A 64,460-nucleotide genomic window follows, 5' to 3' on the forward strand; every position below is an offset into this window, starting at 1 on the left:
TATGAATCCCCATTCTGTTTCCGCCAGAACCACAAAGAAAGCAATTACAACCGCGTAACATCGGAAAATCCCATCAAAAACCTAATATTAGGGATAGAGAAGGGTCAAATTTTATTAAATAGAAAAAGGAAAAAAAACAGATAAATTATTCATGCATCGGATCCATTCTTGAAAGATCGAACAGCAGAGAGAATATTGACGGCAATGCAGAGAGTCGAAGATAGAGAGGTTATAACGCTAAAGCATCGGCACACCACCAGTAACGGGTCGGGTCCCGGCCTTACCCTGGCGCTCGAAGACGGTCCCGGCGGCTGTGGCTCCCCGCCCTCTGGATCTCCATTTCTGGACATTTTGGGTTAAACTTTTTTCCCTTTTCATCTGAGAAAACCCCTAAGAAATTAAATTAGTGAAGCAATCTTCGAATCTCTCAACTGACACGCAATTCCTTGTTATCTCAGTGATTGAGTTGTTCATTGGTGAAAGTAGGATACTTTCACCTGCCATTCAAACCAAGTGAAGTACTGAACCTTTCCATTGCCACGTGCCGGTGGAGTCATTTAGATATTTTTTTTTTCTTCTTCTAGAGTCTCTTATATGGATAAATTTCTTAGTTGATATTTTTTATATACATAAAAATTTAAATTTATGATATTATTGAAGTGATATTAAATTATTTATCACTTAAATCGATTTATATTGATCTTTAAATTTTCTTTGTTGTGGGGTTTGCGGAATATAACACGATGGCTCTCGGATTTCATAATTATCTAAATTAATATTATAATTTGATTATTTAAATTTATCTATAAATTAATTATTCAAACAAATTAAGGTAAAATACATAAATGGTAATTTGATTATAATATCTTACTTTGTTAAGTCATTAACTATTAAAATTTTTAAAATAATCCTCTTATTATAAGGTGATGCTTTGATTAGTTCATCGACTATTAAAAGTTACAAAATAGTCATCCTACTATTTATATATTTTAAACTCGTAATTTTTTTTTAAATTTAATGATCGTCCAAGCTGAACGTTAACCTGTTAATTGGGATATGATGAAATTCGATCCCAGAACCGTTTGAACTACATAATCGTTAGAGATTTTGAGCTCATCTTTTATCATATCTTAGTTAAAAGGTTAAAGTCAAGCACAAAGGAACGTCAAGCACAAAGGAACGTCAATCTTTTAATGAAAAATAATGAGTTTGGAATATATGAATAGTCAGGTGATCATTTTGTAAATTTTAATAGTTGAGGGACTCAATAAAGTAGTGACTTGTAGTCGAGGATCATTTTGTAGCTTTTAATGATCGAGAGATTCAAAAAAATAATATCCTATTATCAGGGACCATTTATGCACTTTACCTAATAATTTATGATAATTATATGGTAATATTTATTTAAAATATTTCTTAATAATTAATAATGTGTATACACTTCACATACGCAACTATTTAAATGTGAATTCTTTAAAAAAAATAACACTGATTTTTATCACTAAAATAACTCAATAAATTTTTTATCAATTTAAAATTTAATTGCTCTTCAATTAAAAGAATCACAGTGGAAAGGTTTTGAAAAATATATATTATACTATTAAATATAAACATAAATGATTTGACAAATAACATTTAATATTAACTATAAAATAAAATGTTTAATTTCATTAACTTGTAGCGATTTTAATATAAGCTATTCATAATTATCGGTCCCTATGATTACAATTGTATCCTTTTTTTACCCCTAAAATTTATCAGTTAAAAAGAAGAACTAGAATTTTAAAACAAGTAGATTACAAGGACCAAACTATAATTTGACAAAAAAGTAAAATTTTTACAAGCCAAAGATATTAGACAAAGGTTGCTTTGAGATTACCGGAAATGCTCACATGCGACAGATTTAATATATTGTTAAAAAAATGCGCTATCAATTTTATTATTATTTAAATAATAAAATCGGTAAAAAATACTAGAAATATTAATATTTCTACCGATTTTGTTATTTTTTGTCATTTTATCAGATTTGAAAAAGCGTTACTGATTTTGTTATTTTTTCTATCGATTTTGTTATTGTTGGACACTTTTATCGAAAATATTAAAAAAAATATTTTATATAAAAATAATAATTTTTTAAATAATTTTTTACCAATTTATTATTTAAATAATAACAAAATCAATAACATTTTATTTTAATTTTATATTAAAATGTCGCACAGTAAAACTAACTTATATTACCCTCAACATGTCTCCTTCCCTCTTTTCCGATATAAAAAAAATCCTATGCCATAAAATATAATATAATTAAAAAGCAGGACTGGAATAGTTGAAGTAATATTCTTATCGAAAAGGATGGGGTTGAGATGTCAAGTGTCGAACTCTGTAACGCAACCGACACCTGAATGCTAAAAAAAATCACATAACTTTACTGTGTCATCGCTCACAAATCAATTCCTCTAAACCCAGTTTTCTCCTTTTTTGAGGAAAATTTACTGAATTTCTCTCCTGAAAGAAACAAAGGGAAAAGGAAGGATTTTGACTAGTAATAAACGGAGGGGGACCTTGGTTTTCTTCCAGATTTTGTGATGGCTTCTATACCGGCTTCTTCGTCTCGTAATCTTACTTTCCCGGGCAATCAATTTCCTTCCTTTAAAAGATCGTTTTACCCTCCGTCGAGGCTTCCCCACTCCACTCTCTGTCGCTGCTCCAATAATAATTCCTTTAGCTGGCGTTGGGACTCCGCCGTTCAAGACGTTATCAGAAAAGTCATCAAGCGATTTGATTCCTACATGAATCCTTTCCGTAAGGACCTCAGAAGCGCCGGCGAGACCGGGAACGGATGGCGTCGGGGAGACAAAGAGGACGATTGGGATTGGGGTCGATGGAAAAAGCATTTCGAACAAGTCGATGAACAAGAACGCCTTATTTCCCTTTTGAAGGTCAAAACGAGTCTATGCTTCTTTGTTGTCCTTATTTTTTTGTTGAATTAAAAAGCGTGAAAGTTAAATGGAATGCCTTTGATTACAAATTATAAGCTTTACTATTTCTTGTTGTTATTGTTGTGCATTTAAACAGTCACAGTTACATGAAGCTGTGCATAGAGAAAATTATGAGGATGCTGCTAGGTTAAAGGTCGCAATTGCGGCTGCTGCTGCAAATGACACCGTTGGCAGAGTCATATCCAATTTAAATGTACGAATTTGATATCGTTTTATTAACATTTTAAGGAAAAAGAGGAAGAGAAATTTCCATTGTTCTTACTGGCCTGTTTTGTTATCACTTCAGAGAGCAGTAATGGAAGAACATTTTGAAGATGCCGCCTTTTTCCGAGATAATGCTGGTGCTGGATTGGTAATTGAACTTTTTTTTTTAATTTAAAAAAGGAAACATATTATTTTATACTGGATGGTAAGGTAAATATGGTTTGGTTTTATGGTTTTGGTTTCAGGTTGGATGGTGGGCTGGTCTTTCAGATGATACCAAAGATCCTTATGGTCTGATTATACGAATAACAGCTGAACATGGCAGATATGTCGCTAGGAGTTTTAGTCCTAGGTAATTACTCTCATGTTCCACTATATGATAGATAATTTGTATGTTCTGTTCACATGTATATTCTCTAATAATAGTAAGCATGCGATTAACAATTAACATGGGGAGCATTTCTTTTCCTGTGCGGAAATTTTGTATTGGCTTCCGTTTTCTTCTGCATCTTTCTTGGACTTAGATTTCTAATTTCAATGGATGTTTCTGAGTTCATGTTAGACTGATACCTTCCTTTCAGGCAACTCTCCACTGCACCAGTTGGTGTACCCTTATTTGAGATCTTTCTTACTGTAAATGAGAAAGGTGAATACAAACAGCAGGTATCTTTTGTTTATGTTCTTTTCCAATTGCTGCATAATTTTCTGATGTTTGTAGTCACCCAGGTGTTCTATATTTGTGTTCAAGGTTCTAATAATGATAATTCTTATGCTGACAATTCTTTTTTCGTTTTGGCTTGATGGTCCTTTGTTAGAATAATGTTAGAATAATGATAGTAAATCAATTCTCTAATAATGATTGTCCTATAATTTTTGTGTATGCTTATTGTATGTTTTTGATGTGATACAATAAACCATAGGTGCGCACACACGTCTGTGTGTTTTTCAGGAATCCTGCTTAGCACTCCTAGTATTCAATTTTTAGTTGCATTTAATTTTTTTTCGAACGCTACCTTATTTGGTGTTTTTCAGGCTGTGTACTTGAAAAGAAGTAGTGTGTTCGAAGATACTTCAATGGTGTCTTCTAAAACATCAGAAGCCACTGGCTGCTCGAGTCCATCAGGATCCCTTGAAGAAAGTGATCTTTTTGTTGTGAGTACCGAAGATAATGAAGATGGTGATTTTGAAGAAGAGGAAGAAGAAGAGGAAGAAGAAGACGATGATGATGCAGATGATGATGCAGATGATGGATCTGATGTGGGTGAGGGACTAACTAGTTTTCAAAATATATTGCATGACATGGTTCCTGGTGTAAAGGTCAAGGTCTTGAAAGTCAGTGCACCTGGGAAAGTAGACCAAAATTTTATATCTAAGGTGATTGAACAGATAATAGATGAAGATGATGAAGAAAAAGATGCTGAGGTGGAAAGTATAGAATTGGATGATGAAATTAAGGGTGAAAATGACAAAGAGAGAGATTGGTTTGAGATGGATGCTGATGATGGAGTTATTGATAGTGACAGGCGAGGCGAAATTGCAGTTAAAGTTGTTGTTGGTGGTCTTGTAGAAAAACTTTCCAGTAGTGTGCCAGCGGTAGAATCAGTTAGAGTTCCAGCTAAGCTAGTGAAAAAGGGGCGCCTATCATTTTCCTTTTCTACAGAAAAAGGCGTAAACCGGCTAGATTCTAGTCTCAAGACAAAGGGTTCAATGGATAGAAAATCAAATGCTCACAATCAACATAGCATGGATAACATAATGCTTGATCTTGCTGAATTTGTTGGCAGTGGTAAAGAGAAGATACCTTTAAAGGTAGGTTCAATATATTAAAACGCAATGAATAAGTTTTGTAGAATGAGCTATATAGGTCATTTCTCATTTAAGTTTTTACTCTATGATGCTTGTTTTGCTAACTAGTTTCCACCACGCAGCTTCTGAAAGATGTTGGCAAATTAATAAATCTCACTCTCAATCAAGCTCAAATCAATCACTATCTGGATCAACTACGTTCCATCGCATTGAAACTGCACTGTCATCAGATCCTCTAAATGGTGATTTCTAACATCATCTATTTTGTTTACTCTATTTTCTGTTGCCCTCTGCTCTGATGTTTTATCACTATGGTTATTCATGTCTGTCGCAAAATATTGTATTTACAATATGTTTGTTTGGTCAGGACTGTATATTGGTGCACATGGGCTTCACACTTCCGAAGTCATTCAATTTAGACGTAAATTTGGCCAGTGGCAAGTGGATGATGGGAGTAATGAGCCTTCAGATCTTGAATTTTATGAATATGTGGAAGCTGTAAAATTAACTGGGGATCCTTATGTACCAGCAGGCCAGGTGATTTCATTGTTTAATTTAACCCTTTAACTCTGTTATGAATGGTGGTAGCTTTTATGGAGCTTGAACGGGGGATCATTTAATTTTGAACTGCTGAATGATTTATGCATGTTCAATGCTGCTGAATGTCCATTTGTGTTTTCCTGTTTGTTTGCTGATGTTTATCCTTGGAATGATTATCTACTTTATTTAGTTTGTCTCCTTGTACCATGAAATATCTACAGGTTGCATTTCGAGCCAGAGTTGGTAAAAGATATCAGCTGCCACATAAAGGAATAATTCCTGAAGAATTTGGAGTGGTATGTTTAAGCTTGCATTGGTAGTTTGAGTTTTCTTTGAGATTTTCTTTATACCCTTTTATTAAGGAGCTTTTGTGGTCTTATATTCAATTCAGGTTGCTCGATATAAAGGGCAAGGGAGACTTGCTGACCCGGGATTTCAAAACCCTCGATGGGCTGATGGCGAGCTTGTTATTCTTGATGGAAAGGTTTCTCTCTCTGGTCTGATGATTCATTTGATTCAATGTCTTTACTTCTCAAATAGATGCTAATTATTTGATGTTCTAAATTGCTAATTCAAACAGTACATCAAAGGAGGACCTGTTGTTGGATTTGTATACTGGGCTCCTGAATATCACTTCTTGGTGTTCTTCAATCGACTAAGACTTCAACCATAGTCCGTTTTACATAGTTATTGAGCATGTTTGTTATTTTGTTCAGACGGCGTATGGGGTAAGTACGATGTTATCAAGAACTAGAGGCAAGAAACAGATCCAAATTCATTTACTGCCTCGTGAATCTTGTTGTTAAACAAGTAAGCCTATTATGCATTCGTCTGGATAATTTTTCTAAATGCTCCACTACCTTTGTTTGCCACATACCATCAATTATAGTAGGCAAAAAGTAATCAGGTGGCATAGTTTTGTGATTGAGTAAACACCTCCCTTTCCAACCCTTATATGAGTATGACTACATAAATGATATTTTTCAAAGTAATTGTTATTCATAAGGTTGGTATAACTAAGAGTAATCAACATGGGATCTTTTCTCTCTCAAAAATTTATTGCTGAAACATAACACGTATCTGTAGCATAAGAGTAATCGACATGGGATCTTTCTCTCTAAAATTTATTGCAGAAGCATAACATGTATCTGTAGCATCTGTTAAATATCGTTGCTATTTTGAGTAAATATTCAATGTTGAAAACTTGCTTCTTTATGTGCATGTTTTGCAGTTCCTACATGATATTTGTCGGTCTATTGGGTAGAGATTTGGGCATGCATATTTGACCTGTGGAGCTGAAATGCATAAAGGCTTATGGTTGGCCTTATTTTGTGATGCAATGCAGCTACCAGATAAGCTTCAAAGCTGGAATCTAAGCTTTTTTTTTTTTTTTTGCTTAACATTTTGTGTGTGTGTGTGTGTGTATATATATATATAGTGTAGGCAGAGATTTCAGAGGCATATATTTTGAGCAGTGTTATTGAGCTTTCTGTTTCAACCCATTGTTAAAAACATATTGCTTTATTGTTTGCTGCTGTTAGATCTTTGAAAGACTTGTCTTAAAGAGCTCAGTTATTAGGATTTGATCATTACATTAATTTTTAATTAGATATAATATATAAATAAAAATTAAAGACACGCTTAAAATATTTCAATTTCTTCTATCAAACAAAAATATTCCAAGTTCTTCATTGCTTCTTTTTCTTCTTCAATCAGTTCTAAAGTTTACAGTGAAATTAATAATAAATGAATCAAATTATGTGTGCGCGTCATGTTTATTATGTATAGGTGAAAGAGTATATGACGCTCTCGTACTTTAAAAAAAATTAAATGTGACCTTTTAATTAACGGTTTTTGTCGTTGACTGTCTTCAAGGTGCTGACGTGGCAATCTATGATGGTTGATAATGCGATAGATGGACTAAATTAAAACTTTTAGTTGAGTACAAGGGTCAAACTGGTTTTCTTTTTTAAAAGTTTATGGACTTATTTGATTTTTAGAAAAATAAAAATAATTTTTTTCTAATTTAAAATAAAAAATTATTCAACAAATTAAATATCAAAATATCAAAAATAAAAATTAAATTATTAAAAGTTAAAAATATATTATGATATTTTATCTTGAATTTAACATGATTTTTATTTATGTAAACATGAATTTCCATTCTATACAAATTTTTATTTTATACATTTACTTCTAATTATCTTAAACTTTATATGTCTTTCTAATTTGATTTCACTAATGTTTTTTTATAGAATTGAACTAAATAAATATTATAAAATATTATAAAAAATTTAAAAGTTATAAAATTAAAATTTATGTATAACAATAACATGATAGAGGAAACTAAAAGAGTATTTTAATGAATATAACAATAACATGATAGAGGAAACTAAAATTCATTAAATATGAAATCCACGTGTTTGAGGTTTGTTTTATTCTCTTTAATATATTTTTTTAATTTTTCAAGGAATAGTTTCATCTCCATAAAATAAAAATAAAATAAAAGTCACATTAAAATGTACATAACAATATAATTGTACTTCTAAATAAAATAAAATTCACATTAGAATTTATCTCTAAATTGAATTAATCATTTAACAATAATATTTTCAATCATTCTAGTTAATATATATTTAATTTTTTTAATATTTTATATTTTTTTCTCAATTTGTATAGTTTAAATTAAAAATTAAAAATATTTTTCTAAAAAATCAAATAAGCCTTTGAATTTTTAAAAAAACCCCAATTTAACCTCGAACTCGATGAAAAAATCAATTTAGCTTATTTGTCATATTATCAACTACGTCACTGGTCACCTTAGTTGTCACGTCAGTACTGTGAAGTGTTATGTATGCATCGGGTTGTGGCTGGCTCGGCGGGGCCCCAAAAAAATAGGGTCCAAAAAAGTATATCTATAGTGGCATTTTTCTCATAAACGCCACTATAGATGGACTTATTGCGGCGTTTTTAAAAAAACACCACTATTGTTGCGACTTTATTGAAAAAATGCCATTATAGATGGACCTATTGCAGCGTTTGTCAAAAAACCGCCACTATTGTTGCCCTGAAATCGAATATATCTAGAAAATAAGGGCTCCTTTATAAGAATTTGTACAGGGCCCCCGAAAACCTAGCCACGACCCTGATCGTAACGATCAACAACGAAAATTATTGATCAAATAATCACATTAAGTCTGTTTTTTAAGTTTGAGGTAGGGATTCAAATAGCGGACCGCAAACGCTATAGCAGTCGCTATTGCGGTAGCGCCGTCGTCCGAAAACGATATTAACGATTTTCACGGTGGGTATCGGATTCACGTCGACAGCGGTCCATCGCGTCCGCAATCTAACGGGTAACGGTAGATAGCGTCGATAACGGGACACTATTAATACTATTCTACCGTTACTGCCAAAATAATAAGAAAGCCTAAATTTACACCCAAAAAATCAAGAGAGAGAACATATCGATTATCAATAGTTCAAAATCAAAACTCACCAAAAAGGCAAAGATTAAAACAGAAAGAGAACAAACCGACAAGACAAAGTTATTTTGAAGAAAAATCTTGCATCTGTTATGTTTTGCCGCCGATGAAGAAGATGATTAACAGAACGAGCTTCCGTAAAAATTAAAAGTTTAATATTTAAAATATATATTATTTTATAATCAATTTTAACCTAATAAAAAAATTAAAAGTCTAAGTTCAGTGCTCTGGCGAGATTAACCCATACATAAAACGCGTCATACGTACCGTTGGATCCAATGGCTCTTAAAACAATCCACCCGTCAACAATTCCGCTTGAAAACGACGGCGTATCATCTGCAGCAGTAGCCGTAGACCCCTTCGCTTTAACCTCGAATTCCGGAGAAAACTCCAAAACCCCTCTCTGTGTCTCTCTGTGCCTTCGTTTTCTGAATTTTCTATCTTCTTTCCAGGCAGACTAAAACAACAAGAGAAAAATGTCAATTTTAATTAATTAATTGGTTAATTAACCAATCAATTGATTAATTAATTAACCCACAAAGCTTTCTGGACCTTTTCTTCTTTGGTTTTTGTTTCAATCTACCCCGGTTAGGTTTGCTATGGGCAGTACCTTCTTCTCTATACCAATAAAGCGAGCCATGCCCGACCCACCCAATTCTTCTAACGGAACTTCCAAGCGTTCCAAACCTCCGTCTACCACTCTCCATACTCCTCCCGGCCACGTTGCCTTTCGTCTCCTTTGCCACGTGTCCCGTGTCGGAGGCATCATTGGCAAGTCAGGTAGCGTCATCAAGCAGCTGCAACAGTCTACCGGTACTAAGATCCGGATTGAAGATGCCCCGGCCGAAAGCCCGGACCGAGTTATTACCATCATAGGGCCCGATTCTATTGATACCAGGACCAAGCTAAATCTTGGAGGCGACGACGACAGCGACAGTGGTAGAGTTGAGGAAATTGAAGTGTCCAAGGCGCAGGAAGCTCTGTTGAAGGTGTTCGAGAGGATCTTGGAGGTGGCCGTCGAGAGCAATGGAGGGGCCTTGGGGATGGTTTCTTGTCGATTGTTGGTGGAGGTTAAGCAAGCTGGGGGCGTGATAGGAAAAGGAGGCAAAGTAGTGGAGAAGATAAGAGAGGATACTGGGACCAAAATTAGGATTTTGACAGATAAACTACCGGCTTGTGCCAGGCCTACGGAGGAGATTGTGGAGGTAAGTGTTTTATACCAGGGTACTTCAATTAGGGTTTCTATTTCTTGGTCTTGGGGTTTGTTGACTTCATAAGTACTTCTAAAAATGTTGATTTTCTTTCACACTATCTGTTATATTTTAAATTTTATTAGTTAGTCGAGTATTCAAGCAACTCACGAAAATTTCTATATTTGAAAACCTAGGATACATTAGTTTGTTAGTGGTTTTAGGCAGATTTGGTTTATTAGGTTGTTGATAACGAGTAATATGTGCAGCCTTATCATGGTAATTACTTAAGGATTTTTATTCTGTCAATCATTGCATTAAACATGTAGCACTGAATCACTGTACTTAATATGAAAATATTCTGAAAGTGGGAATCTGTTGAATTTAAGATGCAGTCTAACTAACATTGTCCAACTATCTTCTAAAGCGATTGCTCATTATTGTTACTATTTTCTTTTTGTTATACATTAAAAGAAATATTCATTGTTGCTCCTCTGTATATTTTGTAGATTGAAGGGTCTGTTTTAGCTGTAAAGAAAGCACTTGTTGCTGTCTCGTACCGCCTCCAAGATTGTCCTTCTGAAAATAAAACAACGGTAAGTGAAACCAGAAGCACTGGACCAGTTCAACCAGAGACTTTATGCAGACCTATTGAGGTACTTCCTCAGAAGACTTTGCGCAGACCTATTGACTTACATCCTGAGGATCATTTCCTCAGAGCTATGGAGGCACTTCCTCGAGAGACTTTTCGTGGACCTATGGAGGTCGTCACCCAGGACCCATTGCACAGATTGATTGATGTTCTTCCTCAAGAATCAATTCATAGACATATTGAGGTTTCACGTGAGGATTTACCTGATTTTGAAGTAGATCATCTTTCACGGCATAGTTTCCTGGTACCTAGTGTACCCAGTGGCTCTACCAGTTATGCCACCAGATTTCATTCTCTGTCTCGGGAGTCCGAGAATGCCTCTCCTTTGAATACTAAAACATTTCAGCAGGAAGTGGTTTTCAAAATTCTTTGCCTCAATGATACGGTTGGAGGTGTTATTGGAAAGGGAGGCGCAACTATTAAAGCCCTTCAAAGTGATACAGGAGCTGCTGTTACCATTGGAGCTACATTCACTGATTGTGATGAACGGTTGGTTACTGTTACTGCATCAGAGGTCAGTCATGTTCTGATCTTCTATGTCATTATACATTTGCTTAAAGTTATTTTTTTTTTCTGTCATGGATATTCTCTCATTGACTTGATATCTTTTAGGACCCGGAATCACAATATTCTCCGGCACAAAAGGCTGTTGTCCTTGTTTTTGTAAGAGCTTATGAGGCTTCCATTGAAAAAGGTATAGATTCAGGCTCAGGTAAGGGTTCAAATGTCACTGCCCGGCTCGTAGTTCCTTCAAGCCAAGTTGGGTGTCTGTTGGGAAAAGGAGGGGCAACAATTTCTGAAATGCGTAAAGTGACTGGTACCAGCATTTGGATTTTGGGAACTGACCAGGTCCCCAAGTGTGTCAGTGGAAATGATCAAGTGGTACAGGTGCGCTAGAGCTTTTGTTAATTATTATATACAGGCTCACTGATATAAAACTAGCTTCTTTTTTGAGGAATCTTTGCAAAAAAGTGGTAAAGTTTTTACTTTCCTAAATTTCAATCGAAGAGTTATATCCTAGAAATATGAACAAACGGTTCTAATACTGTAGCTGTTGGAGTTAAAAGGAAACCATGACAGCATGATCTGTTTATAACATAAATTGTCCCAAAAACATTTCATTTTATGAGTTATGACAACCGTTATTCTAACCGGTTCCCTCGCTGTTCCAACTTATTCTGATTTTGGCCGAGGAAAAACCTACATTTCCTTGCTGCAAATGCATTTTCACTTATTCTAATACTGTTATTGTGAGAGATTTTGAAAAATGATATGATTCTGGTGTTTCATATGGCATGAGTTGCTTAATTGTTGGTGTTTGAGGGTATATGAATGTAAAAGATGCTATGTATCATGTGACTGGTGTTTCATAAGGCATGAGTTGCTTAATTGTTGGTATTATTCTTTTTTAAAACAGATTCAAGGAGGGTATATGAATGTAAAAGATGCTATGTATCATGTGACTGGTAAACTAAGAGATAACCTATTTTCTATCTCACTGAAAACTGCCGGAGCAAAAAGCAGTTCCTCAGTTTTAATCGAGACCAGTCCTTACGAAAGACTGTTGGATAATTCCCCTCTTGAGTTGCAAGCATCAATCGGCTTTTCTCATAGTCTTAGTCGGCATACTTCATTGGCAACGGATAGCACAAATCCCTATGGACATTCCTATAGCTCAGATCGCCCTCGTTCTGCAGGATTGAGGACATCAGAAGTAAGCTTCTTTCCATTCTCCTAGATGAGAGTGCGTACATGTTTGCACCTTAGTCTCACTCATGAACACAAACATATGTGCTGGAATTGAATTGTTGAATAGTTCTACTCAACTGTAGCTGGATCTTAATTGCAGATGTCTACTGGATTGAATCCAAGGGGCATCACAGATAGTGGAAGAGGATTGACTTCTTATAGAGGTGGAGTAGAACTTGGCAGGTTGGTAGCTTACCGAAAAATTTGTATGTCGGGAAAATAATAAGTTAGGCTTGATGATTAACGTTGATCTTCTATTGCGAAGTAATGATCCATTCTTCTTACGTCTGCAGTGGAAACAGATCTGCTATTGTAACAATACAACTGTAGAGATTAGAGTTCCCGATAATGTTATCGACTCTGTTTATGGGGAGAACGGTCGCAATCTAGCTCGCTTAAGAGAGGTAATAGTTTTTTTTTCAACTATTCATGCACTATTTTATTGGCATTGTTGGAAAAATGGTATTTAGTTGGTTGGAGTGGTTCTGCTCCTAATTCTACAAAGAATTATACAAACACCATCTAAGCAAATCAACTCTTGATAGAACTTAATGAAGAACATAAGACAGCACAACCTGAAAAGCAGAAATCAAACCACATGACTGTGAGACTAAAAGGGCAATCAAAGTTAAAATTTAGTCATTACCGATGCCATAATTGCCATTACAACAACAATTTAAGAACATATTCTAAGGTCTTGACTAAAAATAGCATGTTCAAATTCCCAAATGTACAACAGTTAAGAACAAACCTTCTACCTTGAATTCTACAATAACAAAAAAATCGAAACTCTCAATATTTTTGAAAGCTCATACTGAATTCAGTTCACCTTTTCTGTTATCAGTTTACCATGCATGCAAAAAAAAAATAGCAAATTAAAAGAACAAAAAAATCGAAGTATCTTCCCTAACCATGATACCATTATTGATGTCAATATACAATATCTATGAGATATCTAATCTAAATCAACATCAACTTTTCCTGTGGTGTACATAAATCAGATCTCTGGTGCCAAGGTCATAGTGCATGAACCTCAATAGGAACAAGTGACAGGATTGTTGTTATATCTGGGACACCTTATCAAACCCAGGCGGCTCAGAGCCTCCTACAAGCATTCATCCTCACTGGTCGCTGAAATCTTTCATTTAAACCTAATGTTTTTCACAAAAGGAGAAGAAAAACTTGAAGTTGTTGCCTACTTAACTGCTTTTTCTTCTTTTTATTTTTCAAGCAGTGTACATTAGTCTAGCCATCTATGCAAACCCTGTTCATCGGGAAAATAATTTGGTTCTAATCGTTCACAAAACATTCTGTAGCGAATGTCGTATGGAGATCACTATTTTCTATCATATCCTTCTTCTACTGTCTAGTTTTGAGTTACTATTATAGCCACTGATAAAAAATTATATTTACCATGGTTAGTTGGCTTGATGATGAGGGTCCATGACCTCTTATGTTGTTATTTTCACCCACAAAGGCCGCATTTTAAGCTATTCTCTTGCTACCCTATTGCATCCTCACAAGTCACAAAGTGCAATTCAATTTAATATTCTATTACAATTTTGGTAGTAGATGTCTGACATATAAACCCCCAAAAAGATATAATTCGCACATTCTTAGATTGTTCTCTTGGAAATATTGTTGTGGAACTCTTTTGTTGAAAATAAACTCTTAGGTTGGAGTACATACAAAATAAGCAGATGTTTTTGGTCAAGTTGTTCATATGATGGATTTTTTCAAGAAAATTTTATGCTATGAAGTTTGGATATTTATGTTGTGCTAAAAATTTATCATGCATTGATATGTTTTTAGTATCGAAGATGTGTTTTTGGGCAGGATTCGTAGCACGTATTAGTAAGCATCAATACTGATATTTCTTAGAATGATTGATCTCTTCTAGTGAAGATTTAGATCACCCGTAACTTGTACATGGACAATAAATTGGCATCTCAGGTAATTGATATTCTCTCTCAAGTATTTCAGTTTTATGCTAAATAGAAAATTTTCAGCTCCCGTCTCTCTTAAAATACCTTTTAATGTTTTTTGATACTTATAATGTGTTGTTATCCGAACTATTCATTTTTCTTAAAATACCCGTGCTTGCGACATATTTGGACACGGGGAAGGTATAAGAACTTCATTATAGATAACGGAGCATCTGCCTGTATCCACACTTCTGCTGAAGTCTAGATAAACATAACTGGAATTTGGAGGTCCAACAAACATTTTATTACACAAATAGTTGTAACTCACTCCCCATAAATCAACTCTCCTTTATCGAGACTTGAACGCTTTGACATTTATGAAACACCCTCAGCATTCATCCCCACTTGCCCTTCATGAGGATATTTTTCCGTTCAAACCTAACATTTTTGACCAATTGAGAATTTTTCATTTCATTTCTTTCCGCTTTGGCTTATAGTTGTCCACTCTTGCAGTTTATGCCATTAGAAGCAAACAATGGATGAAGACATCAAACTTTGAACATAACCAAAAGAAAACATATACAAATCTGGGCGTACACACAATGGAAATCTTATAGAAGAGTATTCAATAGTACATGTACTTATGCTGAAACAAGATTTAAAACACCATTGAAATTGGAGAAAAAAAATACATAGAATATCCATCAAACTTTTGCTGCAAAACCATAGTTGCAATTTATTCTTTTAGAACTGCATTAGTTGCTGCTCTAGGCTGGTGTAGCTTTGAGTGTAATTTCCACTTTGTCATGAACTCCTTGGAGCAATAATTCACCATCATATGTAACAACTTTTCGTTTCTTTGCTGCTCTTAGTGTCCCAACTAGTGCTTCAAAGATGTTTGCACATCGATCATCGTTAAATAGCACCCCGAATGTGACCTTGAACACATGAAACAGCATATATTATAGTTTTGCTGGAAAAACAGAAGTAAATTGTAGCAACATAGGTGTCAAACAAATTAAATGGGGAAACCCCAGATCATGCAACTTTGGCATTGCAGTTTCAGATGATGTGAACATGCCTAAAACAATGTCAAGTATGTCAATTTTAACCCTTTAAAAAAGCCTATAAGATTCTTAGAACAAGAAGGTACCAATCATCGTCAAACTTCAAATCTCAATGCAATGTACGTACTATGGTGAATTGATGTAGGTTACAGTAGCCATCTATGATATCCACAAGGAGATTAAGATAAGAATATTGGACATAAATACTTTCCGTAAGATTTTCGAAGCTTATTTACTTGAATTTAGAAGAAATCAGAAGATGGAATAACAGAATCCGATTAGCTGTAAACTAGAAAAAAAATGTATATTTCATTGGTTTTGCAGAATGGATTGAGTAGAACAAAGATTGTCACTGATTCTACAAAAGGAAACGAGGAACTGTTTCGAGATCGGACGAGTCCTAGGCAAATCCAACCGGACAGTGAAATTTATAACAAGCTTGATGAACATGTTAGTTTGAATGTTGATTATACATACATCATTAATAAATGTTTCAGCAGTTTTCCTTCCCAAACTGGACAATTTGAATCAATATAAAAAATAGTAAACAGATCTGCCAATCATATAGCTAGATCAGCTTATAGAGGGGAAATGGGGCAAACAAAAAGGAGAGCTTGAAGCGCCCCAGATCCAGATAAAAAAATATTGAAATTTTTGCAGAAAAAGAAAATCCCAGATCAGATATAATAGGAAAAAGATTGAAAAATGAAACCTTGTAAGAACCATCAGGTTGGATCTGGCCGAGTCTCTGGATTTCTTCCTTGAGTCGCTCCACCTCCTCTTCTACATTCATTGTGTTTTTCCTTCTTTCTTGAACAACTACAGAAGGACAAAAAGACTATACGTGAATCTGTCTGGTTTCTCTCTTATAAGCTTCTTCTATTTGGCATCAGTGTGTGTTTTTTATAGGAAATTTCTCAGAGGAGGTAAAGATGGAGGGTAATGAAGTTTAGATTAAAATAACAGGAGAAACAGTTGTGCATGGTGTTTTTTTTTTTAATTTTTTTTATAAGAATTTGGTTATTGGCTTACGTAAAGAGGGTTGGTTGGGACCGAGCATGTGTAAGAAAAGGAAATTATTCTCTGAGGTATATGCCCAATCAATTTATGACCGTCCGACCAATGACGTCCTTTTTCTCTTCGTCTCACCTTGATTTTAGTAGTTCCATTTTGGCGTAATGTTAAAAATAGCCCAAAATGTTTACCGAAATAGTCATTTTGGCTCATATTTTTTTTGGAGCATTTTTTATCCTTAATGTTTTATTTTGAGGTAAAAAGTCTCTTCATAGATGAAAACTTATAGTTACTAAACGGTTAATATTTCAACATAAAGACATTTTTAGCCTAAAGTTGAACATCGAGGGTCAAAATACTCTGGAAAAAAAGAATAAGGATCTAAGTGATTATTAAGTCAAATATTAATTTTTTTACCTTAAAAATGAAATGTTAGGGTTAAAATGCCCAAAAAGAAAAGGGGATAAAATGATTCTTTTGATAAACATTGGGGGTTAATTTTGGCATTATACCTTTCATTATATGCATGCGAACAAATGTAAGTATTTAAGATATACACGCAGCGACTGATTTTGTAAGAATATATATATATATATATATATATATGAAAAACTAAATGTATAATAGTTTAAATTATAATTCAAAAAATTTTAAATAGATTTCTCTGTACAATAAAAAGAATGTATAATTTTATAAATTTTTAAATTTTTTTCACGTACCTAATGAAATAAGGTAAAGAAATTGTTGTGCCTTGTAAGAATTTTGCACATTTCTTTATATATATTTTTTCACAAATTCAGTTGAGTTCAATTATATATTAAAACAAATATTTTATGTAAAAGCATATGTTTGAAAAAAAGTTAAATTAACAAATGATTATTGGTGGAGTGGTTAAAAGGTTAGTTTCGGTATGCATTCGAATTTCATATAATTATTTATATTCATTTAATTTAAAGATTTATGAAAAACTAAAAAGATAAAAATATTCTTATAAAATATTAAGTATACTGTAAGAGTAGGATTATCATTTCAAACTGAGTTAGTGTACGGGAGTTGACAGTTGACACAACTTAAGAGATGATAAGAGTAAAAGTGGTTCATTTTATTAAAATTAGAAAATATTCGAAAGATAATGAATGTTTATTATTATAATCATAAATTAAATATATAACAAGGATATCTTTACATAATCATTAACATAATTAACTAGTCATTTAAGATCACATAAGAATCATATAAGAAAAATGTTAAAAAAAAATTAATCAAATAAATCTGAATAAATGTATATATGAATAGATATGATCTTATCGGTAAACAAATAACAAAAGGAGACCGAGTTATAGAAAAATCACCGATAAATTATAAATCAGAATCGAGCAAAGCGAGAAAACTATCCAGGAACACAAATCATGTATCCAAATTCAATCCAAAGTCCAAAGCAGAGAAGGTCAACATGATAACAAATAAACATCATTAGTTGTAACAATGTCAAATCTAACTCTGAGAAGAAAATAATAAAAATAACGATCGAAAACTTGTCACAAGACAGAGAAAAACGGGTCAAAAACCAGAGTTATTAAAAAAATATATGACAAAAACAAAGGAAAAACAATGAATAACGACGATTTGAAAAATAACACTCACTGTTCTATGGAAAAACGTCACGATTTGATAACATTTATCATCAAAATCATGTTTTTGAGATTTTTCAATCCTGAAGGTTTTCTGCTTCGAAACAACCATTGTTCATCTGTTGGACGCGATCTGCTATCACGTACCCATAATCATTTCGAATGAGTAGATCAAACACCTTGATTTTGCCCATTTATTAGATCTGCGTCTTACAAAGAATTGTCGGGTTCGAGAGTCGTTTACGATCGAGGAGGGTGAGCACTCTCGAATCGTCCTTTCGGTACCACTCAATTATCGGGTTGTCCTATTGCGAAAATATAAATTTAAATAAAATATTCGATTCGAATTATTTACCTTTGATGTCTTTCAAGTTTTAATTGGATATCTTTTTTTTAAAAAAAATTAATGTTAAGGAAAAGTTAAAAATTCAAATTAAAAATTCTAAAAGATGGGAGGGAGTGGGACGACAAATTAACATATTCTTTAAAATTATATTTTAAAACTTATATCAACCAAAAAAAATTATAAAAAAATGGAAATTAGGAGTTAGAAGGAAAACTCCATATTCTAGAAGCTTTCATTCTCCCTTCCCAAGTCCCACGTCTCAACTCTCCCAACCCAACCATCTTTCTTAACAAGAAAAAAAAACTTTCATCTTTAAGATAATTTATTTGAGCGTCGAACAAGTTCATCGGTGACGGTTGTTGTCGATCAAGCTTTCATTCTCCCAAGTCCCACGTCTCAACTCTCCCAACCCAAACTTTTCTATTTTTTTATTTTTCTTTTACAGAAACGAGATGATAAAATTGTGGACACAACAGACCACTATCGTCGTGAATCTATTACCCACCGTTAAAATTATAAATATCAATTTCGGACAATGACACTATCAAAAAAATAACGGTTGTTATAGCGTTTTCGTTCCGCTATTTGAAACCTTGTTCACCATATGAACGTAGGTCACAAACACAAGTATAATTGTGGTGCTACAATGAGGGGAAGCAGTGGATCTAGATATTTTATATTATTGGTGTTATAATTTTTTTTTATTGATTTTTGTTAAAAGGTGGATTCAATTTCTTTTGGGTAAATTATATATTTAGCACCTAAATTATTATTTTTATTCTATTTTGGTATTTATATTTTTTTTTCAAAATCATACCTAGTATTTAGTTTAGATTTCATTTTGGTACCCCCATTGTTAAAACTTAACGATGATGTTCACATGTCACTATAAAGGTAATGCCACATCATCATTGAAAAAAAATATTTCGTCAGCAGTTTCGTTAATTTTTTAACGACGAGTATCAAATTGAAAACTAAACTAAATTTAAGGTATGGTTTTGGAAAAGAAAAAAGGTTGGGTACCAAAATAGAACAAAAATAATAGTTTAAATACTAAATATGTAGTTTACCCTTAAAGAGTGTAAAAACCTTTCTAAGAGTGGTTTTTTTTCTCTTTATATTATATATATAAATTTTATATAAAATTTTTGGATAAATTACACGCTTACTCACTAAACTTTACTCACTCTCTTATTTCACTCATCGTACTTTCAATTTTTTCACTTTGGTCACTAAACTTTAGACATTGGTCACTCGATGTTAATTTCTAACGGCTTTATGACGTTGCTATATTAACTGAAAAAAATTAAAAGTATAATGAGTAAAATAGGAGAGAGAGTAAAGTTTAGTGAGTAAACGTGTAATTTATCTTTTTAATTATGAGTCCTATGTGGCATGTTTCATTATTAAAATAAGCCACATGAGCACCCCATTACTGAGTAAACAGTCGAGTGACCAAATATCTAAAGTTCATGAGCAAATTGAAAAAATTGAAAGTATAGTGAGTGAAATAGGAGAAAGAGTAAAGTTTAGTGAATAAGAGTGTAATTTACCCTAAAATATTTGGGCTGTGAATTGACATCTGTCGTCAGATACGGGCTATGCCGGTTGCTATAATCTTAGATGGAAATATCTAAATGTTTAATGTGAATAGTGGATAGGGTGTTTATCGAGCGAGTCGATCACAAGTTAGGCAGTACTCGACTCATGCTCATTAAAATTTTTTATTGCTCAACTCGTGCTCGCTAAAAAATCTTGTTGCTTGACTCGTGCTCGTTGCTTGTTAAGCTCAACAAAATTTTTATCTTATTTTTTTTAACTATTGGTAAAATAAAATAATACTATATAAAGCTTAATATAAACATAAATTGATAAATTTAACAAAAAATTATCAAAAGAGTATATGAAACAAATTTAAAGTCTAAACTTCAAAATAAAAATACACAAATACATTAAAATAATAATTAGGGTTTATTTTTTGGTGTAGTAAAATAATAATTATTAATTAATAATTTTATATTTTATTATAAAATTAATATATTAGTCATTTATCATCTATTAGTAAATTAGTAAATTTTTACTAAAATAATTTTTAAAGATAACTAGTAAAAAATTATAAAAAAAAATTAATGAGCTACTCGTGAACTTATTGAGTCGAGATGGAATTTGCTAGACTTAGTTTGTTAAGGTCTCAAGTCGAACTCGAGTTTGAGTCGATTCAACCTAAATCGAGCTCTTATCTAGTTTTGACCGAGTCAAGTCCGAGCTGCTCATGAGATGCTCAACTCATTAAACACCCCTAATCGTAATTTGATTTTGACTGAGGGTTAAAAATTATTAAATTCTTTTTATGCATATAGAAACCATTAGTTTTATTAAGAAAAAAAGAAATCTAACATTACCTGAATTTAATTAGGACATTATTATAACTATAAACATAAAAAAATAGTTACTCTAGATTATATCATGATCATCAAAAAAAAGATTAAAAATATATTCAAAAAACTCGAACAAAAAATAGATACGAATAAATCTGATTGCATAACCATAACATGGATCAAACTATGAAAATCTATAAACAATAGCAAATTAGAGTTGTTTGTTGTAAGAAAATTAACTCTGAACGTAATACGCATATCCAAATCCAATCCTAAAGTCCAAAGCATGTAGATCAATATAATAATAAATAAGTTATATTGATCAGTCATGACGGTATCAAATCCAATACTGAAAAAATTAAACGAAAAAAGACAAAATGACCAATAACAAAAATAAAAAATATATATGTTAAAAGACATAAGGAAACGTATCATAAAGACACAAAAAAGTAAAAATACATTATAAAAAAATAGAAAAAAACACATACAATCATCAATTAACACCAAACTAATACCACAAAGAAGAAGAAAAATAAACCATGAGAGAATAATTTTCTAAAATTATTTAGTTCTACGTTGATATACTTTAGTGTATTTTTTTACAATTAATATTTTAATAGTTCAACCATGTTTATGTTTATGTTCATATAAATCTAAATGTCAATTTGAAGTAAATTTAAAACATTATTTAGTACTCAAACTTTAATATGTATTAATAAATTATTATTTATTGATATTAAAAAAATTATATGCATGGTAAATAAATATATCGATAAATTTAATGATGAATTTGTTAAAATATTAGTTATATAAATTATTAATTAATTAAGTATTAGTTCGATTGATATGATTAGCATTACAGCGTTTAGTAGGTTATGGATTTAAGTTTGAATTTGTAAAATTCTATTAACCAAAAATAATAATAATTAAAAACTAAAACAATATCATTTTTATCTTTAACTAAACAATCTGATTATTTTTTTTATTTGGCTCATGGTTTCCTTTTTCTTTTCAAATCCATTTTTGACCAAATTTAAATCTCATCTTCCTCAACCAATTTAAAATACCTACATAGGTTCAATTTTGAACCGCATATACTCTTAGCAATATAGAATACTATATAACTTCAATTCCATTTTAACAATAATCTTTTTTTTCTAATTTAATCCCTTAATTTTATATTTATTCAATTTAATTCTCTAAATAATTATTATAAATTTTCTACTCATCAATTTCTTTCCCTTTATACTATCATCAACCTCAAAATATATTAAAAAATAAAATTATAAATATATTATCTAATTTTAAATAATATTTAATTTATTAAATAATATTACAAATCATACTTGCACAAAAAAATGTGAATACACGCACACATACATATTATATATATTATGCAAGATTAGAAAGATTCATTTAAATTAGAAAAACATTCAATACTATAATCGTAAATAATTATATTTAAATTTAAATAGAAAACTAAATGAACATATTTAAATCAACTCAACTAAAATTTCAAAAACTTATACCGATTAAAAAATTTAAGTAAAATTAAATGATAAAATAGTACTTGTAAATTTAGCCAACTAGCATCTTTCTCACTCAACCAGATTAATATTCAGAGTAGAATAAAGTTTAATAATTAGTATTTTATTTTGTTTGTTTTATTCTAAAATGAGTTATCAGTGTAATCACACCAACTTCATTTACCCCAAAAAATTCATACTAATTTCATAAGTAAATGATTATGAATTCAGTAAGTAGTGTTTGATAGTTACTCCTTGCTCACGTCAACAACTATATAGGAAAAATAAAAACAAAGGAATGCAGAAAGAATAGTTAAGAGGTAAAAACTACTGTTTCTGAAACCCCCCATCATAAAAAATAAATAAATAAAAAAGGGTTCTCACACCCATTGTTCTTTCTGGAACTATAATTATAACGCTAGATAATGATGGCTGACTTGCAGACATAATGATAGACAATAAAACCAACATAACGAATCACCGACTTCGGTCGGAGGGATTCCAAAGACTTAGGGAGAAACTAGGCTGAGCAATCAAACGAATATAATGCCTCCAGATTTGATGAAACTTGAACCAAAATGCACGCCTATATATTCATTCGTCTTACAAATCAACGGTCGGATAGGGGCCCGACATGTAGCTACGCCCATTTCCATTTGAATCGGTATTACCGTATGAGTGCGTCGATAGTTCACCGGAGTGAGATGACTTTCGAGACTTTGGGTTTTTAGGAGAAGCCATATAGGAGTCATTTGAACCACTAGTGGAATAAATTGATGATGTCGGTAGTCCATGGATCTTTGGCAGGCCTGTCGGATCAGAAGCCAAACTGTATCCTCCCCTCTCAACTGTTTCAGCTTCCAATGGCAATTCGTCCAATGTCTATCCAAAAGTAATTTAAAAAAAAAAAAAGTTTAAAAACAAAACAGAACATTTCTGCATGCACTTGACGTTGAAATTAAGCGAATACATCAGGTAATTGATGACATATTGACATGAATGTAGAATGGGAAAAAGACGCGTTCCAATTTCTTTTGACAAACAGATGAGTATAGATTATGATATGATGATATGCAGTAAAGAGAACGAACCCTGAAAGCCTGTTGAAGAACTCGTAGTGTTTCTCGAGTACGTTTTCTCTTGGAAGCAATCTCATCAGGTTCCTGTAACATTTCTTCAAACAGGTTCTCTCTGTTTGTGGATCATAAAAACGTACAGAATGCTCCAGTCAAACAATGCAATAGTAAAAAACTACAAATAATTTAAATCAAGCCAATTAGCAGAGTTATGCATCACCTGTAAAGCTTTTTGATGAAGACATTGTGAAGTTCTCGTTTTGTATGGTTTACCTGGATATAGACATTATCAACAAACATATCAATATTCATATATATTGTTGCCGCTTAACGAAGCAATATGGACCACAAACTATTGGTAAGAACTAGGAATACAAGGCTTGTACTTACAAGACTTGCAACGGTTTCAAATTTCAATAAATGAAATATACAAGGCAAACATAACCTCTTATATCTTGATTAAACTTTCTGACCGGAAGATCCATGTTCTAAATGTACAAGTAAAACGGGATACAACAATCATGCAATCATGAAATGTACGCCTGTTCTACCAGAACTAATCACATCACAGCCCACAAAAAGGGAAGAACCTTGTTGATGTTCGCGATGTAGATTCTCTCCATAAAATAGTGGAGTGGAAATTGAACAGGCACCAAATATTGGTTAGGTCATTCCACATAGTTCATAGACTTATGTAAGGTGAAAAAGGAAATTAATTTGCCATGAAAGATCTACAATTTCCTAACTAGAGCACTACAATGTTTTTCAAAATTTCAAGACCCATGATGTGAACATATATAAAACAGAAAAAGGCAAAAGGGAACTTAATTAGAAATCCAACTTGGTTTAAAACTTACCAAGAAGTGCATAATTGCTTTAGGCACAGAGTCCTCTATATTCTTCCTAACAATGTCGTAGTATGATCTTAAGAGCAATTTGGTGATGGTAATTTCAATAGCTTCAATTTCTGAACGGTCTTCTGTAGGCCTCAAGACAGATGGGGGCTGAAAGAAAAAAAAACTTGTCAAAAATGAATACGCATATATTTTTAATTTAGTACTGGAACCTTGCAGGATTATCTGATGTTTATGCACCTCTCTCAAATGGATCATGGACAAAGCCTGCTCCGTGTCATGAACAGGTTCACTGTGTTGCTTGTTTGTTGAGCTCTCTTTCACTGATGAACGGTTATCACTGCCACCAAATATTGATGAATACCCCAAGTTGAACCACTTGTACCTGGTAAACCCCACATATAATAAACATTTACTGTTACGCTTCTTGATAATTACATCAAACATGGTGCGTGATATCAAAACCCAAAAATTCTGATCAAAATCCCCTAGACAAAAGAAAAGGAGGCAGGGGAAAACCATCAATCTTGGCCTTCTTGTTAGACAACAATCACAAATAGACATCAGAATATCATATAAGAATTCAAAATGACGGCCTAAAAGCGGTACCAGTGTAAGGAACCTTTTCAACATCCGCAACAGGACGGACTCCCTGCACTCAAACAGAGTAAAATGTTGCAGGTTATTTATCATCAATAACTGATGGATGGAGAAGAAAAAAATTGGAAAAGAAAAAGGAATGGCAGGGAAGGGAAGCATATATAGGGCAACAGAAACACAATTCTCATGCCTGATCAGCCACAATTCCATTAACTTGTCTAGCAATAATGGCCCGAGATTTAACACTTCTCTCAGAATTAGGTGCTTTATCCGTCTCTAATCCATCCTGATTAAATCAAGAAACAGAAAAGAATGAAATCAAGAGAAAATATTAATAGTAGCAGAAGTACCAGAGAAATGACTAAGTCTAGCGGTATAGATCTACCTTTGATCTAGATATAGGCAAAGCAACCCTGGAATTCCTGATCTGCTGATTGGCAAGATCTACGGCCTTGCTTCCACCAATAAATTCGGGTGTGAAGTATTAATGTAATCCATCTGATAAAAAATGGCATAGGTCAAAAATGGCACATAAATGTTTTGCACATCCACGGTACAAAGTTTATATTTTGTAATAGAATTAGGAATCAAAACATAAAATAATATAAAATTTCCAATAGCACAGGCATACCTCCATTTCAATAATATGACCTATCATTGTCTCAGATGGCTCAAGGCCGTCTCGAAGAAAATTCCCAATCACTTGGTCCATATGCTTTCTCAGAACAGGAAACCGCTGCAGTTCATTCACCATACAGCAATGACTTATCTGGAAAGAGAACAATTCTATTAGAAAACTTAGATTGCCAATGATAGAGATTTTAAACTACAAAGACAGACTGGAAGAAAAAATCACCTTTATTAACTCATCATATATGAACCTGGCACATTGAAGGCTTGGATCTAGTAGACGTGCTATCTGCCTTCGAACAAGAACTTCAAATGGGACCTACACATAAAGGTTGAATTATAACACTAGGCTAAATATAAAGTAATTCAAAGTAATACCTTGAAAAAAAGTATCAAGGTTTTTATTAAAAAAAATAGATTAACCAATTAAATTAGAAGCCACTTGAACCTACTTCTGGCACAAATAGTGCACATCGAGGACCAGTTGCATTCTGAATGGCAGTTCGAATGTCATCATCACTCAAGTGTTCACAAGGATCAACCTCCTGTAAAACAAAAACTCAAAATCAGCACCACAAGAACTATGTACATAAAAAGAAACTGTATAGAGCATGTCTATCTATCACATTTCTAGAGTTGTAATGTGCGACTCTTGCTGATGTTTGTGCTCTAAATGAAGCATCATCGATACGTAAAAGGTATGAAGGTTTTGTTTTACTACCAGAAAAGAGGGAAGGTGAGAATTTCAGTTTATCTATATCAAGAAATCCATAACCATTTATTTTTGTAAGGTTGTCAAAATTTTTAAATACTGTCTCTGAAAAGAGCATGTAATTACCGAGTGAAATGTCACATCAAAGAGCCCACAGAAACATTAATTACATAATATAGTAATTAATGACCAATGATATTGTACAATGATGTAAATAGTAGTTAAGGACCAACTATTGTACTATAACGTGAAGAACACCCTACAGATAATGAGATGTATAAAAACAGAACGAACCTCTAACATTGAACAGAAAACAAATCCAGCTAACTACGAACTCTTAAGAGTGAAAAGCATGAAAATATCAAGGAACAAATCTCAGTCTACACACCTCCAAGCTCTTGACAAAGATTGATTGGAAAATATAGTGAATCCTTGCTCCACCAGACAGCTCAGATGTAGACATTTCTTCATTTTCCCCTCTACCATTGATGAGAAAGCTGTTTCAACAAAGCGTTGATTTATGGCATCATGCAAATATACTAGAATGTATACCATAAGTGTTTAAGAATATTAATAATAAAATTTGACAGCCAAACAACCATTTACCTTCACAGTACTTTGAAAGAATATCAGAAGAAGAGCTCCCTGACCAGCCTACAGATTTTAATATCATAATCGTCATGAGAAAATCATTTCAGATACTTTTCTCAACCCAGTTTTGTGGTAGAAAAATAATGATGCATGCCTTTGATTCTGTGATTTCTCCATAGCTTGCATGCTCCTTTGCCAGAGACACCAATGCAGAACTAATGCGTGATTTCAGTCCAGGAAGTATTATCTTGATATGTTGTACTAAAATCTACAATGGAGCAGCATAAAAGATTCAACAATGATATAAAAGAAATAGAGACATTCCTCCTATCCAAGTTATACGTCTCTAGTCATACACAACTGGGTCACAAGGCTGAACTAGAATTGCAAAAAAAAAAATCCCCATCTAGCATAAGCATCAAGGTGCTTGATTCAGGACAAAGAACATAGGAAAGTAGGAATGCTCCAGATATGACAGCCTCAAGAATAACTCTAAATTCTACAATCTAGATAGAGTAGACATGAAAATTTACCACTGGTTTCCACCAAATGCCTAGCACGAAGAAAGAGGATTATAGGATAATAATAGTTATAGAACACACAAGCACTAACAAAACATGGACATTCAAAACTGAGATTTATACTCCATAAAGTTTCAGAAACTTTATGTTCCAATATTTTACCTGGTTCAACTTCTTTGCAAGCTGAGTCACACCAGCGATCGACAAGACCATTATAAACCTATAGCAAAAAGAAATAAGGAAATTGACAATGGAAACTGTATCAAACCATGAACATTGCTAAAGGTTGTGCATTCATACTGGACGACTTCGGAAGAACTTTTCCTCAGCAAAAATGGCATCCTTGATACTCCGGTTCATTAAAATATCCTGTTTAGATATGCAATGAAACTATTAGCACAATAGGAAAATAAGCTACCTGATAAGCAGTATATGATTCACAAATGAAAAAATGAAGTCTTCTAGAATAAAACAATGATATTTGCTAACCACTAATTCATTTTTATTGATATTTTGGAGGTAAAAAAGGGTTTTTTCATGCAGTAGGACCCATCATATATCAGTTCTTTTGCATACATCATACGTCTAATTGCTAAAATATGGCTGACCATTAAAAAAGAAGTCAACAAGAAGAAAGCTATGATCATTTATAACCATGCAAAACAGATGGAAGGAAGTGCAAATGGGCAGGACAATCTCACCACATAAAATAGCATGAAAAGATTACTTTATGTCTAATAGGACCATCATGAAGAAAGACCAAAATGCCACTAAAGCATCTCGAAATAGTGACTACAGCAAATTATTTAAGAAAAATAACCCTAAAACGATACATCATCCCATTAACAGGTATTCAGTAATTATTTGCTTAAAATGAGAACGAGAATACCAATATATCTTAATTATGTTAGGTTACACTCTTACCTCTTGACTACGGCACACAACACCTATGTAACCAAGTCGAAGGGGAATCACTTTTCCAAGCAGCAAGTTACGAGCATCAGTACCTCTGTCCATTATATCCAACTGATTCATATGCAAAATTGCAAATAAGCCAAAACTAGTCAGATATTTAAAATAACTTGTGTATAGGCAATGCTATAATTTGAAATGAGATTATCATGTTAAAAGGTGCACCTTTGTAATAACTCCAATGGTTCTACAACCTGCCAGAGAAAATATCAAAGTTATTTAATTAAATGAACAACAATAGGAGCTCAAGCAGAAATGGGTTTTACTAGTAGAAGTACCATCAGGATCAGCATTTCCTGCAAGTTGAGAGCATCCGAGTTTGCTAATCTGAATTTGCTGGAGTAACAGCCAGAATCACACAGCTTGGCTGTTTATGTACGACAAGATCATGGTTCTAATTCGAGCTTCAATGTCAGAGGGTTGGTCGCCTACAGGAACTTTTGTGATTCCAGGCAAATCCACAAGAGTGATATCAAGAACATTTGGTGAGAAAATCTTAAGTCGAATCTGCTTGTCTGAGACACCTTTGTTTCCTCCAGCCTCCCTATCTGTCTCAGCCTGCAATCAGATGAGATCTTATTTAGCTGAAGGACATTTTTTTTTTCTAATACTTAAAAAGAAGAACCTCATCACCACAAATTGTAAACATTCTTTCTAGATCTCATAAAACAAATCATAGCGTGCAAACAAAAACAGGGTAGAGGTTTTTCAAGAGCCTATGGGATAGACAAGAAATCTAGCTAAGATCATTAGGGAAGAGCGCACAAATTAAGGGGCTATTTTCTGCTCACTGTAAGGCCTAGAAGCTCTAATTACTCCTTTTTGTAAGCTCACAATTTCCCCATCACAACTTATTGCCCCAGATGCTTCTGTCTCTTAATTGTGTCACGTTTATATAACAAATATCTTTCGCGCTTTAAAATTTATCTAATAATGTTCATCGTGCTTAAGCAATAAGTCAGCAAGGGAAAATTCACAAACGCCTAACAGTTTTTCTAATCGATGAATAAAAATGCCTAACTACATAATTCTCAAACACAAAAAGCAAGCAGTATAGAACCTGAATCTCCCTTCGAATCTCCGAGAAGTCATAGAAGCGTTTTCCAGGCAAGTGAAGAAACTCGCCATACTCCTCCTCAGAACCATCAGGCTTACGCTTGGTCTGGAGGAGCTGAAGGACTAGCGGACGGCGCGTGCAGATATCAGAACCTCGAGGCAGGAAATCGCGGCCAACGAGAGACTCAAGCACGCTGGACTTACCACTACTCTGGCTTCCAACCACCGCCACCTGCGGCAACTCTATGGTGGACTGGCTACCAAGCTGAGCGAAGATGTCCTGTAGCTTGTTCACTATCGGTATAACGGAAGATCCCAATGGAGCCACCGATGATTGCGGCTGCGTTGATACTGCTTCTTCAGCCATTGAAATTCAATGATTAATCGATGGATGAAAAAGATTAAAGATCTGAAGAAATTTGTTATGAGCCCTAGGGTTTTGGAGGAATCAAATTGCTTTTTTGCCCCTCAATTTTTTTTGTTAAATATATTGTGTTTACTTGGCAAGGAAGCATATCTGGAGAATTTAATTAATTAATTAATTAGATATTATTGTTTTTACGTATTAATTAGTGGTAATTACTATTTACTAGTAATTAATAATTAACATATCCAATCATTGTCTGCCACGTATTCGATAAAAAACCAAACACCACCGTTCACAATCTTTATGTCTCAGATTTATAAATAGGCATTTCCGATGATTGTGGAGTTTCATTTTTATTGGGACTCTAAGCCTCAAAACCCTAATTCCAGAAATTTCCTTGAGATTAGTCGCCTCTTCATCGATTAGCCTATATCCAACATGCCTCGCCGTAGCTCTGGTTAGTTTTTCTCATCTAATCTCATTCCTTTCGTTTCAGATCTATCAATTCCCAAATTTATTAATTGCGTCCTGTACTTCGTTTTCTTTTTGTTTAGTTATGTATAACCCACATCTAATTTAATCTGATTGTTCTTCGATTAAAATTTATTTTGTGTGATTAGTTTTATTCTAGGTTTTGCTTTAATTTGTTTATTCGAAGAATTTCTTTCTTTGTTCTTGTCTTTTAGTTGTTATATTTTCACTTGTTCTTGAAACATTTCGATGTTTGAAATTTAGAGAAGCTTTGTCATTTCAATTTCTGGGGTGTTTTATTTGTTCTTATTGTTTTACAGGAAGGTCTGCTTCTCGCCCTGCCCCTCGCCCAGCTCCTGCTCGCAGCCCACCACCTCAACCAGGTGATTTGGGTTTTTATATTTTGATTAGGGTTATATCGGTTTATTAGCATTGTTTTTTTCTCCCTTTAGATAAGCAGTTGGTAGTAGTTATCTCTTTAATTGGCTGCCATGTTTAATTTCATTTAGTTCTTATTGTTGCAGCTCATCATGCTCCTCCCCCAGCTCCTGCTCAGAGTGGAGGTGGATCCATGCTCGGAGGAATAGGCTCAACCATAGCTCAGGGTATGTGAATAGATATCCTTCTGAGATGGTTTATTTATTATTTATGTCTCTGGTTGGTTTGTGATGATTCCTTGCCTGATATTCCTTAATTTTTTCATCTTTATCTCCATGTTACAGGTATGGCTTTTGGAACTGGAAGTGCTGTGGCTCACAGGGCTGTGGATGCTGTGATGGGTCCTCGTACTATTCAACATGAAACTGTTGTTTCTGAGGCTGCAGCTGCCCCCGCACCAGCAGCCGCCACCAATAGTTTTTCTGCCTCCGATGCATGCAGCATCCACACCAAGGCATTCCAAGACGTATGTGAATGTCACTCTCTGATATCTGAATACTTGATAGTTTTGTAGTTTGCTAAAAATGTTTATAAGTTTTGCATCCACACCAAGGCATTCCAGGTTTGTTTTGTTGGCTGGCCTAATATCATTTACTTGAGTTTTAGAGTTTTACACTAATGCCACGGGTGCTTGATTCACCAAGTTTTAAAATTATATTCGAGAGTCCAGCGATAATGATATACTGATGTTCTTGTATTATTGTGTTACTTGTAGTGCCTGACCAGCTATGGAAACGAAATCAGCAAGTGTCAGTTCTACATGGACATGTTGGCTGAGTGCAGGAAGAACTCAGGGTCCGTGTTGGGTGCCTAAAAAACTTATTCACCATTTCTTGTCTTGCCATTGGACTTGGATTTATTTATGTTTTTCCTGGAAGATGGATAATGAAGCTGAACTCCATTATTATCACTGATGAATAATCAGCGTCTTGGTGAGACTATATAAGACCAATTGTTGAACCTTGATGATGTTGAAACGTGACTTGCATCCTCCTATTTCTACTTTCGGGTAAATGGTGGGGTGGATCAAATCAAATGCAAATTGAAAATTGGCGTTGTCTTATTAGTTGTAATTCAGTTTATAGCCCATATCTTTTCTCAGATTAATTTCACTATTTAAGAAAGTAAGATTTTAAAATAGAGAAAATAACCTCAGTGACCAAAAATCTCATATAATATATACGATTTTAATTAATTTTTTTTGGATTTGTCAAAATGACCAACAAAATCGTAATGCGATCGTTAATTCGCAACGCGATCTCTATTATCGTAAATCAGTTTTCAGATTCGCAAGACGATTATGATTATCGTAATGCGATAATACAAAATCGCAACGCGATTCTGACTTTCGCAACGAGATTATGACTATCGCAACGAGATAATACAGAATCGTAATGCGATTTTCAAAATTCGCAACATGTTTTAGTTTCGCAACATCCTTCTGAGTGGGATATACCAGATGACTTATAAACAGTTTTGCCACCAGCCATGGACAGAAGGCTACCTGATCGACCAAAAAGTCACGATCGTATACCGTCTAAGGGTGAAGAGAATAAGAGATCGACATGTAGTCGGTGCAAGGAAAGTGGTCATACAAGGTTGACATGTGGTTCACCAGTGCCATCACAAACATCTTTTCCTCTACCAAAATATAGATCCTCATCAAAATCTAAAGCTCATATGGTGTCAAGCAAAAGGTAATCAAAATCGCAATCATCTTCAAAATCCCAATCACAACCGGCTTCACCTTTTGGGACTGTTAACTTAGGTGATTTTTAAATGCAAACGTTGTATTATGTGTATTTTATGTGTGCACTTTTAACATTTTCAGTTAGGCATGTATTAGTAACTTGAGTTTGAACATTGCTATGATCTGTTCAGTTGTTATCACTTATTAGACATTCATTTGACTATCGCAACGGGAAAATCGCAACGCGAAAATGACTATCGCAACGCGAAAATGGCTATCGCAACGCGAAAATGGCTATCGCAACGAGAAAATCGCAATGCGAAATGAAAATCGCATTGCGATTTTATCGTTGCGCTTTTCATTTCGCATTGCGATTTTCATTTCGCATTGCGATTTTCTTTTCGCATTGCGCTTTTCATTTCGCATTGCGATTTTTATTTCGCATTGCGATTTTCATTTCGCATTGCGATTCTCTCGTTGCGATAGTCAGTTTCGTGTTGCAATAGTCTGTTTTGCCTTCAACATAATGCAGATTGAAAATCAACAAATCAATTATTATATTTCAATCAATTAAACAAGCACAAATAAGAATTATGTACACATCAATTAAACAAATCAATATTTACAAATCATTTTTTACAAATCAATTAAACAATCAAAAAATAATAATAATTCTTATTTCCTCATCAATTATTGAATCAATGAATCAACTTTTGCACCCGTACATCCATTTCACGTAGCTCACTTAAGGATTAACCTGCAGAAACCAAACATTTGCTCAAACAAGACTTCATACACATCTAAAACCTACAAACAACAAATTATTGAATTCTAGGTACTTAACCAAACATTTTCAAACCAAAAGGAGTATATATGTTAACAAACTTGCATTGACTTACCAATTAACAATGGATACTTTCATAACGCGGATGCAGGTAGGCAGCGTCTCGAATATATCGCTCTAGCCATATAATACTGAAACCACAAGCCTACTGCAGCTCTATCTCTATCGGTGGGAGGTAGAAACTCTGTGCTTCCCATCGTCAAACGCGCCAAGCACATGCATACGAGAGGACCACAATCCCCTCTGGCTCCCGGCGATTGTTGTGGCGCGGTCTCGTCTCTGACAACTGTGACATTGAACTTCTTTGGCTTCTTGTGTCCAGAATGAGTCCAATAATTAATCCCATCCAAGAATTTAGCCAAATGAGAGCTCCATCCATTGATAATATCTCTCAAATCAGACAGTGATATGTAATTTATCATGCTGTCATATACTATTATCTTCAGGGATGGGAGCTGAAGTTGGACGAGAAGCCAATGACGACGTTCCAAAACAGGGATAAACACCTGCAATCATAAGTAATAATTTATTTATTTGCGCACTTATTTATGAACACCTTTAAAAAATTTAAAAAATAAACACTAACCTTATCGACCTCCCACCATGCAGGATAAAGTTTAACTTGTCCAATGCCCAACGAAAATGATTAATCTCGTTGATTCTTCAAGTGAACTACGTGAAAAGCCGCCGGTATTATTGTATATCGCGATTTTTTTTTATTTTTCCTAAGCTTCCTTATTATTAGAAGACGTGACACCCACGCATCGATATGTTGTTTTACAAAAAATACATATATTAGTGAATTACATTAATTTTTAAAAAAATTAATCAAAATCATATATAAGACAAATATAAGACTTACCTCCCCATCGAAATAGCCACTGTCTTCAACCCCTAATAACACACCCCACCAAGACCGATTAAGCAACAAATACATCTCATCGTTGAGTTTGCTTATGTCAGTGAAACACCCTTGGCTCCGCTCATGTAGATAAAAATCAACTGCGGTCTTAGCCCAAAGGGTATTATCCAGAATTGTTTCTGGTAGTTGTCTCCTCTCCACTTCAGATACCGGAAGGGTACTAGCAGGTAACTCATACGAGAGTCAACTCTCATCCATCATGTCCGGCAACGGTGGGGGTTTCTCAATAATTCGATATATTACCCCATGTGAATCGGGCTCTGGAATGGTGGGAGTGACCTCTTCAACGATGACAGTGGCCTCTTGAACGGTGGGGGGGACTCTTGAGGGATGATAGGGGACTCTTGAGGGATGGCAGGTGAGTCGGGCTTCTTCTTGCGGAGTCTTCGCACCATTGGGGTGAAAGGAGATGTAATAGCACGTGCACGCCGTCTGATGCGTGAACTCCATCGTGCAAGGAAAACCTGACGTAAAGCATCCACCTTATCGGGCCGCTAAAAAAAAATTAATACATAAATCAATAAATAAACAACATGATATTAAACAAAGACAAATATGTTTCAAACTTGCATTGTATTCACCCAAATCATTATTCTATCATAGTTCACAAAATGCATCAGATAACATTCCAGAAGTAAGCACTTATATAAACATTTAAAAGGACAACATATATAAACATTCCAGAAGAAGAATAGTTTACTTTCGCAACACGAAACTTACTTTCGCAACGCGAAAATGACTATCGCAACGCGGAAATGGCTATCGCAACGCGAAATGAAAATCGCAATACGAAATGAAAATCGCAACGACAAAATCGCAATGCAAAATGAAAATCGCAACGCAAAACACAAATCGCATTGCGATTTTCATTTCGCGTTACGATTTTGTCGTTGTGATTTTCATTTCGCATTGCGATTTTGTCGTTGCGATTTTCATTTCGCATTGCGATAGCCATTTCCGCGTTGCGATAGTCATTTTCGTGTTGCGAAAGTAAACTATTCTTCTTCTGCAAATTGAAACTTGAATGGATTGCATTACTTCAACCAAAAGACAAAAACAAAACCGAAAACAAATACTAACAAAAACAGTTTAGCAGTATTGGCAGCAACATAATGAATTTATTAAGCAATCTAAGTGAAATGGTTAATCTAAGTGAAATTACGAGTAAATTTATCATCAAGTTAAATATGAAAAATCTTAAACTTACCTCGTTGCGTAGAGTATGAACCTCATTCTGCAACGATGCTACCATCTCACGTAGAGCGGCTACCTCACCGCGTAAAGTAGACACCTCAACACGCCATGCACCATCGTCTTTGCGTAAAGTACCGACCTCCTCACGCAAGGCATTGACCTCATCACGTAACTCCCCTAACTCATCCCGTGGAGGTGGAGGTGGAGAACAGGGAGATAAACGTCGTGGCATCTTTGCCGGTCGCCTATCTTGCGGTGATGGTGGAGAAGAGGCTCGATGATGTGACAGAATAGGTGATGGCTGTCGTTGTGGAGGTGTATAGTCGGGTCGATCAGGTGATGGCTCTGGGTGAGGTGATAGCTCTGGGTGAGGTGATGGCTCCTGAAGTGGAGGCTGCTCATCATCCGTGCCATCAAAAAAACGCTTACTAGCTTGCCACCAATCAGTGGCAAGCTCAGCTTCCGTGGGTGTCAGCCTCTGTAATGGAGTGTTGGCCTCCTAATAATATAAAAGCTCAAACAAAGTTAAACGTGTACTAGTAATAACTTGTTATAAACATATGGTAGTATTTATGTTAACTTACATTATTTATTGTCGTATACCGTAGTAAATCTTCCCATTGCAAGGTTCGTTTCCTCTTCCAGGAAATATCCCTGGGAATATCATTTGAAGTTTTTATTGCATATGTCTTCATGGCGGGAAAGGCCTCAAATATCCAAATCTACAAATAATATAATAACAAACATTAGTAATTGTTAAATATTACTTATAATTTTGGAAACATTATATAAAATTCTTACCTTAAAGGCCCAAATAAAGCTTGTCAAAGTGTATTTGGAACCATCGCCATGCAAACTTTTTCGATCATCCAAGGCAGACGATAACTTATTCCATGTAGCTTTCCATAATAAGAGCCCCACGGAAACAGGTTCCACGCATTTAGGTCTTCTACCAATTTGATTAGATCATTCGGATAGGTTGTCTGGCCTCTCTGCCTAAAAAGCCGGCATGCAAAAGTATTATAAGGCATACTCTGACAACATCGACGTCATCCATCCGAGTAAAACCATCTTTCTTATTCAATAATCTCGTCAGGTCTTCCACGTGTAGATTCGGCCTCTCCAGCTCAGGAAAAACCCGGATAACCATGATGGGAGGGTATGTGTCTAGTGTACCGACCTAAATCATCGTGTCCGAAGCGTAGACCGGTGATTAAGCAAACTCCTCCCCCCAAACACGTATCGCCGATGGAAATCAAACTATATCTCTTCATCACGACGTTGTATAGTATCTGGTAGATCGCTAGTCATGGTTTGAAGAAACAGGTGTGTGAACATCGCATCTCCACCGGGATGTTGTACTTTCAGCCATGGCCCGAAGCAAGTATCCTCAAACATTTTTTCTTTGTGCAGGTGAAAGCTTCGACGCAATTGTTTTGGCCAGCTGACTTTATTTCTTAAAGTCAATTGAGCCGAATAAAAGTTCTACAAAATAAACATACTAAGTTAGATATACCAAAAACTACACTGTGAAGATATACCAAAAACAATAATAAACAAAGAGTAGTAGTTTATTCTTCAACTTAAATTTGCAACACTGTGAATTTTATTTGTCTTTGTTTTTTTGGTTGAAGTAATACAATTCATTCAAGTTTCAATTTGCAGAAGAAGAATAGTTTCTGAAAATGAAAATCGCAACACGAAAATAACAATCGCAACGCGAATTTGACTATCGCAACGAGAGAATAAAACCGCGTTGCGATTTTGTCGTTGCGATTTTCATTTTGCGTTGTGATTCTCGGTTGATTTAATAAGCAATCTAAGTGAAATGGTTAATCTATTATTGAAATTACCAGTAAACTTATCATCAATTTCAATATGAAAAACCTAATAATAATGCAAAAATTTCAAAAAGAAAATAATTAAAAAAACTAACCCTCGGTGGTTGATTTTCCATTTCTTATTGTGAGGGTGGCTCTGAGAGATGGAGATAGACGGATTTCGCCGGAGATGGGGACGGATTTCGTCGGAGATGGGTGAGAGAGTGAGAGATGGAGATGGGACTGAGTTGTGATTTTATGTTTTAGGTTATGAGTTGCGATTACGGGATATACTGTGGACGGTTCAGTGTTCCAATATATTAATATTCGTGTTTGGAATTTGAAAATAAAATACGCGTTGCGATACTAATGGCACTTTGAAAATCGCATTGCGATTATGTATTATCTCGTTGCGAAAGTCAGTATCTCGTTGCGAAAGTAAGTATCGCGTTGCGAAAGTCAGTATCGCGTTACGATTTTGTATTATCGCGTTGCGATAGTCAGTGTCGCATTGCGATTTTCCCAATTCGCGTTGCGATTTACTTATTCGCATTGCGAATTGGGAAAATCGCAACGCGAAATTGGAAAATCGCATTGCGATAGTCATAATCGCGTTGCGAATCTGGAAATTGATTTGCGATAGTGGAGATCGCGTTGCGAATTAGCGATCGCATTGCGATTTTGTTGGTCATTTTGGCAAATCCGGAAAAAGTTGGTTAAAATCGTATATTATATGAGATTTTTGGTCACTGAGGTTATTTTCTCTTTAAAATAAATGTTTTTGAAAAAAATAAAATCTTAATTATCATGACATTTAAAAGAACTTTTTGATATTTCCTAGTTTTTGCTTATTTATGTTTTTTCTATATTTTTTGGAAAAAAATAAATTTTCTGATTATGCTGCAGTTTTTTTAACGAAAAACAAAATTGGAGTAAATGACAAAAGAAAAATAGTACAGGATTCAAGAAAATAAATTTTGAAAACAGCGGAGTGGAAATAGGTGATTTTTCCAATAAATCACTCGTTCTCTTTTTATTTTACATTTTTTTATCTTTATTTTTCAATCTAACATCTTTTATAAAAAGATGTGGCTCATGCATCGCGTATTACGCTGATGTGATGTCACGTGGGGTAAGGTGTGACCCATGCACTGTACCTTATGCTGACATGACGACATGCGTAAGGTACGACGTATGGGTCACGCCTTCTATCACGTAGGGGTATGGCGAGATGCATGGGTCGCACCTTCCTGACAGTTTAACACGCTACAGAATGGCGCGGTGTATGGGCCGCCGTGCCTTCACCTTAAATCCAGCCCCCTCCCCCATGCACACCCCCATCCCTATAAATACCTCCATTCTCAATCATTTACATCACACCAAATCCAAATCCTCTCAACTTCTCTCAAATACTCTTAAATTCTCTCATAGCTCTTTAAGGTATATTTTATTATATTTAATATTTTGTTAGTATTTTATTTAATTATTTAATTTTTTTAATAATTTTTTTAATTAATTTTTTACAGTTATAAAATGGAAAGCGGTCTTCTTCGTTTGGATGGAAATCATATATCTCGACATTTTACTGATATGATAACATTTTTACATTTTAATTTAATTTAAATTATTAGTAATAATTTATTTATTTAATGCATGATTATTAGTTTATAAATTAAATTTTGTAATTATTAATATTTTTAGGAGAGTGACCGTATATTAGATCCTTTTATCCGGAACCTTAAGTTAGCGATACGACCCGTGTCTGGTCGTATTTAGTCGAGGCTAGATTCGGTCACATAACTAGATATAAAAGGTCATTGTAGGATAGAACCAAACCTGATTTGAAATCTATGACAACTGTCAATAGTAAAACTTGTTTGTATTTTTCATACAATAAAATCTCGTTGATCTGGACCACATGCTTGCAGTATTTGACAACATTAATGCACTGTGGGTAAGTCCAAAAAACCCAGTAGAATTTGCATCGATCGCGAAGAACTTGATCATCATGGTACGCATGCCAGGTTTCGAAATCCACAATTGTCCGAAGATTCAACATCCGCACCACCCTAAACCAACTTGGAAGTTTGTTGTAAGATGCATCCCATTCGCCGTGAAGTTTTTTAATAGCATTATGCTTTGCCTTCCAAGTTTTTTTTGTATGAAACGGAATACACATACTACGATTATATAGCTGAAATCAACACAACAATAGCTATATAGGAGCTTGCTTTTACCATGGGCATGATGACTTGGCAGATCACTTCAGAGTCCAAGTTGGGATGATATTGGTTGATCCCTCCAGCACAACATGTGTGAGGACTGTTGTATACCGTTAGTTCTCATTTATTGTTTTTCCTCTTCCTCTTCGATACACGAACCATCCAATTGCATCCATTTTCACGCCGGACACAGTGGCATACATACTTTTCTGTCGTAGAGCGGTCGACTCTAGAACATAATTACGGATATTGTAATTTTTTATAACCATCATCGCTTCTTCTTTGCTTGAAAACTCCATGCCTAAAGATAACTCACCGTTATTTGCAAATGAGTAAAATCCATAGTCACCGAGATTAGGTATATCCGTAAATTCTGCCCCGTACATTACACCATAGTCAGCTTCATACATGTGTGTTGGAGGTTCAGTTTGTGCCATATTTGTAGGAACTTCATCATCATCATCGGAGTTAAATTGTGGTGATTCTGGGTGAATGAATAGTCCAGTCTCAACACCATCCGCACCTTGCTCACGAAGCGGTTCTTTTGGTGGAGATGATGGTTCCTCCATGCTCTCCACATTTAGGTCCAAGAACCTACTACTTCCATGCATTTCCCTTGAACTAGAAGACATATCGACATTGAGATCGAAAAAGCTCGCAGTAGAATGCCTCCTCCTGGAGCTTGAAGTAATCGTGTCAAATGGAAATTGCATAGATTGTTGCGTCGAGGGCATCTCCATATTAAGGTCAAAGAAATTGGCAGATGAATGTCTTCCCCTTGAACTAGATGCGATGTTGCCATATGGATTGTTCATGGACTCATCTTGGTACAGATCGTAAGGAGTTGCTGATGAATGTCTCCCCATTGAAGTTAATGTGACAGCACCATGATGTGGATTTCCCATTATTGCATTAAAATCATTACACATTACTATAGTCGGCTGTCAACTTCATCAGCTTGTTCAGTCAGCCTATAGTGGGAGCTTAATGACAGACCCCGAATAGCACGCACTTCAACAAACTTTGCATACATCTTCGTATCGGCGTCTGAATAATGATTTTGAGAATCAACCATCATTTTAACATCATCATTGTTCGATAGTTCGAATGTTGTATAAGTTAACGGAAACAATGATGTTGGAAATCTGTACTGAAGCGACGACATTTTTTAGTACTTTCAACATAAACCTTCCTTGAAATCTTCATTATCAGCTCATCAAGAGTTATGTTTCTCTCGAAGGATATTTTAACATAATGATTTGATACGAAAACAACGCCAGTTTCATCTTCCCAATTTTCTCCATCATAATAAACAATAGTTGAAATTCGCGTCATTCTTAGAGTTTGAAAGTGAGACAATCTTATATATGCAAAAAAAAAAAACCTGAAACAAGCCTAATTAAATAAATAATATATGAATTAAATATAACGCAACAAAATTTTTACATATAAACGTAAATAATTTAAATAATATAATTTTATATTATTATCATATCGGCAAAAATATTTCGATGTATGCTCCCACTTTCTAATTTTACAACCACAAAAATTAATTGAAAGCAATTAGTACAACATTTTTTCAAATAATCATATATAATTATAAAAAGTATTATAAAAAATTACCTTACAACGAAAGATCGAACGAACTTCTGAATCAAAGATCGAACGAACTTCTGAATCAAAGATCGAACGAACTTCTGAATCAAAGATCGAACGAACTTCTGAATCAAAGATCGAACGAACTTCTGAATCAAAGATCGAACGAACTTCTGTATCAAAGATAAGAGGATTGTCGGGTGATATTTAGCGGTTGAGAGGATTATTGTTTGATGTATTCGGTTGAGAGGTTGCTGTGTGAAAGTTTACGGGGGAGAGGGGTATTTATAGCCGAGAGGAAACGCTTCAAAGCCGAGAAGTGCGGATACAATTATACAAGGTGTGACCCATTCACCGTGCCATTCTGACTCGTGTCATAATTGCATGAAGGCGCGACTCATGCACCGCGCCATACCCCTACATGGCAGAAGCCGCGGTGCATACGTGGCAGAAGGCACGACCCATGCACCGCGCCTTACCCAACGTGTCGCCATATCAGCATAAGGCGCGGTGTATGAGCCGCGCCTTACCCCACGTGGCACCACATCAGCGTAAGACACGGTGCATAGGTCGTGTCTTTCTGCAAATGGTGTTAGATCAAAAAACAAAGATGGAAGGGTGCCTGATAGGAAAATAAAGTTTAAAAGGGTGATTTATTGGAAAAATCGTCGTGGAAATAGCATATTATGCCTTTTTAATTACATGTCCATTATAAGTTTGAATAGGTATATAATTCGTATTTAATAGATTTTACTTGATTTGATTTTATAAATTGGATTTCTTGTTTGACAATTTTGGTTGAGTTAAATTTTTTTTAAAAGATAAAGTTAAGTCGAATTTGAGTTTATGATGAATTTTTTTTACTTTGACAGAGAAAAATAATATATTTATTTCTTGTACATTTAAGAGTAATTGTAATAATATTATTCTATATTTTTAATTAGGTAATTAATTTTATGGAATATAAATAAAATTTATATATATATTGATGTCAGTTCAGGTTTAATAATTTTGATATCAAAATTGAGTCGAGAATTCAAGTGAAGTGAACATTTCATAGAGCCAACCCAAACTAGGTCAAGTGACAGGTAGATCAGGCTCATTACAAAGGCAAGGATTTATAAAGGGGGGAAAAATGGAAACGTTAAAAAGCAGCAAATTTTTTTATTAAGCTCGTAGAAGAGAAAGACAACCTATGCACAGGTTTTACACCATGTTTTTAATGATCAACGCATCTGTGCCTATTTCCATCACAAAACCTAACTAAGCTTTCCTTCTACCTGCTATTTACTTTTCTTTATTCTTAACACTTTCTTCAACAACACGAGATCAAACCAAAACATCATCCATCATAGTCTACCCTTGAGGAAGCTGGTGCAGAGTTTCTTCCAAGCATCCTTGTGGGGCTCCACTATCTCCAACTTCGCCCTCAACTCATCACCATACGAGTCCTGCATTCGGATCAGTCAACCATCATCAATAACATCTATACATGGAAGCTAGCTCGGTTCCCATCCAATGCTCCATGTAACATACCTCGATATAACAGCGTTGCGTGAGTCGATCGATTAGATGAAACAAAATGTCTTTGGTGTACTCAGGGTGGCCTTGGATGCCCATCATATGATCCCCATACCTAAACATCTCGACCCCAGTTTTCTCTGACCATGCTATGATCTCTGCCTTGGGTGGAAGTTCTCGAACCTAGCATACAATCATGTTTATAGACAAAAACCATAAACCTTAGCCGGTTCTTCACTAAAGGAAAAGGGATCAAACCTCGTCGCGGTGGCACTCGATGATGGAAAGAGTGGTCGGAATTTGCAGAGACGAGAAAAGCTTCGATGAGGAGGATGATAAATGAATGCTTCTCACACCAATGTCCCAATCTGTGATGGCTCGCCCGGTTTTCCCTCCAAGTGCACGGCTAAGAATCTGGTCCAAATACACAACCACCAAAATTCTTCAAGGCATAGCCAATTGATTCCAATCACGTGACATTAACTTAACATGGCATTCAACAGTATTCCAATCTCAGTATTTGTAAACAATTCTTTACCAATTTAAAAATATGGCAAATGGGGCAAACAAGGCAATGAATGAACAAAAGGGTCCCCAAAAAGACAATTGAAAAAGAAAAGAGACAACCTGAATTGGCAACCACGTGTTTTTAAGATAAGCATGAAGTTGTCTAGCCGACAGTAGTCATCTCGAAAAATGGATATTGTTCATAAAATACCAACTTTAAATAATATTAAAATAGTTATTAATATATATTATCATAAAGCCTTAATACATATAAAATACAGTAACTAGGAGTGGAGAATGTCCAACAAGCATGTGAATTGTCAGCGGTATAAACGAACACTCTTAGCTCTAAATCCAAAGGAAACGTTGGTCGCAAATTGTTTTCACCAAAACCGACAGGTGAGCAACGGTTGGCCATGGACCACTCGGTTCTAAGTCCATGTAGGGGCGAGGGACCGCATTTTCTTGTCGCTCACCAGACGTCGAACCTGGTATTGTGACTCTGGACCAGGCACAACAAGCCAGCACGCCAGAACAAAGGACGGTAACCATTAACTGAGATTCCCAGTCACGTTTTATCGAACACATGGTATACAATAAATGCGTTATTTTTTCCGTCTCATACCCTCATTTTTATTTTTTATTTTACCACTAACCAAATGCCAGGGTTGAAGCTTCTACTTAAAATCATCATCGGTGGTAAAAAATAATTAGGGCAAAGTAAGAAACAGAGGGGAAAAAAAAGATTTGAACCGAATTATGCGATTCAATTCAGATTTTTAAATTTGCGGTTTGATTTTGGTTCGGTTTAAATAATAAATATACAATTCAATACGATTTAGATTTTTATATGGAAACAGTTTAACACGAATAATAAATAAAATAATTATCTAAATCAAAGTCATTCTAAATTTATTATAAGATAAATTTAAATAAATAAAATCTTAAAACTAATAATATTTTTTATAAATTTTAATTTATATATTTACAATTAATTTAAACTAAAAATCCGCAAAATTTCACGTTTTAATGAAAAATCAAACCAAACCGAATACAGCCTTAAAATGAATGTATCAAAGGGGAATAAAAATAAATTAACCTGGTGACCGAAGCAAATCCCGAGGACTTTCTTCCTCAATGAATCCAATTTCTTCAAAAGAGAAACCAACCTACAGATCCAAACGTCATTCCCATGAGCATCACTGCAACTCCCGGTTATAACGAAGCCATCGAAATCGCGGATCTCATCATCGTCAGGGAACTCACCGTTCGCCACCCTGAAAACATCCCACCTCTCACCTTCCTCCGCCAGCATTTCAACAAACAACCCGTAATACCCTCCGTACCTCTTCTTCACATACTCTGAATCCTCCGCGCATAAAAGAACACCAAATTTCTTAGCAACACCCATGATTCAGAATCTCACTCTCAAATATATATAAATAATATATATATGCCCACGTCTCTGTCTCGGTCCCTCTCTCTGTCTCTATTTATATAAAGAGAAGACTAAAAAGCTTGAACCTTTAGATTTTAGAGGGAGAGAGGGGGGTGTATCGAATCTTTCTCTCCCTATAACATGCAGAGTGGAGAGAGGGAGAGAGAGATGCAAAGACTTGGTAAGGAACGCAAAGATTTCTGGGTTTCTTATAGAATGGCACCATGGAAGTTTTGGAGAGATGGAAATGACAACAACAGCCTTTGGCTTTGCCCTTCTTCTTTTTCCACATTGGGTTTGCATTTTGGTGGATCTTAGCTGTCTCTACGCCCACAATGGGGATTAACTTTTTTTAAATTTTTTAATAAAGAGATAATTTCATATGGAGGGCCTTCTTTTTTCCTGAATATCACAAATATGAAAAACAATTATGAAAATAATACTATCTATTTTATATTCTCCTAAACTGATATCTCTTGTTATCGTTAGGATAAATATATATTTTGTAAAAAGTATTTTTTTTCAAAAATATATTTTGTAAAAAGAGTCTTTTTACCACATCAACATAAATCGAACGAAATTTTAAAAATTTTATTAAAAAATAACAGTTCAACAATATAAAAAATTTGTATGAACCTTATTAAAAAATAAATATGTATGTAGAAAATATATATTTGCACAAGTACAAGACAGACAACGGCGACAGCGGCACACGTGTATTAATCTTATTTTTAATCACTTAATAAATATATATTTAAAAAGTTATATAAAATGTCAATAATTTTTAGAGCAAGTAATTAAAACCTCTAAGTGGACAAGTGACACATCCCCTCTCAACTATTAGTAAAATATTCATTATGAGCAAATTTCCCTTCCCCAGGTAGGAATGGTTCAAAAAAAGTTATATAACAATATAGGATTAGCTTTGGTCATGAACTTATAAAATTTCACATTGTTTAAATACGTAAATTTTTAAGTATTTATATATAACCTTTTAAACATTCACTTATGAGTGATTAAAGATAACACTAATATATGTGTGTTGTTATTGTTGTTCTACTCATGCTTTTGTAATTATGTGTCTTTGACATATCTTGCAGATTTATCTTTTTTGAACCAAAATTCATATAAATTTATATATATATTTTTTCATTTTTTCTCTTCTTTCATTTAAACATAATATTTGCTTAATTTGCCACTATATTAGGCAAAATACGTGTCTTGCAAGGAGCACTTTCAAAGGTGCTTCCCATATAATACACTTTTGTCCTACGTGGCAAAACATGTCAATCCAAGAAAAATATGTGATGGATGTTATTTTTATATTAATTTTTGTTTTGGTGATATTTGGGTTAAAAAACTCGTGCTGATGTTGTTGATAAAAATGTATTGAGTAAACTACTCAAATGACCACTTCACTGTTACACCCTAAATTATGGACTATTAGTTTTGGATTTCCCGAGAGGTATAGGGACATGTGGAGTTCGTAATTAGAGTTGTTGCACCGAGTGATAGCTTAAATGGATGTAAATTGGGCCCGATTGATCACAGAAAAAGGATTTTTGCATACAAGTAAAATTTGAGGGACCAAACAAGTAATTATCCCATTAATAAAAGTAATGATGATTCTTTGGAATTTTATCACATGCTTGGGCGTGGGTTTTGGGTGTAAAAGTTGGAAAGATTTTATTCTTCATTCATTCTTCATCTTTCTCATTTTTCTTCTTCCTTCTTCATTTCTCAAGCTTCTTGGATCAAAAAGAAAGTGGGTAGTGAGCATCATAGTTCAAGAAGAGGACGAGATATCAAGTACAATTGAGAAATGAGCTTTATTTAGTGTAACACCCCAAATTCTGAGCTAGTAATTTCGGGTTTACCCGAGAGGTAAATTGATCCCCGTGAATTTTATAATTTAAGTCGTTGGGTTTAATTGGGTCAGGATCAGGCCCAATTAGTCTTAAAAAGAGATTTTAATTAGTAGAAAAATGAGGAATGACAAAAGTGTTATTTTACCATTTTCTAAAGATAAAGCCTTTATATGTATTATTTCCTTTCTTTTTCCTCGTTTCTTCTATTTTCTTCTTCTCTTCTTCTTCAAAGGCCAAGCTAAAGGTAAGGTCTTGAGCTCTTTTCATGCTTCATTTTTTTGTTCATAATTCTTCCAGCAATGTCGTTTTAATGAATCAAGCCTTGAGTTTTTATAGTTAAAGAGAAAAGTGGGAGTTTTTTTTATCAAAATCACCAAGGAAAGGAGTTTGACTAAGCAAGGGGCTTCATTTTGGGTTTCTAACACTAAGGTAGTATATTTCTAATCTTGAGTGTTAAGATTTTCATAAGTTTGAACATTTGATATGATTTTAGTATTTAAGTATTTTAGGGTTTATATTTGATGTTATGATTAAATGATATTTTAGAGGTTATAAAGATGTTTTGATGCCACTTTAAGATCTTAATTAACTCTGTAAAGCTTTAAAACATGATTAAAATCAAACTATGAACTTTAGGATATTTTTGGGTGATTTTTCGAGCCTAAGTAACCATTTCAAGGTTTGAGTATCGATACTGGATGAATTAGGGTAAAAATTAGAGATTTCAGGCATAGAGTAGCGATACTGTCATGAGAGTATCGATATTGCCCCTATAGTATTGACTCAGGGGTGATAGTATCGATATTGATCCCCCTTTCAACATAAGAATATATATTTTATATCGATACTCATAAGGGTAGACCTTAGTCTGTGAGGGGTGTAAGAGAAAAGGATGATCTGTAAGGGTAGACCATAGTCTGTGAGGGGTGTAAATGGCTAAAATGGCCCAAATACACTATAGGAGTGAGTTACAACCGAAATAATCATAGTAGGCATAACATGTTTAAGTTACTTTAGTCGGTCACGTAGTGAGTATCTAAGAATAATAGATCATTCTGAGGATATACCGACAAATAATATGACGATTTCATCAAATTACGAGTCAGCATAGTCGTGAACTATAGGAATGTTAGCGAATAGTGGATATACATGCATCCCTCTAATTCAAGGGTGAATTAAAGGGAAGCATATCAAGGGTGACTAGAGATTCGCTACTTAGAGTTAAACCCGAGTTAGGTATTGGGCAAATGAATAGTTCAACTAGTGATTAGCAAACACAAAAATCATCGTAAAACCCCGAGAATACGTAGAGACTTCGCTAGAGGTAGATAATGATTAAAACCCTTAAGTAGCGAGTGACCATAATAGAGCAGCATATTAAATAACAACAGTAACAGACCAAAAGCCTTCACGTAATGTTCTATATAGAGAACGATCGAGAGAGCATCTAATGAGATGATGGCTTTACCCTAGTGAGTCAAGTTATGTTATGGTATACCTATCTTACCTTAATTGCCTTAGTGAGGCACTTCAAGAGCTAGTGAGGGTGCGAGGCCCGAACATTCACAAGGAGTCTGCTAACGATGTCGGTGTCGTGTGGCCTTTAAGCCTTAGGTATGCATGTATAGTCGCATCATTCCAATTCAGGTGGTGATGATCATCTAGTGGTATAAGATATCCGAGAACTCCTTTAAACACGTGTACAAGGCACTTATGCGGCTAACTATGGTCGAGACCTTAACACTCACGAGGGGTGAGTTGGCAAGTGTGATGTTCATACCCGGATACACCACAACAAGTTTACGAGGCACTTCTACGACTAATTTGGGTGCGAGGCCTAACATTCTCGAGGGATGGGTTAGTCGGACGTGATATTTGTAGTTAGTTAGTGTCTAATGGCTTTGTGAGACTAGATACTAGTCAATATTGTATATAGATAATTCAAAGCAGTCAAAGTCATATTTAGATAATATCGAGTTGAGTCAAAGTTGCATTTAGATAATGCAAAGCAGTCGCAATTAGTCATTAAGGTTAGAGACCTTGAAAGGGCATACTCATGGCAAGACCCTTGTCCGAGGACTAAGGGAAACGTGAGACCCCTATTTCAGTGACAAATCAGTTAAGCTTTAAGTATGTAGCACTTGATCAAGATCATGTACGTGCCTAATGGTTAGTATCATATCTTTAGCACGCTTATGTTTATGATATTCTTAATGCTACTCTAAATTAGCGATTATATTGTTGGGCTTTATACGCTCAACCTTCAAATATTTTTAGTTGACAGGTTTCTATCTTGGGATTTTTGTGGAGCACCTTTACAGCAGGACTTTGATAATGTCCTTAAGAGTATTATATTGTAGGTTTAGTGGGTATGTGTATTCATAGGACATTACTTATGTATTTGAGTTGCAAACCTTAAGATGTATTGTTTTGTTTCAAACTATAGCGGAGCTCCGATTTTATAAAGTGTTTTTATAACAGTTTTGTATGTTTACTTATGATACCATTGAGTATATTTAAAAAAACAAGTAGGTTTTGAAAACAGGGGTTGCCTATTAGCCCAATATGACACTTTAGACCCAATCGGGTTTAGGGGGTTATATTTCGAGTTTCTAACATCAAGGTAATGTATTACTAATCCTTTGTTGCATTAAGGCTTTCATAATCATGATGTTTTGTTGGAGATTTGGGTGATGATCATATTTGGAGGTTTTGTTTGGTTTCATGATTAGATGACGTTTTTTTGTGTAAAACAAGTATTTTTATGGTAATTTATGATCCTAAGTAACTTTCCTAAGCTTGAGCATATTATTTGAGATCAAACTAAGACCCTTACAACCATTCTTGAGTGTTTCCCAAGCTTAAATAATACAGTTATGAGTTCGAGTATTGATACTGGATGAAAAATATTTATACTAGATGAACTATGACGATTTCTGGCAGTTTTAGTAGGAAATATCGATACTGATGGGAGGAGTATCGGTACTGCACCTTTGGTATCGATACTAAGGGTGTCTGGTATTGATAATAGACCAATTTTAGCAAAGCTGAAGTTACTTTCAGTATCGATACTCATGGGGGTACCGATACTTGACTAGGGATATCGATACCGCAATAAGGGTATCGATAGTACCCATTTTAGATGGTTAAGGTACGTAAGAGTTAAGAATGGCCCGTAATGGTATAACTTAGTATATTAAGGACATAAATGGTAAAAAGTGCCTAGAAACACTCTTAGAAGGAGGTTACGACCCATATTAGGCGTAATACGTCAAAGAATATTCAGTCAAACACTTATTGAGTAATTAAGATCGAAGGATCATTACAAAAGATGTATTGACAAGATGTATGATAAACTAATCAAATTTGGTAATAGAGAAATCATTTACTACGAGAATGTCAGTGAGCCAAGGGCGTACAAGTTATTCCTCTAGTTTAAGGGTGAACAGAAGGGAATGTGGTAAGAACGAATAGTGTGTCGTTACTAAATAGGGAACCAAGTCAGATACCGGGCTAGCAAATAATACAGTAACTGAACAATAAAAACAATACTTATCATAAAATCATAAAACACATGAGACCTCCTTAGAGACAGAAATGTCTAAAATGCCCTTCAATATTAAATGTCCAGAATAGAGCATCTTAATAGACAAACAAATATAACAGACTAATAAACTCTTGCATAATGTTTAGATGAAAGATTGAGCTCCAGTGAGAGGATGACATCACTTTAGTGTATTGAGCTATGATAGTGTGTAGTTAGGCTACCTTAGTTGTCTTAGTGGGGCATTGTTAGTGATGTGGCCTTTGGGCCCTCAACCATTAATGTATGGTTAGGGGTGCTTATCGAGTGAGTTGGGCAATACTCGACTCGGGTTCGTTGCTCGTTAAACACGTTAAAATTGTGCTCGAATCGTGCTCGTTAAAAAAAACTTTTGCTGCTCAACTCGACTCATTGTTTGTTAAACTCACTAAAAAATTACTTTATTTTTTTAACTAAAAATAAAATTTACTAAAATTATATGAGGATATTAGGGTTGGGTTTGTTTTTTTGTATTAAAATAATATTATTAATTAATAATATTTTATTATTTATTAAAAATAATATATTAGTTAACTTATTATTTTTTATTATTTATTAATAAATTAAAAATTATTTTTTAGATTTATTTTTTGAATGAAATAATTTTGAAGTAGTTACTAAAAATATATTTTAAAAATTATCTAGCTACTCGCGAACTTATTGAGTCGAGTTAGACTTTGCTCGACTCAGCTCGTTAAGGTCTCGAGGCGAGTTCGAGTTGAGCCAACTCGAATCAAGCATTTACCAAGTTTTGACCTGAGTCGAGTTCAAGCTTCTCAGGAGCTCCTCAACTAGTTTAAGCACCACTATGTATGGTACATCAGTACAATACATTAGTTATCCTTAAAGTTTGGCTCAATGATATGTGAGATCGAGCCAATGTTTCAGTTGAACAGGAATTATACCGATGTTATGTGATATTGGGTTCCCCCTCCATGATATACTTGATATTGTATGAGACCAAGAGATTATTTAGCAGCTTGAAGGGAATTTCGCTAATACTATGTGATATCGAGGTTATTTCACTTTTCTAGTATTTAATGCAATATAAAACCAAAAAATAGAAGTTTGTATTGTATAGCATTTAGAGAATGCACAATAGTTACAATCATTATGATTAGAGACCCAATAGAGGTTTACTCATGGCAAGGCCTTTAGCAGATGATTAAAGGAAGCATGAGACTCCTACTTTAGCGATAAAATAGTTGAATCTTAAGTAGGTAGCACTTGATTATGATCATGCATATAACTATTGCTTAGTACCATGTATTTAGCATGCTTGTGTTTATAGACTCATAATGTTGCTCCAGATTAGCAATTCTATTATTGAGCTATTCAAGGAGTAATATCACAACAAGACTTCCAACATCTCTTCTAGAGTATTGTATTGTAGCTTTAATGGGTATATGTATTCATAGGACCTTACTTATGTTTTTAGATTATCAAACTTGTGTTGTATTACTTGATTTAAACTATGTGTTACGGAGCTCTGATTTATATAAATGTTTTTATAAATGTCATGTATTTCTACTTTGGTACAATATGTTTTTAAATGAAAATGAATAGGTTTTGAAAATCAGGGTTACCATGGTAGTCTAATGTGGCACTTTAGGTCTAGTCGAGTTTATAGAGTTACATTAGTTACGTGAGACCAAGCCAATGCTTCAGTTGAGCGGGAAAATTATCGATGCTATGTGATACTGGGTTCCCCCTCCATGATATACTTGATCTGTGTGGGACTAAGAGATTATTCAACAACTTTGTGGGAATTTTACTAATGATATGTGATATAGAGATTCCCTCAATTTTCTAGTATTTGATGCTATGTGAAACCAGATACTAGCAGTTTGTCATGTGTCACATTTAGAAAATGCACAATAGTTACAATCATTATGGTTAGAGACCCAATAAAGGTGTACTCATGATGAAGCCCTTAGCAGAGGATTAAGGGAATCATGATACTCCTACTTTAGCGATAGAACAATTGAATCTTAAGTAGGTATCACTTGATTTTGATCATGCATGTGCCTACTGCTTAATACCATGCCTTTAACATGCTTGTATTTATGAGACTCATAATGTTGCTTGAGATTAGCAATTATACTATTAGGCTTTGTTAGCTCAACGTTCGGATATTTCTATTCACATGTTACTAGCTTGAGTCGTTCGAGGAGCACTATTACAGCATAACTTTCAGTATCTCTTCCAGAGTACTGTATTGTAGCTTTAGTGGGCATGTGTATTAATATAACCTTACTTACTCTTTTGGATTATCAAACTTGAGTTGTATTATTTGATTTAAACCATGTGTCACGGAGCCTCAATTTATATAAATGTTTTTATAACTATCGTGTATGTCTATTTTGGTATCGTTCAATATGTTTTTAAATGAAAATGAACAGGTTTTAAAAATCAGAGGTTGCTCCAGCAACCTAATGTGGCACTTTAGGCCTAATCGGGTTTAGGGTGTTACATTTTATTGGTATCAGAGAGTCAGTTTGAACCAATCATATGACCTAGTGGTTGGTTATAGTTATTTTTTAGTGAATACATGTCCCTAGGTACTAAAAGTACTCGTATAAGTCAAGAATCCTGATGTTGTTTCATTTTTTATCTATGTTTTAGAAAATTTCAATGGACGATAGTTCCGAGCATAGTCTCAATGATAAGATGAAGAACCGTGCCTCTCATCCCGATGATGCCAATGATTAGTTCTTGCCAAGGGTAGAGGAGTATGGGATCCCATTAGGTGCGAGAGTCGTATAGGCGATATTCTTTAGAGGTTAACTTCCACTCTTAAGGAGATAATGAATGTTACTTCTAGAGCGCAGACTATCCAGTCGACCATCTAGAGTACGTTAGTATCTATAGGGTCTCTAGTAGAGAGACTGAAAAGGTATAAAATAGTAGAATTCTATGGTTCAGGCGATGGTGATCTAATTTCAGTCGATCAATGGATGAGGGAGACTATGACGACTTTGAGGCAGCTTCACCTTACCCTAAAGGGTAAGCTAGAGTGTGTCACTGTTTTACTTAAGGGTGATGCTATCGACTGATGAGAGATTATAAAAATGACTCTACAATCAAAGATGCCTTCAGGGGACCAGTTTCTAAGTGAGTTTAGAGTTAAGTTTATTAGTGAGGCACATATGGATGGTTGATTGCTTAATGTACAAGTATGAGAGAGATTTTCTTCTATTGAGTCATTATGCTCTAGCGCTAGTTGCAACCGAGTCTTTGAGGTGTAAGAGGCTCATCAAGGGGATTTATATTGATATTCATACGTAATTGGCAAAATAACCACCTAGAGTGTTTTCAGAGTTGACACGTTAGGCTAAGGTTATGGAAATGATGTAGAGCATGAGATGAGCTTGTTAGGTAAAAATAACATTTTGATCATAAGGACCTCAGTACTACTAGAATTATCTCAGCTAGTGGTCAAGAAGACCAAGGATTCTAGTGAGTAGAAGAGAATGATGTCAGTTTAGTCACTCTGGTCAAATTAGAGGTCATACATAAGGTCTGGTAGGAGACTGTCAGCTCCACCATCTGTGGCGAGCTTTGGAAGCTCTGATAAGGTATTAGGATATTCAGATGTGAGTATTGTGGTAAGAAACATCTATGAAGGTTCTTTAGACCCTCTAGGAAGTACTATAGATGTGGATCTTTGGAACATATAGTAAGGGATTATCCTACTTCGAATAGTGATGTCTCAGTTTGACCTAGGAGATTGATCCCAGTAGTATAGTATGGCAGAGAGTATGCACAAAGATGTGTCAATGATATGCTCGAACATGAGAGTAGAAGAGCAGATTGACCTATTTTTGGTTCGACCATGCACGATCTGGTTTGTCAAATATCTGTGAGGCCTAGAGAAGATGTTGACAACACAGATGAGATGTCATGTATATTTTTAACAATTACAGTTATTCATGTTATGCTAATAGTCATAAGTTTACTTATTCCTTCGTGGCGCTAAGCAAATTACATAGGAAAAGTATTTGTATATAGGATCCTCACGTTAGGATCCAAGTGCCTAATTGGTGGGCCTTAGTGAAATAGATATGGTTTACCTTAAATATTCTTTGAGGTCTTCGGTTAGGCTCATTAGTTGACCTAAGGGAAGTTCTTATCACAAGGGTTAATTTGATCTTGGAGTACTAGTCTAGAGGTGTATGAGAACCATAAGAGAATAGGTGATTGTTCCTTGTTGAGTTAAAGGTCCACTCTAAGAAAAGGTTTAGCCGCAAGATCCTTCACCCTTGCATGTTCCCTAAGGGAGCATCCCAATGAGTTGTCAAAAATTAGATATAAAACTATAAAGGCATTTTCACATCGTCAATTGAAGGTTCATGTGACTGACCCCACAAAGATTTAGTAAGCCCAAGTTCAGTCTTGGAGGTAAATATCTCTATTAGATTGTTAAGTTTACCCAAGTTACCAAGTAATGAACCCAAGTCAAGTATCAAGCTAAAAAATATTACAACAAGTGAACAACAGGAACTGTAATTGTCATAAAATCATGAAACACATACATACCTCCTTAGAGATGAAAATATCTAAAATGCCCTTTAACGTTAAATGGCTAAACTAAAGCAGTTTAGTATACTAATAGATATAATCGACTAATAAACTCTTATAAAATATTCTAGAGGAGATATCGAGTAAGATAGCAACTAGTGAAAGGATGACCTCACTTTAGTGTGACAAGTTATGCTAGTGTGTAGCTAGGCTACCTTAGGTTCCCTAGTATGGTATTGTTAGTGGTGTGGCCTTTGGGCCCTCAGTTATACATGTATAATTACATCAGTACAATATATCAGTTATCCTTAAAGCTTGGCCCGATGCTATGTGAGATCAAGCCAATACTTCAGTTGAACGGGAATTATACCGATGTTATGTGATACCAGATTCTCCCTCCATGATATACCTGATATTGTGTGAGACTAGAAGATCATTCAGTACCTTAGTAAGAATTTTACTGATGTTATATGATATTATAATTCCCTCAGTTTTCTAGTATCTGATGCTATGTGAAAACATATACTTGCAGTTTGTCATCTATCACATTTAGAGAATGTACAACAGTTACACTCATTGTGAGAGACCCAATATATGTGTACTCATGGCGAGACCCTTAACAAATGATTAAGGGAAGCTTGAGACTCGCACTTTAACGATAGAACAATTGAATCCTAAGTAGGCAACACTTAATTATGATCATGCATGTACCTATTGTTTAGTACCATATATTTAGAATGCATGATTTATGAGACTCATAATGTTGCTCTAGATTAGCAATTATATTGTTGAGATTTGTAAGCTTAACGCTCAGATGTTTCAATTTGTAGGTTATTAGCTTAAGCTATTTGAGGAGCACTATCACAACGGTACTTCTAGCATCTCTTTCAGAGTATTGTATTGTAGCTTTAGTGGGCATGTGTATTCATATAACCTTACTTATGTTTTTGGATTATCGAATTTGAGTTGTATTATTTTATTTAAACTATGTGTCATGATGTTTCAGTTTATATAAGTGTTTTATAACTATTATGTATGTATATTTTGGTACTATTCAATATGTTTTAGTTACACGATGTCTGGATTTCTCTAATCCAGATCTATATTGGTTCTTTTTCAGTTAACTGATAAAATTTATTAAAGTTCAATAATTCTCAAACCCACTCCCAATCGCAATACTTACTTCCAAAGTGATACTTTCAGAAAATTTACCACTTTCTTGTTACTCAATCACTTTTCTCTTCAGAACAACATAAGACTTTTGTAATTAGCACAACTATAGTACCGCTCACTATACAAACTATAACATCAAATCTTTTAAGACATTCGACTACAGTCGACTCTAATGAATGCGTATATAATTCCTATTGTGAGTCTTTAACTTTATCGAGGCATATGCCACAACCTTACCTTTGTGCATAAGCACACTTCCTAACCCGTTGATAGATACATTAGTAAAAACTACATAATATTTACCAACTCCAGTTGTATAAACACTGGTATCTCTATTACAATCCTCCTTAGTATTTCAAAATTCTCCTAACCCTTTTTCGTTCTACAAAAAGACATATATTTCCTTAAAGCTTGGTTAGCAGCAAAGCCAACGTTGAAAAGTTTTTCACTAACCTTTGATAGTAAACAACAAGCCCCAAAGAAATCCAAACTTCAGGATCATTCTTTGGGACTTTTCAATTTACTAAAACATGAGTTTTTCTTAAGATCTACTATTATACCATATGTCGAAACAACATGGTTAAAGAAAACCATCTCTGCTAACCAAAGTTTCACATTTGAATAGTTTGGCAAACAAGTTCTTCTCTCGAAGAGTCTTATTTAACTGTCAAAATCTATGTATAACCACATAGATTTATCTTTATTTTCACTAATAACACACATACTTCCCACGATGAAATACTCGAGTTGATAAAACTTTGATCAATCAAGTCCTATAATTGAGTCTCTAATTCTCTTGACTCACTTAAGTCATTTAATACTAAATCATAGAAACATTTCAATACCTTAATAACTATTACCCTTGAATTCTACCTTTCGATATGAAGGTAACTCAATAAATTTACCTGAAAAGACATCTATAAATTCCCAATTTTTTGTGAAATTATCAAACACTTCTACTTTAATTATTTGAGTATCTATCACATTAACCATAAAAGTTATATATATATATATATAAATATATCTTTCTGACATCATTTTCTTCACAATCATTATCGATATAACCTTGAGCGATGATTTTACTTTCTCACTAAAAACTATAATTTTCAAACCTTCTGCATCTTTATGAAATAATCGTCTTTAGAGACAGACAACTTATATTCAATATGATTTTAACTCATTAAATGATAATTTCATCAAGTTCACCGGGAACATAGCCCCTGGAATCTATATCAATTATTTACTACATGTTCAACTCATCTTTGCACCATTACCCACTAGGGTTTACTATTGTCATCTCACTGGAGATCAATTTAAATAGAATACTTTTATTCTAAAATCTTTCATTTCCTTTTTGAGAAAATCCGTGTAACTTTCCAGGTCTATTTAAAATAATCTCAAGCAATTGAAGCATTTTATCTCTCGACTATAAAAGTCCAACTATCTACATTATTAAATAATAAGACTTGACAACTTTGTAACAATAACCTCATAACAGTTAATGCAAAAATTACATTAGTAACCAAATTTACTCTTAAACAAACTCATAATCACTTGATCCACTAATAATTCATCTTTCTATAGGCTTTTAGCAGTCAATGTATTTACATATTACTCCTTTCCTCTTACTCAAATTAATAACACTTTGAACAATTTAATGTTTCACTTAAATATTTATCAATTAATTAAGCTTATCTGAAGAAATTTCGGAATCATCACTATATTCAGAATCTCCTCTAGATCCTTATTTGATTCAACTTCTCTTGTAAACCATTCAAACTTTTTAATAGATTCCCCAAATGCAGGATCATCGTTAAACACTGGGGTATTTCTTCCATAGAATGAAGGAAAACCCCTAGCAACTTCTACTCTTTTTCAGCATGATACTAAAATCATGTCGAATTTTATTGGGTCGATTTTTTTATCTCGACCGTCTTTTCAATATCATTTACTTTCTTGCTTTTGTCCTTAGATTTCGACATCAATTAGGATATACATAAGAATAACAATAAAGCTAATAAGGAGTGATATCAATCGCCTTTAATTGACACCATATCAGTAACTTTGATAATCTTAATGTCATGTAATCTTTTTACATTAAAAGATATTCGATTTTGACCGAGAATCGACTAAACCTGTAGCTCTGATACCAATAAATGTAACACCCATATCCCATATACCTTTTCGTACACGAAATACAGATGTCACATCACTTTTAAAATATTTTCCCCTTTTAATAACCCTTAAAATTTATTTCGAATTTTTTTAATTAAAACATTTAGGTACAATTATAAAACAGTCGTTAAACTATAATATCAAAATTTCAAGTTAGATATATTCCAGAGCATTTTCCTTTTAATTCGATTACATGCCAGTAATTGTTTTTCTTCAAAATAAACATTATTGTCCTACCGTTACTGATGAGTCAACCTTAATTGATGATATGCGCTTCTACTGTTGCACTCCTTATTTGATTTGTCTCTTCTTTTACCTAAGCGTGGAAACAACACATTAAGTATTTACTTAGTGAGGCCAAATATTTTAAGAAATATTTATGTATACATAAGTATATTTATTTGGTTCATACTAAATCGTATATTCTTTAAGGATCCTATAATCCTCCTCAGTTAAACCGTATTCCATTCACAATTGTCTTAATGATTTTTTTAGTACACCTAGCATACATATCTTTCTTTATATTTTTTCTCATTTATCTCTTTAGTCATTATTTTTTATTTTCATTGAAAGCATCCATTCATGCTTATAATGCACCATTATGCATTTTCATTTATGGAAATCATTCATGTCTTTTTATATACTATTATACATTTCATTTATGACATCCTTTCATGCATTTTTTACACCATTATACATTTCATTTATGACATCCTTTCATGCCTTTTATACACCATTATACATTTCATTTATGATATCCTTTCATGCCTTTTATACACCATTATACATTTTATTTATGGCATTTTTTCATGCCTTTTATACACCATTATACATTGTTATACATCTAGTCTTTTACTAAAAGGTATTTAACCTTTCATCTAACTGACATGATTGGCACCTTTCTGTCCAATGCACAGCTAGGCCTCAAAGGCACTTAGTCTTTCATCTAACTGACATAATTGACACATTTCTATCAAATTCAGAGTTAGGTCTCAAAGACATTTAGCCTTTCATTTAACTGGCATAATTGACACATTTCTGTCAAATGCACAGTTAGGCCTCAAAGGTACTTAGCCTTTCATCGAACTGGCATAATTGACATATTTATGTCAAATGCACAGTTAGGCCTCAAAGGCACTTAGTCTTTCATCTAACTGGCATAATTGACACATATCTGTCAAATCTACAGTTAGGCCTCAAAGGCACTTAGCCTTTCATCTAACTGGCATAATTTACACCTATCTGTCAAATGCACAGTTAGGCCTCAAAGACACTTAGCATTTCATCTAACTGGCATAATTGACACATTTCTGTCAAATGTACAATTAGGCCTCAAAGGAACTTAACTTTTCATCTAATTGGCATAATTGACATTTTTCTGTCAAATGCACAATTAGGCCTCAAAGGCACTTAGCCTTTCATCTAACTGGTATAATTGACACATTTCTGTCAAATGCACAATTAGGCCTTTAATATTTTATTTTAGAATAGTTTCTACTTTAATAATTACTTTCAATATCAATTAACTCTCTTTTAATTTATTATAATCCTTATACATTTGTACCCTTAGTGCTCACATTGTAATTTACTTCTTATTCCTATTCATTTATTAAGATGCACGCGTAGTGCCTATACGGTAGTTCATCAACTCATGATGAATTTTGTAAGTTGCACTCAGCTGGTATTCAACCTACGTGTAAAATAAACACATGTTAAGTATTGCTTAGTGAGGCATGCTTAATCATAAGTAAAATTCTAAATTCAATTTATTTATTTACAATTCACATTTCAAGAGATTCTTTCAATTCAATAAACACTCTATGGTTTACATCGGTAGTGTTAATACCGTCATTTCTCAACCATTTCTATAATCTCTATGGTTTTCATACCCATTACCAATATAAAGATCAATTTCCTTATTATGTAGTTCTTATGTTTATACTCACATTTCCCAAATGAAAATTCATACATTTATTATGAATCTCTTAACGATTTGCACACACAGTGCCCAATATGGAAATTTATACACTTAGTATGAATTTCTCAACATTTTGCACACGAAGTGCCCAAACGGAAATTCATACACTTAGTATGAATTTTTTTAACATTTTGCACACTTAGTGTCATTTGGTAATCACCATACATACATTAATAATATCTACAACTATGAATATTGTAGTATGTACGTACATAATTAAATGTAATCACCTGACTTTCCTCGCTAAGTATCCAAAACGTAAGGCTGATTACTCTGGCACTTTGCCTTTACCCTTAATTTTGCTTATCTCAGGAGCTTGGTTCTCATATACTCAAGCATCCATTAAAACATGTACAATACCCAATGTTAGTATATTTCCTAACCATTATACTTAAACCATATTCAAAAGAACATATCATTAACTTTCTATACCAATATCATCCTATTTTTAACATTTCTGGCTCCATAGTATCTATACTACTACCCTGGTACCATACCCCCTTACGGTATCGATACCAAATTTAGATTCGACGTTGCTTGGTATCGATACCCTTATTATGGTATTGATACTACCTCGTTGGTATCAATACTGATTAAATCAGTATCGATACTTATCAGCTAATTCATCCCATTTTAGCCTATAGTATCAGTACCGATACCCTTGCCCAGATTTTCCAGTTTTTAACCCGATTATTAGCCAAATAGAGCCAAATTTCTTTATATTTACCCCTAACAATGCTAGTTAACTATTCTATACTTATCCATACAAACTTTCCTTCATTTAGTTACTTAAAACATCTAGTATCCTTTAAGAGCATTTGATTCTAAGAATCACACCAAAATTTCTTAAATTGTTTTTACACTCATCCAATGCTTTTAATCTTTCATCTACCTCTATGAAAAGTTAATTCTACCAATAAACCTCAATAAATACTCATATATTAACATATTATTTAAAAACCTTAAATCTCTAATATTTCCCTTATCTCATAGTTTTAACCCTATCTAATCATTCCTTAAGCTTCTATCATGCTCAAGGCTTCAATAACTAATCAAAAATAAAAGGATAAACCATCAAATTGAAATCTCACCTTTGCCATGAGAAGAGCTTGTCCTCCTCTTTTTCCCCTTTTTAAATCCCTAATAGTGATATATTTTAATTTCCCTCCTAAAAGACCAAAGTGCCCTCTTTATTCATTTTTATATACAATTTAGTTCAAAATACTATTCTCAACCATTTTCTCATCTTTTAGCATTTATTCAATTAAATCCCCAAAATTGAAATATTTTCAATAAAGTCCCTTATACATTATTTGGGGCATTACAAACGCTGTGTAATATCGTGAATTTTAGTTTGAGGCCATAGTAGACAAAGTACTTTAAGCGTAGATTGACTAATATTAATCGTCATTAAATAATTCGGTGAGTAATGTGTTTATAAACTGTAAGAAAAATGAGAAACTATCGAGTAGCATATATGAGTATTGAATCAAAGTTGCAAAGTGAATGTTTTGGGACTGATATGTAGAAAGTTGGGAATCGTCATCATATCTTTAGTAGATGACATCAGTACCGTGTATGGCAAGTGTCCATAGGATCTCGAGGCGTAGTATGACGAGTTACATGTGTTCAATAAGGAAAAGAGACTATAGAGTGGTACAGTATGTTAACTTAATTGAGTAGAGTTAGCTAGTGAAGAGTTTAGTTGTTGTAGACGAATAGTGGAAAATTGTTTATCCTTATGAAATATTTTGACTATTTAGTGTTAGACAGTAAGAATGTGATTCTTTAGCTCTGTACCCTTCTAAGGTTGTTGCTTAAAGTTTGACGCTTGTAGTGCCCTTTGGAAAATCATAGATCGATTTTGTGAGTTTCCAAGTTGTATGTTATGTTGACGAGACTTCTTTTCTGAAGATAAGACTTGATATAAATTTAGGTGCCTTGAGGCTTCTAATTGTTTGACCTAAGGATAGGTCATTATTCAATCCAAGTAAATTTTGAGGACAAAATTTCTTTCAAGAAAGAGAGAGTCGATAGGCTGAGTGAGAGCTTAATTAGATGTAAATTGGGCATGATTGGCCATAAAAAATGGGATTTTTACATACAAGGTAAAATTTAAGGAACCAAAAATATAATTATCTCAATTATGAAAATTAGGTTGATTCTTTGTGATTTTATCACATGCTTGGGTGTGGGTTTTAGGGGTAAAAGCTGGAGAACTTTTATTTCTCATGTTAATTCTTACGAATAATTGAAATACGCGAAGAGATGATGAATTGGACTTTAAAAAAGTATAGTGAAAGCAATCGAAAAATAAAAACTTTGTACAATGAATTTAAAGTAGTTCGAGTTCTAAACCAAGTCTTCAACCACTACATTAGCATCCACACTAAGGATTTCTCAAATCCATTAGATTTGCTAACCTTTGGGGACAAGGTGTAACCTTAAAACAACACAAAGGTTTATACGCCAAAACCTTACTTACATTCTCTCTACAAGAGGAATTACAAATTTAGCAAACCAAATAAAACCTCACAAAGACCAATGTGATTGCAATCAATAAGCTCTCACTCAAATCACACTTAAGCAAATTAAAAATAAAGCTCACAAGTGTGTTACAATGAAAATTTTGAAAATTAAGCACAAAAGACTTTTAATACTTTGTTGTTTTAAGGCTTTGATAATCATGATGTTTTGTTGGGGATTTTAATGGTGAGAATATTTTGGTGTTTTGCTTGATTTCATAATTAAATGATATTTTTTGTGTAAAATATGTGTTTTTATGATACTTTATGACCCTAGTTAACTTTTTTAAGTTTTAACACGTGATTTGGGGATCATACTAAGACCTTTAAGACAATTCTTAAGTGTTTCATAAGCTTAAAAAAAGACTATTATGGGTTCGAGTATTGATACTAAATGAATTGGGATGATTTCTGGGTAGTTTTAGTAGTTTGTATCGATACTGCTCATTTTGTATCGATACTAATGAAGTTTGGTGCCAATATTGGGCCATTTTGTTTTGCAAAACATAAGTAGTTTTTGGTACCGATACTCATAGGGGTATTGATACTTGTCTAAGGGTAATTATACCATAAGAAGGGTATCGGTACTACCCATTTTAGATGGTTAAGGTCAAATTTGTTAAGACCCGTAAGAGTTAATAATAACCCACAATGGTGAGACTTAGTTCGTGAAGGACATAAATAATAAAAAGGTGCCTAGAAACACTCTTAGAATGGGGTTACAGCCAAAGTAACTATATTAGGTGTAATACATCCATGCATCTTCAGTCGAGCATGAATCGAGTATTTAAGAACGAAAGATCATTGCAGAAGATATACTGAAAATCAATATGATAAACTAATTAGATTTTGTAATAGATGAATTGTGTACTAGGAGAATGTTAGTGAGTCGATGACGTACAAGTCGTTACTCTAGTTTAAGGGTGAATCGAAGAGAAGTATACTAAGAACAACCTGCGTGTCTTTACCAAGTAGCGAACCCAAGTCAGGTATCAGGCTAGCAAATAATACAATAAGTGAACAGTAGAAACAATAATTATCGTAAAATCATGAAATGCATAGAGACTTCCTTAAAGACAAAAATGTCTAAAATGCCCTTCAATGTTAAATAACTAGAATAAAGCAACTTAATAGACTAACAAATATAATAGACTAATAAACTCTTGCTTAACATTCTAGATGAAAGATCGAGTGAGATAACAGCTAGTAAGAGGATGATCTTACTTTAGTGTGTTGAGCTATGCTAGTGTGTAGCTAGGCTACCTTAGTTGCCCTAGTGGGGCATTGTTAGTGGTGTGACATTTGGGCCCTCATTCATGCTTGTATGGTTGCATCAATACAATACATCAGTTATCCTTAAAGCTTGGATCGATGCTATGTGAGATCGATCTAATACTTTAGTTGAGTGAGAATTGCACCGATGTTGAGTGATATCGGGTTTCCCCTCCACGATCTACCTGATACTGTGTAAGACCAGGAGATCATTTAGCAGCTTAGTGAGAATTTTGCTGATGCTATTTGATATCAAGATTCCCTCAGTTTTCCAGTATATGATGCTATGCAAAACTAGATACAAGAAGTTTGTCTTGTATCATATTCAAAGAATGCACAACAGTTGCAGTCATTGTGATTAGAGACCCAATGGAGGTGTACTCATGGAAAAGCTCTTAGCAAAGGATTAAGGGAAGCATGAGACTCCTACTTTAATGATAGAACAGTTGAATCTTAAGTAGATAGCTCTTTATTATGATCATGCATCTACCTATAGCAAAGTACCATGTATTTAGCATACTTGTGTTTATGAGACTCTTAATGTTGCTATAGATTAGTGATTATACTATTGGGTTTTGTAAGCTCAACGTTCGGATGTTTCCGTTTGCAAGTTATTAGCTTGAGCTGTTCGAGGAGCAATATCACTGTAAGACTTCCAACATCTCTTCCAAAGTATTGTATTGTAGCTTTAGTGGGAATATTTATTCATAAAACCTATTTATTAACTGGGGTTTTAAATATTTAAATTTTTAGGATAAGCAATATTATTGAATCTAACAAGGAAATAAACAATAAAACCAGAATCAGGTAA

The 64,460-nt window shown here is 34.1% G+C and overlaps 3 protein-coding genes and 4 pseudogenes across 4 annotated transcripts; 3 read left to right on the forward strand and 4 right to left on the reverse strand.

Annotated features, from left to right (window-relative positions):
• Positions 1–490, reverse strand: part of LOC120210563 — a 2,534-nt pseudogene extending 2,044 nt beyond the window's left edge.
• Positions 491–2,416: 1,926 nt separating this feature from the next.
• LOC120210562 lies at positions 2,417–6,936 on the forward strand (annotated as a pseudogene).
• Positions 6,937–9,498: 2,562 nt separating this feature from the next.
• On the forward strand, positions 9,499–13,994 carry LOC120210565 (annotated as a pseudogene).
• Positions 13,995–15,293: 1,299 nt separating this feature from the next.
• Positions 15,294–16,474, reverse strand: LOC120210567 (costars family protein). Its single transcript, XM_039209270.1, has 2 exons — positions 16,330–16,474; positions 15,294–15,488 (listed from the first exon to the last, which is right to left on the reverse strand). Exons 1-2 carry the CDS (start codon positions 16,408–16,410, stop codon positions 15,318–15,320), a joined length of 252 nt encoding a protein of 83 aa, XP_039065201.1. The 5' UTR covers positions 16,411–16,474; the 3' UTR covers positions 15,294–15,317.
• Positions 16,475–23,013: 6,539 nt separating this feature from the next.
• Positions 23,014–29,980, reverse strand: LOC120210564 (annotated as a pseudogene).
• A 256-nt stretch (positions 29,981–30,236) lies between these two features.
• Positions 30,237–31,777, forward strand: LOC120210566 (uncharacterized protein C6C3.02c-like). The gene is made up of 5 exons (XM_039209269.1): positions 30,237–30,348; positions 30,683–30,745; positions 30,887–30,967; positions 31,085–31,266; positions 31,516–31,777. The coding sequence occupies exons 1-5, from the start codon at positions 30,330–30,332 to the stop codon at positions 31,612–31,614; spliced, it is 444 nt and encodes a 147-aa protein (XP_039065200.1). The 5' UTR covers positions 30,237–30,329; the 3' UTR covers positions 31,615–31,777.
• Positions 31,778–42,238: 10,461 nt separating this feature from the next.
• Positions 42,239–58,783, reverse strand: LOC120210568 (gamma-glutamyl peptidase 5-like). 2 transcript variants are annotated; one of them, XM_039209272.1, is made up of 7 exons: positions 58,773–58,783; positions 44,596–44,605; positions 44,216–44,556; positions 42,868–43,023; positions 42,625–42,792; positions 42,430–42,539; positions 42,239–42,399 (listed from the first exon to the last, which is right to left on the reverse strand). In XM_039209272.1, exons 3-6 carry the CDS (start codon positions 44,525–44,527, stop codon positions 42,438–42,440), a joined length of 738 nt encoding a protein of 245 aa, XP_039065203.1. In that variant the 5' UTR covers positions 44,528–44,556; positions 44,596–44,605; positions 58,773–58,783; the 3' UTR covers positions 42,239–42,399; positions 42,430–42,437. The 2 variants fall into 2 exon arrangements, with proteins under 2 accessions (XP_039065203.1, XP_039065202.1); XM_039209271.1 differs by lacking the exon at positions 58,773–58,783 and having other exon boundaries at positions 44,216–44,741.
• Between the last annotated feature and the right edge of the window lie 5,677 nt (positions 58,784–64,460).

The sequence above is a fragment of the Hibiscus syriacus genome, unplaced genomic scaffold (assembly GCF_006381635.1).
Source record: "Hibiscus syriacus cultivar Baekdansim isolate YM2019G1 unplaced genomic scaffold, ASM638163v2 tig00109925_pilon, whole genome shotgun sequence".
Lineage (NCBI taxonomy): Eukaryota > Viridiplantae > Streptophyta > Magnoliopsida > Malvales > Malvaceae > Hibiscus > Hibiscus syriacus.

Excerpts from the sequence above, each read along its gene's own strand:
- LOC120210567 (XM_039209270.1), bottom strand. The coding sequence starts at position 16,410 with ATGAATGTAGAAGAGGAGGTGGAGCGACTCAAGGAAGAAATCCAGAGA. Across the intron at positions 15,489-16,329 it reads AACCTGATGGTTCTTACAAG|GTCACATTCGGGGTGCTATT; the intron begins GTTTCATTTTTC and ends CATGTGTTCAAG.
- LOC120210566 (XM_039209269.1), top strand. Across the intron at positions 30,746-30,886 it reads CAGCCCACCACCTCAACCAG|CTCATCATGCTCCTCCCCCA; the intron begins GTGATTTGGGTT and ends TTATTGTTGCAG. Across the intron at positions 31,267-31,515 it reads ACACCAAGGCATTCCAAGAC|TGCCTGACCAGCTATGGAAA; the intron begins GTATGTGAATGT and ends TGTTACTTGTAG.
- LOC120210568 (XM_039209272.1), bottom strand. The coding sequence starts at position 44,527 with ATGGGTGTTGCTAAGAAATTTGGTGTTCTTTTATGCGCGGAGGATTCA. Across the intron at positions 43,024-44,215 it reads GGATTTGCTTCGGTCACCAG|ATTCTTAGCCGTGCACTTGG; the intron begins GTTAATTTATTT and ends TATTTGGACCAG. Across the intron at positions 42,793-42,867 it reads TCGAGTGCCACCGCGACGAG|GTTCGAGAACTTCCACCCAA; the intron begins GTTTGATCCCTT and ends ATTGTATGCTAG.